General features: G+C 45.0%; 4 protein-coding genes and 1 long non-coding RNA gene across 7 annotated transcripts; 2 read left to right on the top strand and 3 right to left on the bottom strand.

Annotated features, from left to right (window-relative positions):
• Positions 1-11,422: 11,422 nt before the first annotated feature.
• LOC109943551 (uncharacterized) lies at positions 11,423-17,106 on the top strand. The gene is made up of 3 exons (XR_002266567.3): positions 11,423-12,288; positions 13,307-13,404; positions 16,169-17,106. It is a non-coding gene; the product is annotated as an uncharacterized lncRNA (long non-coding RNA).
• Positions 17,107-23,357: 6,251 nt separating this feature from the next.
• LOC100383983 (transcriptional regulator of RNA polII SAGA subunit) lies at positions 23,358-27,036 on the top strand. 2 transcript variants are annotated; one of them, XM_008647549.4, is made up of 2 exons: positions 23,358-23,638; positions 23,735-27,036. In XM_008647549.4, the coding sequence occupies exon 2, from the start codon at positions 23,781-23,783 to the stop codon at positions 24,699-24,701; it is 921 nt and encodes a 306-aa protein (XP_008645771.1). In that variant the 5' UTR covers positions 23,358-23,638; positions 23,735-23,780; the 3' UTR covers positions 24,702-27,036.
• Positions 27,037-28,623: 1,587 nt separating this feature from the next.
• Positions 28,624-29,667, bottom strand: LOC103644045 (uncharacterized). The gene is made up of 2 exons (XM_008667247.4): positions 29,323-29,667; positions 28,624-29,148 (listed from the first exon to the last, which is right to left on the bottom strand). Exons 1-2 carry the CDS (start codon positions 29,402-29,404, stop codon positions 28,946-28,948), a joined length of 285 nt encoding a protein of 94 aa, XP_008665469.1. The 5' UTR covers positions 29,405-29,667; the 3' UTR covers positions 28,624-28,945.
• Positions 29,668-32,552: 2,885 nt separating this feature from the next.
• Positions 32,553-35,218, bottom strand: LOC100382459 (Peroxidase 73). Of its 2 annotated transcripts, XM_008645781.1 has the most exons (4): positions 34,410-35,213; positions 34,116-34,316; positions 33,734-33,899; positions 32,553-33,236 (listed from the first exon to the last, which is right to left on the bottom strand). In XM_008645781.1, exons 1-4 carry the CDS (start codon positions 34,620-34,622, stop codon positions 32,839-32,841), a joined length of 978 nt encoding a protein of 325 aa, XP_008644003.1. In that variant the 5' UTR covers positions 34,623-35,213; the 3' UTR covers positions 32,553-32,838. The 2 variants fall into 2 exon arrangements, with proteins under 2 accessions (XP_008644003.1, NP_001168671.1); NM_001175200.1 differs by having other exon boundaries at positions 32,554-33,236; positions 34,116-35,218.
• Positions 35,219-39,976: 4,758 nt separating this feature from the next.
• Positions 39,977-41,948, bottom strand: LOC103644044 (peroxidase 50). Its single transcript, XM_020547304.2, has 4 exons — positions 41,373-41,948; positions 41,077-41,271; positions 40,785-40,950; positions 39,977-40,656 (listed from the first exon to the last, which is right to left on the bottom strand). Exons 1-4 carry the CDS (start codon positions 41,601-41,603, stop codon positions 40,250-40,252), a joined length of 999 nt encoding a protein of 332 aa, XP_020402893.1. The 5' UTR covers positions 41,604-41,948; the 3' UTR covers positions 39,977-40,249.
• Positions 41,949-71,360: the final 29,412 nt, after the last annotated feature.

The following is a 71,360-nucleotide window of genomic DNA, read 5'->3' as shown; positions in this document are numbered from 1 at the left end:
CTCAAATCTTCGTAATAAAATTTCAGTAAAAATTATAAAATGACATAAAATAAAAGGTATAAAAGGAATAAATACATCATAGATGAATTACATTGTATTTATTTAATATATTGAACCATTGAATACAATAATATCTTTGCCTTGGCAAAGAGTTGGATTCCGAGAGATGCGATTGTAATTAATCGAATGCCTGAACAGTAACGGAATACTGTTCACTATTTATAGGCACAGGACGCAGCCTGTGAGGAATTACAAGTATGCCCCTTATAAAAACTTACAACATTGACTCAGACCTTTATGGACTAAAAGGTCATTCTATCTTTAAGTCGGTTTGTAATGCCGAAGCTTTACGAAGAGGAACCTTCGGCTATCTTATACAAACAGCTTCATCCGAGGACCACCTCTTTCTATAAGACCTTCGGCGACGAAGCATAGACCCAACAGTAGCCCCTTTCGCGGTGCTAGATCGTTTTTCGTAACGAGCTTGATCCGTGAAAAAAGTTTCTTAGGCTTCGGAGCGCCGAAGGTCTCAAAAACACCTTCCCTGAGCTCGTTGTCGAGAAACGATTCAATCTCCCTGCGCGTAGCGGCCCCACCTTGCAGAGTTACTGTTCGGTCTCTGCGGTCCACCGTACAGCGAGTGCGAGCGGGTGTCCGCCTGGTGTAAAACTTCTGGCGTTTCGCCTTCTTACCTGCAGCACTATATAAACAGACGAGTAGGTGTGAAGTTACCACAGCATTTACTGCTATTTGCACTGTTTTGCTGCCAAAATTTTTAACCGTCGCCGAAGCTTGTTTGTCGGAATCGAACGAAGCTCCATCTTGAAGCCTGCTTCGGAGGAAAAAAGTATTAAAGTTTCACAAGTTCATAGTTAAATGGCCAGAGTCCGTTCTACCGCCAGGGTTGAGCGTGAGGGGGACGAAACTGAAGCTTCGGAGACTGTCCCTATCTCCGAAGCCATGCAACGATCCGGGCTAGTGACTTCGGAAAAGATTCCTAGTGATGATGCGGAACAAGCAATCGCTGAAGCAGAAGGAGAAGATACTGAGGAAACTGACCCCGAAGATGATTATCACCTTGCCACGCCAAGCAAACCCAGCCATTTGGACTTCGGGAAATCTACTGTTTCGAAGGCTGATCTGTCCAAGATGGTAAAGTCAGGCTATTTTACTGAAAATCAAAAGAAGCTATTACGCTTCAGGGGAGAAGAGACTACCCCAAAGCCGGAGAAAGATGAAATTGTTATTTTTAAGAGCTTCCTAAAGGCTGGATTAAGATTCCCCCTACATGGGATTATTGCAGAGGTATTGAAGAAGTTCGGAATCTATTTTCACCAGCTGACCCCTAACGCTATCGTTAGGCTTAGTGTTTATATCTGGGCACTCCGAAGCCAGGCGGTGGAACCGTTTGCGGACAGCTTTTGCCGAGTTCACGAACTGCACTATCAGACAAAGGCTAGAAAGGATGGATTACATGACAATTTTGGTTGCTATAATTTTGCTTATCGGAAAACTACGAAGTATCCTGTGATCAGCTACCGAAGCAAATGGGCAGCAGGGTGGAAATCGGAATGGTTCTATGTCAAGGTTGATGACGATAAGGAAAAGCTTGTGCAAAGTCCACTTGAACTAATCTTCGGAGAAACCCGCCCCCAGTGCCACATGTTACCAGAGGGTTCGACTCAAAAAGCAATGTATGAATTCAAAATAATTGCAGAGCATATTAGTACAAGGGACCTGGTCCAGGAGTTTTTGGCTTTCAAGGTTTTTCCTAGTGTAAAAGAGTGGGAAATGCCGAAGCTGAAGGGGGAGAAGAAAAAAGGTGAACTTGTACGTTTACCTTACTACTTCAAATTTAAGAAATACTTTAAAACTCCTTGCCAAGAGTGGCTGGATACGATTGAAGTGATGTGCAATGAGATACTTGGCAATTATTCCAAAAAAGAAGATCAATTGATGACCGCAGCCTTCGGCACCCGTCCGAAACGAAGGCTAAATCGAGTGTTGGACGCCTTGGGTTTCGAATACCCTGACTACGAAAATCTGAACAAAGGTGCCGGAGGCCAAAAAAGGAAAAGGATAACTGAAGCCTTAGATGAAGGTGAAAAAGAGCCAATAAAGAAGAAAATTCCGAAGAAAAGGAAAGCTCCTTCTCCGAAGCGACAAATACCCGAAGCAGAAGAAACCCCCGCATCACCTTCTGCTGCTGTCGTTGAGGAAATTCTGAAGGTAATGACTGAATCCTTACCTGCGAAGCTAAGTCCACTGGGCCCTCAACTGACAAAGTTTTTTCAGAAGGACAAGGAGCCCGAAAAATCGAAGAAGACAATTAAGGCAAAGAAACAAAGAATTATCACTGTGACAGAGGTAATTGACAAGACGCCGCCAAGAGCTTCAGCCCAGAAAACACCGGCGGCTGCAGAAGGGACAGATATTGAAATTGCACCTTCGGAGGCCGCAGCTGCCGAAGCTGCCTTCGCTGAAGATTTGAACCTGGAGAGCACAATTGAACATATTGATCAAATACTGCTAGACATGGCTGCAGAAGAAGCTACCACTGCTGCCGAAGAGGCCATGACCGCAGCGTCGAAGAAAGGAAAAGAAATTGCTGATGAAGCTTCAGAAAACGAAGCCTTCGTGTTCCAGAACTTAGTTGGAGAACATTTATCAAAAGCTGAAATAGAAGAACTTAGAGAATATGCCAAATCCTGTGGATACAAACCTGGGGCACTCCTCTTCGGAGGCGTTGATGATGAGAAATTAGAGTGTATTCGAGATCAAACAGGGGCCAAAGTTATCAGTACTCTGTCCAAGAGTATTGGATTCCCGAAGCTAGAAACAGACATCAGCCGCTACCGACGACAACATGTCGTTGGTAGTTTATTTTACTCCAACTTCAAGGTGAATAACTTGTCCCTTAACTTTTATTGTTTCTAATAATAAAAACATGTCTGACGAAGGTTGTGTTCGTGTAGAGTATGCTGTTGAGCAAAGCCTTGCAAATGCAGCAAGATTTTGAAGATAAGAAGCACGAAGTTATAATTGAAAATTTGGAAAGCAAAATAATGGAACAATCAGATGCTTTCGAGAAAAAGAACTTTGAGCTCCAGGCAACCGAAGGTTTATTGGCGGAAGCTGAAGCAAAAATAACAGAACTGAACACGAAGCTTCTCCGCCAATCTGAGCAGTTCGAACGAGAAAAACAAGATTTTATTGTAAAACTTGAAGCCGAAGCTCAACAAAATTCAGATTTGAGAAAACTACTGACAAGTCTTCAAGAAAAATGCTTGGAATTTAGCAACAAATGCATTCAACGATTAAGAAAGATTTTTTACTCAGTTGGAGCCAGCAGTGAAAAATTCACCCCCTCAGCTGAAGATCTACCGAAAACCTTCGAACATATTGAGGGGGAGATTGACGAGCTCGACGAAGTCATAGCTGGGCATGGTGACTTCTATGCCTGGGTGGCTTCTCGAGGGACTGCTGCAGCCTTCCTGAAGGCTGGCTGTGATCATGGGAAGATTGTCAATAGGCCAAATTTCACTTTATCACCATCAATCCTGGATGACATCCCTGATCTCGCCCGAAGTATCTCGAATCGATTTGTAAAAATGATATGGACAAAAGGTGGTCGAGAGAAGGCTGGAGACGAAGCTCGTAGCCACCTTGATCCAGTAAGAAACCATACCTTGTGCTTACCTTTTCCTGTAAACTTGATTTTGACTTCCAACGACCTTATTCATGTAGGATGACGAAGCCGAAGCTGATAATCAAAAATAACGCCGAAGCCGAAGCTCCTTGGAGATTTAGATAGTAGACTGTAGACAGTACTTGAAAAACTTTTGAGATAACTTTTGTAAATGTAGCCAAAACTTGTCTTTAATGAATTCTGTTCATACCTTGTTATATATCCTTATCCTTCCATTGATGTATGAAAAATGCTTTGATGTGGACGAAATTTTCTTTTGAGCCGAAGGCGAAAAAACACCTTCCCTTCTTTTCGTACGCAGCGAAGCATAGAAAACAACATTTTCCTTTCTTCTTTGTGCACGAAGCTCTTTTTTCCCTTTCTTTTTTCTCTTTTTGCCGAAGCAACCATTTATGCGATGAAGATGATTATCCTACATATGCCTAGATGAATGTTTATGAATGCAAATGCTATGATGTAATGTGATGTGCAAATGAATGGCCAAACACGTATCCGAAGCCATATTCATAGCCATTATTTTCTTAAAAACAATCACACCTCAGCTCTGCATTCCCTTAGGAACGACTTTGGAGCTTCTTCGCCTTTACTTTTGGCGGAATCAGCGTTGACTTTTCGCTGTAAGCTCTGCATTCCCTTAGGAACGACTTTGGAGCTTCTTCGCCTTTACTTTTGGCGGAATCAGCGTTGACTTTTCGCTGTAAGCTCTGCATTCCCTTAGGAACGACTTTGGAGCTTCTTCGCCTTTACTTTTTGGCACTCGATGGTGCGCTCTCAGCTTTTACATTTACATTCTTTGGGGGATTTTGCTCTTATAGAACTAAAAAAGGAAATTACATATGCTGGCCCCATTAAAAACCTTTCTCCCCCTTTGGAAAGGAAAAGGGTGCCATGAAAGAAAAAATAAAAAATATGAAAAAATACATCGAATTATACATAATATCGCCGAAGCTCATCCGCATTCCAAGACCTAGGAATATCATTGCCGTCCATATCTTTCAATCTGTATGAACCAGGTCTTGCCGAAGATGCTACTAAGAAAGGTCCGTCCCATTTCAACTGCAATTTGCCCACTGTTTCTGGGTTGGCCACTCTCCGAAGCACCAAGTGCCCTGGCTCAATATTTTTTAGCCGAACCTTTCTATCCCGCCATTTGACTGTTTCAGCTTGATATTTATTGATATTCTCCACGGCTTGCAGTCTGATCCCTTCTAAAGCATCTTTTTCTATAGAATAAGCAGCTTCGGAATCTGATTCTGCCGAAGCTACTATCCTTATTGATCCGGTTTTAGCTTCCTCTGGAGTTATTGCTTCGTCACCGAATAACAACTTGAATGGAGTGAAGCCTGTAGACCTTGATGTTGTCGTGTTGTGGCTCCACACCACTTTGGTTAACTGATCTGGCCATTTTCCTCTGGGTTGATTGAAGATTAACTTCATTATTCCTGTCATTATAATGCCGTTTGCTCTTTCAACGAGTCCATTTGACTCCGGGTGCCTAACTGATGCAAAATGGATCTTCGTACCAATTTGGTTACAGAAGTCCCTGAAAGCTTCGGAGTCAAACTGTGTCCCATTGTCCACAGTGATGGCCTTTGGCACCCCGAAACGACAAACAATATTCTGCCAGAAAAACTTTTGGACGGTGGCCGAAGTTATTGTGGCTAAAGGCTTCGCCTCAATCCATTTAGAAAAATATTCCACAGCTACTACAACATATCTCAGGTTCCCTTGGGCCGGTGGTAACGGACCTAACAAGTCAAGGCCCCACCTTTGCAATGGCCAAGTGGGTTGTATGAGCTGTGTTAAGGACGAAGGTTGTTTTTGATCTCTTGCACATTTCTGACAACCTTCGCACTTTTGAACCAATTCTGCTGCATCCGAAGCTGCCTTCGGCCAATAAAACCCTTGGCGGAAAATTTTCCCAAGTAACGGCCTAGATCCGATGTGAGATCCACACAGGCCTGCATGTATTTCTTTCATTAACTCTATACCTTCGGTTCTGGATAAACATTTGAGCAGCGGAGCACAAACTCCATGTTTGTACAACTCCCCTTCTATCATGACATATGGACGAGCTCTTGCCTCTATCCTCTTGTTATAAGCTTCGTCATCTGAAAGGAATTTACCCTGAAGGTAAGAGATGATCTCGGTTCTCCAATCTTCGCTAAAAACAGGAGATATATTAAGAACTGCTCTTTCAAGAAGTTCCACCGAAGGTGCTTTTATTGTTTCGAAGAACACATCCGAAGGTAAAGGCAGCCCCTGTGCTGCTGACTTAGCTAGCAAATCAGCATGCTCATTTTGTCCTCGAGGGATATCTTTGACAGAAAACCCTTCGAAGGAAGCTTCAACTCTTCGAACCATATCCAGATATTTTTCAAGCTTCGGATCCTTAGCCTTGCAACTCTTGTCAATATGACCCGAAACAACCCGGGAATCAGTTTTAAGTATGGCCCTTCTGATTCCCATTGCTTTTAACTTCCGAAGACCTAGAATCAATGCTTCGTACTCAGCAATGTTATTTGTGCAATTAAAATCAAGCTTTGCCGCATAACAAGTTTTGACTTTGGAAGGTGAAACCAACACAGCAGCCGCTCCTGCTCCGAAGGTTCCCCAAGATCCATCACAAAACACTGTCCAGGCTTCGTTGTCTTTATTCGTTTCCTCCTCCTGAGCCCCTGGCGTCCAATCAGCAATAAAGTCTGCCAGCGCCTGTGACTGAATCGAAGATCTATGAACATATTCAATACAAAATTCATTGAGCTCTGCAGCCCATTTTCCAATCCTTCCAGTAGCTTCTCGGTTCCTCATAATATCCTTCAGAGGTTGTGATGAAGGAACAATTATGTTGTAAGCTTGGAAATAGTGCCGAAGCTTCCTGGAGGCCATCAAGACAGCATACAGTACCTTCTCCAACTCTGTATAATTTTTCTTTGACAAACTAAGAACCTCAGATACAAAATATATTGGGGCCTGCCTCTTGACTTGACCATCAAGCTTCTCCTGGACAAGCGCTGCACTTACCGCTGAGTGCGAAGCTGCCACATATAATAACAAAGGAGCCCCTAGCATTGGTGGAGTCAATGTTGTTAGATCTATTAAATACTGTTTTAGCTCTTCAAAAGCCTTCTGCTGGATTGGTCCCCATTGAAAGACTTCGGCTGACTTCAGCACTTCGAAGAATGGTAAGTTTCTCTCTGCTGATCTGGATATGAATCTATTGAGAGATGCCAATCTTCCTGTCAATCTTTGAGCCCCCTTCTTTGTAGTTGGTGGCTCCATCCGAAGTATAGCTTCAATTTTACTTGGATTAGCTTCAATTCCCTTTGTTGAAACCAAGCATCCAAGAAATTTCCCCTTCTTCACCCCGAAGACGCATTTTTCTGGATTTAATTTTAAGCCAGCTTGCCTGAAACTGGCGAAGGTCTCCTGCAGATCAGCAATATGATCCTCCTGCTTCGTGCTTCTGACAATGATGTCATCAACATAAGTTAGCACATTTCTGCCTATTTGAGATTGGAGAACCTTCGCAGTCATTCGGCTGAAACTTCCTCCAACGTTTTTGAGCCCCTCAGGCATCCGAAGATAGCAATATGTGCCACTTGGAGTTATGAAGCTAGTCTTCGGCTCATCTTCCTTCTTCATCCAAATTTGGTGATAGCCTGAATAACAGTCTAACAGACTCATGAGCTCTGAAGAAGCTGCTGCATCAACTAAAGAGTCTATCCTTGGTAGTGGGAATTCATCCTTCGGACAAGCCTTGTTAAGATCTGTAAAATCGATGCACATTCGCCACCTGCCATTGGCCTTTTTTACCATAACAGTGTTAGCTAGCCATTCTGGGTACTTCACTTCCCTGATAACTCCTGCACTGAGGAGTCTTTTGACTTCGTTGCGAGCACCTTCGGCCTTATCATCTGACATTTTCCGAAGTCTTTGCTTTCTGGGTCTGAAGGATGGATCGACATTGAGCGAGTGCTCAATAACATCCCTATTAACTCCGCATAGATCATTGGCTGACCATGCAAAAACATCTTTGTTATTGAACAAAAACCTTATCAAGGTTTTCTCCTGCTCTTCGGATAATTGAGAGCCTAACAGCACCTTCTGCTCTGCTATGTCCTCACATAAGAGCATAGGCTTCGGCTGATCTGCTGAAGCTGCTTTCTCCCTTCTGAATTTGTACTGTTCGCAAGCTTCAGCTCCATCTATGTTATGGATTGCTTTTGAGTCAGTCCAATTGCCTTCGGCCCTTCTTGCAGCTTCCTGACTTCCATGGATAGCAATGGGTCCCTGATCCGAAGGTATCTTCATGCAAAGATAGGCAGGATGAAGGATTGCTTCGAAGGCATTGAGAGTACCACGACCAATAATTGCATTGTAAGGGTATTCCATGTCAACAATGTCAAATACAACTTGCTCAGTTCTAGTGTTGTTGATGAACCCGAAGGTCACTGACATGGTGATCTTGCCCAGTGCTACAATCTGTCTTCCTCCGAAGCCACAGAGAGGATGTGTAGCATCATGAATCTTATCTTCTGGCTCTTGCATTTGTCTGAAGGCCTTAGCAAATATGATGTCAGCTGCACTGCCTGTGTCAACCAAGACATTGTGGACCAGAAATCCTTTGATAACACAAGAGATAACCATGGCATCGTTGTGTGGGTAATCTTTGAGCTGAAGGTCCTCTTGGGAGAAGGTAATGGGAATGTGAGACCATCTTGACTTGATGAAGGGTCCTTGCACCCCAATATGCTGTACCCTTCTCTGTGCTTCCTTCTTCTGTTTCTTGTTAGCTGGCTCTGAGGACGAGCCACCTGTGATCGGGAGCACCAGCTTCGGGTCCGAAGCAGCTCCAGCTTGGTCGTTGAACGAAGCCATCAGCTCAAAAAGTGGAAGTGAGTTCACCGGAGGTGGGCGCCAATGTTGGGGACTTGTTCTCAAATGCTTAGAATTAAGAACAAGGCAACATAAAATGTTAAATGTTAATGTCCTTCGTCTAAGAAACATTATTCTCTTGAGAATAATGGATCTTGGACGAAGGTTGATAAAAGCATAATTACGAAGCTCAAATCTTCGTAATAAAATTTCAGTAAAAATTATAAAATGACATAAAATAAAAGGTATAAAAGGAATAAATACATCATAGATGAATTACATTGTATTTATTTAATATATTGAACCATTGAATACAATAATACCTTTGCCTTGGCAAAGAGTTGGATTCCGAGAGATGCGATTGTAATTAATCGAATGCCTGAACAGTAACGGAATACCATTCACTATTTATAGGCACAGGACGCAGCCTGTGAGGAATTACAAGTATGCCCCTTATAAAAACTTACAACATTGACTCAGACCTTTATGGACTAAAAGGTCATTCTATCTTTAAGTCGGTTTGTAATGCCGAAGCTTTACGAAGAGGAACCTTCGGCTATCTTATACAAACAGCTTCATTCGAGGACCACTTCTTTCTATAAGACCTTCGGCGACGAAGCATAGACCCAACAATAAACAAACTAAATCTATTAACGATTGAAAACTCTATTATAATTGTCCACAAATGATACATGTAGGTATGCATAGTGTAGGAACATACCATAAAAAGTTTGGGAGACAAAATCTAAAAAATAAAAATATGCTTTGCCGAGTGTCTAGAGAAGACACTCGGCAAAGAAGCCTCTTTGTCGAGTGCCAATCCTCGGCTCTCGGCAAAGACTGACGACCGTCAGCTTTAGGACGGTCGCTGACGGCCCTTTGCCGAGCGCCACCTTTGCCGAGTGTTTGACACTCGGCAAAAATGTCTTTGCCGAGTGGGGTCCTGTGCCGAGTGTCCTGCACTCGGTAAAGAGGCTCGTTACCGAGAACCGGACTTTGCCGAGTGTCCGACAAAATGCACTCGGCAAAGCGTCTGACACTCGGCAAAGCCTCGGATTCCGGTAGTGAGGGATTATAGTCTCTCAATTCTTTTTATTCCAGTTACTCCTAAACAAGCCTTAAGAATTGAGACAGAGGAATATATATATATATATATATATATATATATATATATATATATATATATATATATATATATATATATATATATATAAAGTATTTTTTAGAGAATGCAGAAACGTACCTGCTATACTGCATATAGTAACAAACGGTAACGTGCGGAATCTACAAATGCGACATAAATCTCGTCAAGTTACTGCTAAGAGACGATATTACAGTGCGTGCGTCAACAGTGGATTTACTGTCGAATGAATCAGACGGACGGTACGTGACACGACAACAGATCGCGCTACAGCCGGCGCATGCAGGTATTTCAGTATTTGCACCGTGCATGTGTACAAGATGCGGACACAGTTTCTCCTCCACGCAGTAATCTGAGAAGAACAGTCGAGTGTGACTGTGACAGCAGCTCTACAGTCTCTTCATCTCTTGATAAAGATGTTGATAACAGTAGTAACCACTTTGTTGCTTGCTGCTAGTTTATATTGTCAATATATTTTGTCCAAGACTCTGTATGTATTTGTACCACTATATAATCTACCAGTTTAAACTTTGCAAAACACACACAATCAAATCACCTAACCCCCAAACCTCCACTAAATACATCAAATAAATTGCACCTAGACTTAACACCTCATCAAAATAACGATTTAGATCACTGGATAATCATCTCCCCCTTAACTACTCAAATTAAGTAGACAATTGTTGGTGCCGATCTGGGCGCCAATCACTATGATGATAACCGGCGATGGTGCTCTCTACGGAAGCGCGGACGGTCCGCGGCCAGGGGCCGGACGGTCCGCGACCTGGCGCAGGGCTGGTGTTCCTGCCTGACATACAGGACGGTCCGCGCCTGGAGGCCGGACGATCCGCGTCTGGAGGCCGGACGGTCCACGCGTGCGTAGGGGCAGCAGAGTTCACCGGCAGAGTCTGAATCTCGCTCCTGGGAGGGACCCCGTCGGGGAGAAGAGATCCTAGGCTTTGTCTTGAGATCGGCAGGCCACCCAAGACGCCTCTAATTGACTAGAGCCGAAGAGATGCGAAGATTTGAGGTAAATAAAGGATAAACTATAACTACTCCTAATTTATAAGGTAAAAACGAGATGTATATTTATTATTGATTCGGTTGTTGGTGTCCAATCGGTCGTAGTCCTCCATATATATAGAGAGAGGGGGGGAGGTCTGGACCCGTTACAATCCATCTCCCGAGCTAATTTCGCAGTTTTAGCTAATAAATCCTAAAAAACTCGGAACTCTGATTGATTCTACGCGCACGGACCGTCCGTCCGGCCATTTTTTGTTACCTAACAACAATATTATTTAGATCATCTCTTTTCTAGTATGTGTAATAATAGACAAAGGTATATGTTTATAGTATGTGTAATATTTTTAAACGTGGTAATGAACTTACAAACGTGCTAATGAACTTATAAACGTGCACCAAACAGTAAAATATAGTTAAACATGAATAAAAACTAGACAAAGCTATATGTTTACATTATGTGTAATATTTTTGACTAGGCTCTCGAAAGATTTTGGATCCGCCACTATTCGCTAGAACTTCTCAATGTGTAGATCATTTATATGGGTTGTACGGGTAAAAATGTATCTAGATTTAAAGAACTGTGCTAGAAATGTTCTTCCACTAAAATATGTCTCATATTTTTTTATCCTTAAAATACAAATTACTTATATGACTATATCCTACTACTAATTAAGAAAGCAGTGTGGGCGCTCGGCGTGGCCATGCCCCCGCCTCGCCTCTCCCTCGCCCTCCCCTCCAACATGTCACTGCCATAGTGGACCCGTCCTACGCTCCCCTCACGTTGCCCGCCCCCACCCCAGCCACCGTCGCGCCGCCCCGTTCTCCCCATCCTCAGCACTCCGCTACACGCCCGCCGCAGCCCGACGCCCCGTGCTCGACGACTCCCCCTCCATCCTCTCGCCGAGGCTGCCCTCGTCCTCCCCCACACCCACTGCATCGCCCGAATCTGCGCTCGCGATGTCTTCACTTCCCCTCGCGCCGCCGTTTCCTCTGCATCACTAGCCATGTCGCCGACTTGCCTAGGACGGAGCCCGTCCGACCAACCATGCCAGGCACCACGCCGTCCCCTCAGCGTCGTCCTCTCCACGGTGTGGTCGGCCGTCTCGAAGCCCTCGCGTCCCCTAGCCCATGCACCCGCCTCGGATGCCCCAACTGCCCAAACGCCATGCCCCCGCCTCACCGTCCCCTCTGCGCAGCCGCGCAGTCGAGGTGCGACCGACCGTGGAGGAGCCCTCGCGACCCCTAGCCCAACCAGCCATGGGCCCCCATCGTTTCCCCTTCCGCGCAGCCAGGGCCCCAAATTTGGCAATGCACCATCCCCCCCAACAATCGTGCTCGATCTGGCAATTGCGTGCATGATATCCGCCGCTGATTTGGAAAGCGCACGATCTACAACGATGATTTGGAAAGTGCCTTGCCAAACGATTCCAACACAAATCCCCCAAATCGTGCACCCATCATCATTAAAAAGGTCGCAATTGCCAGACTGCTACAACCATCCTACAGCTACGGAAATCCTTCGCTCACACTCCTCCAGGTGAGTCTATATTGTGTTTACCAATTCTCTTGTGTTGTAGCCATTCATGTATTTCTCTGAGTCATACGTTTTCTCTTGTGTTGTAGCAGTTCGACTGTTTGTGGGTTTGTCTACTTAATTGTCACAATTGTTTCCAGATGATTTTTGTGTATTTGCATAGATGAATTGGTTTACAAGCCGCCTGAAGTATGTATCTGTAGAACAGGTTTGGTTTGGATTATTGTGGTGCATGTGCATGCTTCTTGTCAATCCTTAGAGGCTCAGATATGGTGATTTTAATGTGTTAACTAAGTTGCAACTTGTTTATTTTAGACTGGAATACTAACCAGCCTGTCTTCTAAAGGGCATGAGCTATCAGCTAGAGACATAGCATGTCACACAAAGTTCCTGCTGATACAATGTATTAGTTCCTGTTCACTTGTGTCTATGTGCATCCCTATAATTATCTTCTTTTCAACATACATAACCATGATCTTTCCTGTTCGAACCTTCAGCGTCATGGAATGCATTAGTTCCTCTGATACAATGAATTATATCCTATTGCTAACTGAAACATTTTAGCTATGTTTATGTATTAGTTCATAGTGTGCTCAGTTATGATTTGCATTCTTATCTATCTACAATAATATTGTGTTCTTTTATAATGCTGCAGAAATACTCTCAAAATTTATAGGGATAAATGGTTCAGTAAACACAAAAACTAATTCACTGATAAGTAATCTCAACTTAAATCAGCTGAAGTGCCACAATAATAACTATGAACCATGTATAGTGTAATGTATGGTGGGAACAATTCAATAGTTCCAAATATATGGTGTAGCATCTTGTAAACCTATAAATAAACCAGCACATGTTGCTTCAATTAATTATGGGGTGAGAGACAAGTATATACTATGGTCAGCCATCAAGTTATCCACGCTAATACAAAGAAAATGTAATATTTTCTTCTCAAAAATTGTAGCTATGTTTATGTATTACTTCATTCAGTTCTTAATCCACTACCTTTTCATTGTGATAGGTGAAGACAGTTACCTTCCCTTTGCAATCCAACCATATATAGAGATCAACGTCAAAAGGAACCTCAGGCTTTGTAAACGACTAACTTAAATCGGCGAGGTAACAACCAAATTATCTCACCATTCCAGTCGGCAAGTAGTAGTTTGTATTTCTATTTTCCTACTTCAACTTCTTTACTTTGGATACCTTGCTCCATTCCTCTATTTCTGAAAATAAAATTCATGCGCATAAGTAGTGTGTAGTTCAGGTTTACGCTTTTACAAAATTAAATTGAAGTTTTCAAAAATGGTTTGAGCAGAGCCAGTAGTAGTAGGGATTTTACATTTATATTATTGTAGTTAAAATCCTGGCTCTGTTGTCATAAAAGATCGCTAGGTTACCCTAGAATCCAGGACAGTACAAGGAATGTAAAAGGTGGGTTTGTTAATTGCAACTAGAATATAACTTAACCTTTTTGGAGCTGATTTGGTGACCAGGGAATTGAAGGGATCCATGGTTTTGAATGGGAATAGGATTCCTCCCCCCTGGTTTCTCTCCAATTCACTGATTGTTCAGAATCCGCTCCATCTTTTGCTACTATCATTTTTTTTCCATTTCTGTATCATTGAATACTCTGCATAAGGACTATTCTGCAGCAGTGAATCAAAACTTCCAGGCAGCATGAGTTTTTTTTGTTTCAGGTTCGTGATGCTTAAAATGATCAGCAAGCTTTAAGCCAGACCGACCTTGCGATCAACCAGGGCCGTTCCTGAGATTTCAGGGGCCCTGGGCGAAAACTTATATGGAGGCCCTTTTAACCCATATATATAATATCTATATTTGCATATATATAACAATAATAAATACAAATGTTGAATGGTTTGAAAATACTATTAACTAGAATGATAAAAACTTACTTGGCATATTGGATCATCTTATAAAGTTTCTTCGAACATTCTTTGATATAAAGACATCGAGTATGCTATCAATATTGATATCGTCCAATAACTTCTTCTCAATGCATAATGTCGCTAGACCATTTAGCCTCTCTTGACTCATTGTTGATCTCAAATAATTCTTCAATAGTTTCAATTTAGAAAAACTTCTTTCAGCAGATGCAACAGTAACAGGCACGGTGAATAAGATTCGATAAGCAATACATGCATTAGGATAACAACCCACATCTCTGATATGCTCAAAAATCTCCATAGCACATAATGTGCGATCTGGCAAAGTGAATTTCAAAATCTTTAATTCAGAAATCAGATCAAGTACCTCAACATCAGATGAACCATCATGAGAGAAAGTGTCTGCAAATTTAATGCAACACTCTTGAAGTTCACTATCATTTAATGACTTCAGGGTGCTTGAACTCAATAGAAATCTGAATACACCTTTAAATATCAATAGTTCTTCGAATCTTGTTTTCAAAGAGGTGATTGCCATGTCAACCAAAACCAAAAAGTATTTAACTTTGAAAGCCCTCTCAGCTTCTAGAATTTCTTCTTGAGAATTACTCTCATCAAATTGTTTCTTCCTCACTATATGGCGCTTTACTGGAAATGATGCATCTACAGCCAAATCTTTTGCAATAGCTTTGGCAATATTGAGAGAATTAGAAAACCCCTCAATTCTGTATGTCTCAAAGTATTCTGTCATACCTTTTATAAGATCCAAAGCAGAGTCAATGCACATAGTTGGTGATTGCAACTTTTTGCTCACTTTATTTACAGCGTATAATACATCGTGTTGCAGACTGTGTTGCACCCGATAAATTAGTTGGATTCTCAGGGCCACTTACATTGTTATCATCGACATTAGGATCAACATTTCCTCGTTCTTCTTCAGAATTCCCAATGGCAGGCTCCTCTTCCTCCACAGCAACAATTGCCAATTCATTACTCGAAGCAGTAGAATTATTAGTCTTTAAAAATTTATCCAAAACTCCTCGTTGTGTTCCAATGAATTCATCAGACTGTTTTTCCTTTTTCTCTTCTCACTACCTAATGGATACTTTCTCAATCTTGATGACATAATATAACAAACCACTGCAAATTTAAAACAATAGTAAATATAACAGATAGTTATTATATTACTAAGGAGTAAAAAAACTTAATTAGAATATTTAATATGCAAACCTGGTTACCTGAATACGTAGAACAACTGAATATGTGCAGATCTCGTGGAGTCAGAGAGCAGGCAGCAGCCGGCAGGCGGACGATTGCCCTGCTCTCACGCAGTTTAATTGTCTAAAGCTCATCACTGTGTTCCAAACTTGCAATGATTAAATAAAGATAAAGAACGAGACGTACTAAGGAATAAATAATAAAATAAATCAAATGATTGATGAGTCCAAACTTCAAATGATGGAGCACATGCACATCTTGGTGCGGCCGCTCACGGCGGTGGGCGCAGACGGACGGCCAAAGAGACGAATCGCAGAGGGATTGGGGCTAAATTTTTTCAGTAGTTCAGAGAGCAATTTGTAGCCATCAGCCACAACGTACCTGCTGGCTGCTTGACCAAGAGAAGACCGATCGTCGTTCTGTTCGCCGTATGACCGTATCGCACAGCAGCCGGTAGAAATTAGGTTAACAATAATAAATCAATAAATTATAGAGAGTATAATAGATAATGGGCTCGCGTGTTTGGATAATTGGGCTGGTCAGCTAACAAAGTAAATACTAGTTGGGCTAGTACTATACTTAAGTATATACCGAGGGGCCCCGACATTTTGGAGGCCCTGGGCGGCCGCCCGGCTCGACCACCCCAGGTTCGGCCCTGCGATCAACAAAGTCTTTTGTTTGAAATATTTTGTGTGCCTATTCTATTTATTGTTTTGTTTCTATTTATTGTTTTGTCTCTCAAGATTTGGCACTGGCAGGTTCAGGAAGCATATTTGAGACGTTGCGGCTCGGCAAACCGCTTATCGTCGTCATAAACAAGGATCTGATGGACAATCACCAGAGCGAACTAGCAGAAGAATTGGCTGAAAGGAAGCACCTCTTCTGTGCACGCCCACAAACACTGGGAGAGACCATCCGAGCGATGGACCTGGAGACGCTGGTTCCTTACGAGCCAGGGGATGCCAAGCCAGTCGTCGCCCTGATCAACAGGTTTCTTGGCTTCCCAGTTGGTTGACAAACAAACCATGAGATACCTCCATTAAGGCGTCAGTTCCTGTACCTGTTTGATGTAAAATGAATTAACTGGCATGGAAACAACAAGACTGTCCTTGATTGTTGCAGTTGGGTTTAATTAGGGGGGCGTCCATTCGTTGTTCTTGTCATGCCCGCCCTTGACACGAGAAGACAATAGTATTAAACTTGTCAATTTCTGGAATGATGTGTGGTTGGATGGCATCGCTGAAGCCAATAATACTTTAAGATCGTGAGAGGCCCGAAGAAGACGGAAGTCACGTCACCCTTTTTCATAGTTCAATAGTCAGGGCAGTCAATAATACCAGGGCTTGATTCAAGAAGGTGCAAAGCTGCTGGTCAGGGCAGCGAGCGTTAAGTTGGATGCTCGTGTTGTCGATCAAGTGGAAGAGGAGAACGATGATACAGAGAACTAAAAGTTTGGTATAGTGATCAGCTTTCTGGTGGAAGCCCGACGAGGATTGTCTACTTCTAGATCTTGGTCGTATAGCTTTGTTCTACTTCTCTTGTGTTGCTCTTGTTCGAGTATAAGGTCTACAATGACATAATGCTTGTACCATCTTTTTTGTGGTAACTTATTTTTTCTCATGCAGTGCATGTGACTTGAAACTTTGTTAGGACATAGTTTGTGAAAGGGAAAATGGACCCAACATTTCCTATAGTCGATTTTGGTATCTGACGTTCATCACAAACGATTATGAACATAAGCTATGTACTTGTCTGGATTTTGTATATCATAGTGATGTCTGTCGATCTGTATCTATTTTTTACTCCCGTCGCAACGCACGGGCATATAACTAGTGAGTATTAGGCTATCCGCAAGCGTTCTCCCTAAATTTTCTCCCCTATATCACTTTTTTGCGTCACATCATCAACATTGCACCCCCTAAATTTTCATCTCCCGCAACGGTTTCCCCTATATTATCCCCCTATACTCCACTACAACTATAAAATATTATTATCTACCTCTATTCATCTTTTATTTCTATTTTTGTTCAACTATTAAATAGGGGAGCACTGTGCAAGGGGGCGCTACAGTGCTCCCCTTGATCTGGGGGGCGTGCGCGTCCTCCTCTACGCCTGTAGCACGTAGGGAGCCGTTTGGCGTGCGCCGCTGCAGCGTGAGGGTCGCTCTAAATCGCTACAGGGAAAGGGGAGCGCGGGTGTAGCGGATGGCGCTGCAGCTAGCCTTATATGCCCTAACGTCACGCAGGCCATCTCGGCCTCTCCGCTACGGCCGGAATCTGCACTCGCGCGGCTGGATGCCCCTCCCGGCTCCCAGTTCCCCGGCCCCACCTACGTACCGTGCGGCCGCTGGTCTATCCTCGTGCGACCTGCTAGTATTTCGGTGCCCATTTCACGCACACGCACACGCACGCACCGCGCGTCGGCTGGTCGGTTGGTGTTGGTGAGGAGGCCCCCACGCGCACGGCGCGGCGGCCGCTGTCGCACTTGAACTGCGCGACATGGTTGGACGTACGGATCATTGGATGCTGCCGCTGCCGCGACCTGTGGCTCAGCCTGCAGGGATGGCGTGGCTTCTGCTGCTGCTGCTTGCAGCAGAGCCTTGTGAACAACGACAGACAACCTATATGCATACATACATACGTACGCACTCGGTAGATTTCTCAGTGTCGGCACACGTAATAAACACGTCCTCCTTGCTAGCAGCGTCTCTCAAAGTTTTCAGAAAATTCTCCTGATTTTTATTTTTATTTTTTTGGCAATATTAAAAAAAAACGATATCTCTGATGGCTTTCGATCTCACATGTTGTCAATCTTTTGGCATTCGAAACACCTCGCCCAATATTTAAGGAGTCATATATTGAAAAATCTTGTGAAGAAAATTGAAATCTTCATTAGTGGCTGATCAATCTATCGATGACCGATCGATCTCCTAGAGAATGATGGCCTCAATCCAAGCTGCCAATCGAATCAAAACGGAAACACTCTAGACCATGCGTACGTGCACCGGCCGTGAAGCAAGCTACCTAGCTCTGGCCACTACTAAGAACCGAGCATGTCTTTCTTCTTCGTTCGTTCATCAGGGGTTTGCTTGAGAAGGAAGCTCCAGTAAAACTATACTGTTTTTGTTGCTGCCATCATTAACTAATCCGGCCCTTTGGTCCCGTCCAGTGTGCGGCCGAAGCAATGCTCTCGCGCCACCGGATCGGACGCATGGTACCGTGATTAGCCTAGCTGTAACGCTAACGAGGACGAGGGTTCCAAATTCCACTGCCGTCGTCGCGCGCGACTAGCTAGGCTGGCTGGTCTCGCTCTCTTTGCGAAAGAGTGCCAGCGGCCAGCGCTTTTATTCCCCACACAGTGCAGAGCCGAAAGAGAGCCAGTAGGACTGTTTTGCAGCTTGGCTAGGCACAAACGGAAACCAGCAAAACAAACCACAAGAAGTTGGGCCCATAAAGGTTTTACTTAGATATTCTAAGTTGTGTTTAATGTGGAGGCTCTTAAGGTGTTTAAGGGGTGTATTTGCAAAAAAATCTTAGAGCCGTCTCTCCGTGAAGAGACGTCTCTGGCTCGTAAACCAAGTAGTAACAGACGCCTCACTCTCTACTATACGAATTTGTCGTCTGTTCTATCGATCTGCTGCTGTACAAATGCATTTAATTCTGTATTTATTAGTAGACTACATTTATAGACACTCCATTGTATAATAGAGTCTCTTAGTTGTCTCTTGTGCTTGAAGAACCGTTTTGGTGTTTCTCCACTGTACATGCCCTAACGAGGCCCAGTTTATTCATTTCCAGGCCGAACCGACCTTGCAAAAAACTTGGCAGTTGCTATGTCCATCCATGCTGGGCTTTCCGACGGCTGCATGTACAAGCAACTACGGAATATATTAATGCACTGTTTTTAAATATAGAACTTAACTTATAGAAAACAGGTCCTCGGTACCATATTTTATAAACTTTTATCAAAAAATATAATATATATCACGAAGCGACCCAAATATAGTACATCCAGAATTAGCCCTTATTTTCTACATCATCCTCAATCGTTTTTTCATAATAATGTATTTTTTTTCTAAAGTACATTATTTATGACTTAACTATTGGAGTTTGGTTCATTTTTAGTGTCGTAAACACTTTAAATAATGTAGTTTTTAAATTTTCAGATTATTATTTTGAGACATATTTTTGGAGATGCTTAAAAGTGCGGAGACCGAGACGACACGATGAATTTTACTCTTAGACCGTCTGCGTCAGTCTATCCATAGTTTACCCAAAACACTGTTTTGCACTATTTTACATCGTAGACTGCATTGTTCGCAGAGTGGTATTTAAATATAGTTATTACCGGTTGGCCAGCCAACTATGACTATTGACAAACGAATACATTAACCACTAGCATATTTATTACGTTCAAGTAAAATAACATACGAGTACATAATCTTAAATTGTTATCATTAGACGTGCTACATGGTGGAAAAAAAGTGTTACGATATAGTGGAAAAAGTGTGACAAATCGTATGTCTTACACACCTAATTTGTAATAGGACTATAACTCTTTTGTCTTAAGTGCACCCTCTAGACTAGACATGGGTACTTCTCTTGCGTCTTCTCATACAATACAATGCAAGGCAATTCAACATACAAGATGTATGGTATTACACTATACAACGTCCTAAAGTTTTCTAAATCATTGTCTCGTGTTCACCATCGAGTTTAGTTTCTTGTCGAGGCCCACCAATCCTTAGTATGGGTAATTCTTTAGTAGGCTTGTCGGTCATCAGACACCGACAACTCGTGCCCCAAGTAGGGGCTCTCTGAAAAAAAACTCAAAACCTCGATGGACCTCAAGATCATCATGACATTTATGGTGGGATCAACTTTCATATTTGGTTGCTAGGTTTGCACGACGGATGAGTTCGACAAACCCTAACTCTTCCTAAAAGAACACTAAACAGTCGTATCAAGAATTTTAGCGATTTTTTATCTCTAGTTTGACTCAGATGAAGAAATAGTCTAAACATATTGAGTTCGTCTCCAACCTAAGTGAGAATAGAATTCATTATTGAGTTGTTACCTACTATTGCACTTAGATCTAAGAGATCTTATAGGATGTCTGTTAATAAATTAGAAGAACTAAAGAAACAACTAAGTGAGTTACAATATAAGGGGTATATCTGCCCTAGTTCCTCACCTTGATGAGTCCTAGTGTTGTTTGTATAAAAGAAGGATAGTTCATAGAGAATGTGTGTGGGCTGTAGATTATTAAAATGAGGTTATTATTGAGAAGAAATGCCCTCTGCCTAGAATTGATGACTTGTTCGATCAGTTAAAAGGTGCATTTGTGTTCTTCGAGATTGATAGAGATCTGATTATCAAAAATTGAAGATCCATCCTAGTGACATTCCCAAAATCGCTTTTACCACTAGATATGGACTCTGCGAGTAAGCTATCATGTCCTTTGGTTTGACTAATACCCCTACACATTTTATGTATGTTCTGAATAAAGTCTTCATGTAGTACCTTGATAATTTTGTTGTATTCTCTATTGCCAATATATTAGTTTACTTCAATGATGAGGAAGAATATGAGGATCACTTAAGGTTGGTTTTGCATAAGTTAAGGGAGAATCACTTGTATGCCAAACTGACCAAGTGTGAATTTTGGTTCAAGGGAGTTTCCTTTCTGGGACCGTTGGACATGTGATCTCTAATGGGGGAGTTGGAGTTGATCCAAGTAAAGTTGAGGATGTGTTGAAGTGTAAACCACCTCAAAATGGTTAGTGGGATCCAAAGTTTTATTGGGATTGTGGTCACCATAAGAGATTCATCGAAGGATTCTTGAGTATTGCTAAACTAATGAAAACCTTGTTGGAAAAGAGAAAACATTTAAGTGGACAAATAAATGACAAACACAAGTGTTAAACCTATACTAATGATAGGAGTCCAAAGTATATTTTCACTTATAATGACTTGAATTTGAGGTAGATACAATGGTTGGAGTTGATCAAATACTAAGTTGGAGTTCCACTACTTCCAAGTAGAGCAAACGTGGATGCAGATCCTTTTACTAGACAAGCCATGTGAATTGACTATTAGTTGTAGATTTTTAAAATAAGTTGTTGATGGAACATCTCAACCTATGATTGTAACAAATATAGGAAACACCAATGGAGGTAAGAACCATGATGTACGAGGATTCAAAAGGTATATTGGAGGTTGGTATGAAGAGAAATATAGTTGGGTACATTATCCTTTGTGATACTTGCCATAGAGTGAAGGCCAAACACAAAATGTAAGTTGGTTACTACAACCTTTGAAAGTACTTGAGTGGAAGTGGGATGGAATATGTATGGACTTAACAGTTGGTTTGGCTCATACTCAAAGAGATTATGACTCTATCTTGGTAGTTATAGTTCATTTGATCAAGGTTGTTCACTTTATACCGATCAAAACTACCTACACTGGTGCCCTATTAGCAATGCTATATGTAACAGATTCTGTGCTTACATGGTATTTGTAAGAATATTGTATCAGATAGAGGTACACAATTCACCTTAAGGTCCTGGGAGGAATCACACAAATCGATGCTCAAGTTTCAATTTATCCTAATCCATAGACCGATGGATAGACCGAAAAATGGAACTAGAATGAACATATCAGATCTAACCTAACTAAAAAATCTAACTCATCTCATGTCGTGCTCAAACCAAACCACACGCTAAAAAGTCAGGCCTTGTTTGGATACAGGGACTATACTTTATTCCCTATCTCACTTAATGTTTGGTACTGGTTAGAAATATTAAATATAGTCTAGTTATAAAACTAACTAGACAGATTAGGACTAAACGACAAGATAAACCTATTGAATCTTAGGCCTTGAGAAAATGTAGTTCCCAAACTAGCCCTTAGCGCTTTCTTTTTCCTCGCTCACGAGGCCACGTAGCGGCCAAACCCGCTCCTCCGCCGTTGTCGGGCGAACGCTCCCCCACCGCTCTCGAGCTTAACACCACCGATAACCCAAAAACTATACATACATAATAAATGAACATTTAGTAAGGCAAGTATAACAGAGAATATGGCATGAGACAAAGATCATGCAAATATTATTAAAATAATCAAGGCACAATGATCACATCATAGGAGAACATGGCTACAAGAGGCTAGTACCAACTGAAGTAGTGTAAATAGGTATGGTTCTTCCAAATTCTTGTTGCAGCTTTGCTGCAACTGTGCACGACAGGAGATGTGCTACCATAGATCCGTCAGGTGATCAAGGAGATGTGCCGCTAGGGAGATGTGCGAACATGGATATTCGTCAGATCATGAAAGAGATGTAGTACCGCTAGAGAGAGATGATCGCGCAAATCGAAAACAGAAAATAGACCCACCAAATCTAGATTTAGAATTCAAATAGTCTCTTAATATCACGAATTGTTGGAGACCAAACTATTTTTTTACTTTTAAGGATATGTACAACTCATATAAATATCTCGTATCTTAGTAGTATCAAGCATGTAAATGCAAAAAAAACATAAAAGACACATCTTGATAAATGTACGTCTTTGACACAATTCTCTAAGTCTAGATACGAGTTCAGCCATACAACCCACATAAATGAGCCGTATCTTAAGGTGTTCGAATGAATAAGATAGAAGACTTAAATATATTGGGTTGTATAGAAATGTTTCTTAGGTGTATCTACTGTTCGGAGATCCGTAATATGATATCTAGTGTTTGGCACCCCAACTTCAGGACTGATTTGGTGACCCGGGATCCCGGGAGGATCGGAGAGGATTGAGGGGGAAATTAATTTATTTCTCCCTCAATCTTTTCTAATCCTCTCGGGATCCCTTATCACCAAATCAATTCTCAATGGTTGCAGCATACCGGCGCCAGCTGTCAGTTGTGATACTACTATACTAGCACCGCAAACCAGCACGTGCCGTTGGCCACTTGGCCGCTTGCCGCCGCCGTTTCCTCTCTCGGCCCAAACAGCCACCAACCAGACTAGCCCAGGATACCCTCCCTGCACCGCGCCCCATACACCTGCGCCCGCTGACACTCCTCCCCGCGACCCCGCCAACCACCCTTCGCGTCGCCCACGACTCGTCGTACACCCGGTCTTCCCTCCGTCGCCGATTTCGTTCCCCTTCCCCTACCCCTGTCCCGATCGCGCAGCTACGGCGAAACCCTAGCGACGAATTCCCCGCCGAATCGAGGATTCCAAGTAAGTTATGCCCCCCCTTGCACTCCATTCTGCCTCAATTTGTTCGGTGCCTTGATGGTTCGGTTAGATCTGAGCACCCCGGGCTTGCATCACTAGGGTTCCGACCGCGCCGAGCGCGGGGACCGCATTCCGGGAACGGGTGATGGTGACCTGCCGCAAGATGGCACGCGTCGACGTCGCCGAGCTGAAGCAGCGCCTGGTGAAGCGGCTGGGCCGGGAGCGGGCGGCCAAGTACTTCGCACACCTCACCAGGCTGCTGAATCTGAAGCTCACCAAGGTAGAGTTCGACAGGCTCTGCTTCGCCACCATCGGCAAGGACAACATCGCGCTGCACAACGCGCTCATTAGGGGGATCATAGGCAATGCTCTGTCGGGAGTGCCTCCGCCCAGCCGGCAGGCGGTGACGGGGCAGTCGGGCACCACCACCGCCCCGAGCGGGCAGTGCGTGGGCGTCGCGCTGCCCGTGGTGGGGAATGTGGGGGCAGTGGTCGATTCGGGTGATGGTGAGCTGGCGAGGGAGCTTGGGGCGCCGGTTGGGAAGGTGGTGTCCGTGGAAGATGGGGAGGAGGTGGAGCAGATCAGGTCTGTTCCGTGTGTCCAGAGCCGGAGCCCGATAACACAGCCCTTGGGGATTTCAGTCGCTGGGGGCAGTGGTACGAGGGTAAGGAGGAGGCTGGATGATCCTTTGGTGTCATGCTACGATTGTGGACATTTGCTGGATACGGGCTCTCTGTGCGAGGATTTGCATCGGCGACTGCACAGTACCGGCACTGGAGTGACGGTGCAAGCTGTCGATGCTTTGAACCGTGGATTAGATGAGTTGTTGCGAAGGTTGATTAAACCGTGCATGGATTTGTCGAGGGTAAGAGCCAGCAGTAGAAGAATTAGCAAAGTCAATGAAAAGGTTGCTGGTAGAGTGAATTCATTGCAACAACTAAATCAGGGTCAGCGTACAACGATGCAAGATTTTGCAGTTGCTGTGCAATCTGATCCACATTTGCTTGGTCCAAATTGGCCCACACAAATCGAGAAGGTACAGGCAATGTCATTTGGAGGAGAATGATACATAGTGGCCTGTTATAGCTGATGAACATGAACTTCTCTAAAGGAGATGCTGTTTGCTGGCATTGAAGTAAATGAAACGGCAGACCAACACCATGACTACAAAATCTGAGTATTGCGTTGCTCACAAGCAGGAGATACCAAGGCCCACCAGGTGAACAAAGGGAGATGCAATGGACAGTGTAGCATAATTTCTTCCTTGGGAATCTAGCCTGTTGTCAATAAATCGAAGAATCGATAGGGTTGGCTGATGTTCAGGCCAAGCTAAGAAACTCGTCGACAAACATACCCTCAGCTCTTGGCTCAAAAAACATGTTCTGATAGTACTTTTAGAGATTTGTTGTGACGTTGTAATAGAGCATTTTCCCCTTATTAGATTTAAATGGAATCATTTTTCTCAGTGATCATAAATGATGCCTTCAATGGCTCATTGCTCCTGTACATTGTATTCAGATTATGGCAATGATCACTTGCAATTAAGATAAAAGTTTAACCCTGTTGGATAAATATATAAGCTTTATTTGCTCAAGGACTTCAAGTTCTCTCCTATGACTGGAATGTAAATTTTCTAAACATGCACTCATCTATCTGAGTTACAATTGCCAAGAATTATGATACGTACTTTTCTAATCGAATTAATTCTCTGGTTTGTTTGAACCATTGATTTCACTTCTCTTCAAAAAACTCGTCCGGGGAGGAAATGACCGTCCTCCCGGTCGAGAAAATCCCCAAACTTTGGCCTTCCATCACTAACGGGTCGATGCCAACCGTCCACTCTGCAACAGCCCAACCGGAGGGTCACGTACAGGACATCGTAACCCGAGAACGGATGGGGTAGAATGAGCGGATTTTTTTAACCAATCCGGACAATTCGCCCCGGAGGGGATTTCACTTCTCTTATTACTGTAGTTTCGTTTATTCTAGCATTAGAAGAATTTCATACTCTGTTTTGGAATTTGTTTGACTGCTCCTTGTTCTAGCATACATGAACTGCGCAACAGTTATTCAAATGTTTATTTGATAACATTTTTTAATGTTTCCTTGGAGTTGGTATTCTTCTTTGTGAAATTTTCAGCATATCTGGTCCAGTTCAAAGATTGCATCAGTTGTTTTGGGAACAAATGTCTCAGTTGAGTAATTTGGGTTATATTTTGAGTTTTTTGACACAAAACTTATGCTTCGTTTCTGTACATTCTTATAAAACTTCATTTGTCCTGAGCATATTTTTCTTTTTGTTATCTTCCTGGAAGTGGTATATACATATAGTGTCTGTAATTTTTTTTTACCTTCTTAGAATGGTAAGCTTGAGTTCTGACTATCCTCTTGTTGAGAAGCATGGTGTCTTTGTTGAACTTTTTGCTATATTCTTTAGCATGTCAAATGCCGGTTCAACTCTAATTTGACGATATAATTTTCTTGCAAATGATGTTTATTTATCAGTTGTCTTCTTGTTCTTTGACGTTCCCATATGTCTATGCTGCCCGCTAGGAACCTTGGTAGGCAGGATGACAGAGCTGAATGCCTGAATGCAACCAGGTGCTTAATATCCTTATTGAAGCCACCTGGAATAACCAGTTCAAATAAGGTTTTGTTAACAGGCAACTTACACAGTTACACTGCATGTGAAATCCCCAAGTTTCTGCTGTCTGAGATCTAAGAACCCGTACATGGGTTGAGAAATACTGCCCCCCCCCAAATTTCTTCGCAATGAAATTACCTGAATTCTTATGTCTACCATACTGACCATTATCTCGAGATCTTGTACTTTGCAGTTGTCTTGCAGGTTAGTTGTTCGTGGACTGCACCTCATAGCCCATGGACAGAGATGGAGATTCAGCAAGGTGCAATCAAACTTATTCACCTGTTGCTGAATTTGTGAATGCCATCCGCTGATTCCTGTTGATCAAATCTGCGTTGTCAAACAAACAGTCTTTTGCTGTTATGGATTCTCATCAAGAGATTATCTCCATTTCTGTCTGTTCTGCCAATTTACAGGGCTCTGGAGTCACAAACTCACTGTCAAGAAGTGCAGGATATCTGGTTAGCGTTGCTTAAGCATAGCTTATGATGTTTCACTGTTCCCAAGTGAGTAAACTAAGAAATTTACGAAATAGCTAGATTACTATAGTTTTTTTTTTGAAATTATTTGAGTGAAGATTGTTCATGCCATTTATGGGCATTGGCTTGGGTTGATTCTGTTTTCTCTTATGCCTCACCCCTCGGATATTACAGATTCTGACAGGAGCAGAATTAGAACAGCCCCCCCTAACATCACAAATGGATATGGTTTGTGCTGTAAATCATCATCTAGTCATTTGCATAGAAATCTTTTTTTATATCTTTTAACTCTTCAACTGCTTTTCGTACGCATTTTAGAGTCATTCTCGCTATTTATTTTTTACTAGCGAAAAATCCAGAATATCGTATATATATATTCGCATAACTAACTAAAGAAATTGTTAGAGTATATTTTTTCTATCGTAATCTCTATTTCTATTAATTAGAAAAGATACAGAGTCTGTTAGCATAAAAAAAGTACTCATCCATTTCTGGGCACTAGTTCAGTTTCCTTCTGTTTTTCTCATGCACCCCACATCTCGAGTTATAAAGATTCCGTTAGGTGGTCAGAATTGGAACAGAATATATAGTACCGTATGGCTCTGATTAGCAATGAATTGAGCTGCAAAAGATGCCGCCCAAAATCGCAAAGGCTTAAAAAAGTAGTACGGTGGTCTCAGTTGTGTCGAACTGTATGAGCTCTTTGGTCGCGCAGGCTTAATAAAGATACTGATATTGTGGGTTTCTACGAAGTCGGAATCAGACACGTAGATCTTAATGATCTGATGCATGCATATAAACATATGATAATCCTGAACTTATGATACGAACAGGGTGGGGCGCCGGGCATCCAAATAACTTGTCGCTTATATTTTAACACTTTGTACGATGATCACTAACTTTGCAGCAACTCCATTAAAGTGCGGATTTTAAAATGTGCCGAACGAGACATTTAGTTATCTACTTCGGAGAACAAAAGAAATATCAACAAATACAGCACGAGGTTCGCTGTTGTTCACGCATCTATCGTTTTCTAGTGGATGTGATATGAATATGAGCACGGACTTATTAGACTATTGACATATTATAGAAACGCGTTGGTACTTTTGACCATTTTATGTTCTCTATATACATGGAAAACAACGTTTTCACTTCAAAAAAAAATCTCCACGTTATCAGTGAAATAATGCTTTAAGTAGTATAGTGCGTGTTTCCGCAATAGTTACCCAGTGGAACAGTACAACAGACTACAGAGTTCAGTCAGTCTTGTGTGCAAAGTAGTCACAGTATCTGGGTCCAGTCCAAATACTCACGACTCAGCTCACATTAAAAGCGGCACCGTGTTTAATTTGCAAAATGTTGACACAAATCTTCCTTTCATATCTATTGTGTGCTGTGCGCACCGCCTCGCTCAGTCACCTCCAGACAGTCCTGAGCTACACGGATTTGCCGCAAAACAGGGCACGTCAAGGCAGGTCATCGCTTGGAAGCAAGAGAAGCACCAAACACCAGGATGTTGTGCGCTGGTTGGGCCTGAACCTTGGCCGCTTGAGTACGTCAGTTGCAGAACAGAAGGGTGGTAGCTAGCTAGTAGTGGTCACCAACTCCAGAGTCCAGACTCCAGACCCACTTGGCTACGTGCTCTCCTCGCCTTCACACGCTCACTTCCAATGGTTCCCAGTTGTACTCTAGCTTCATGCATACCATGATACACCTGTACCTCCGCCTCTCGTCAACGATCGAATTGATTTAATTAACAAAGGCAACGAACTCGTCAAGTGAAGTGCGTACAACTCTGAAAACCACTTGCTAGTGTGAGTAGTAGTATCTTTTTTTCCGAAGATGGTTTCATTTGCACTGACACAGATCGAAACAAAAGCCTTTTTTGATTTGAAGTTTTTTTTTTGGGTACACTTCGATCAAATTTCGATCAAAGCTTTTGTATATGCGCTTCAAATATCTCTTCCTATGTACACATGCTCTCTCGCTGGAACGAACGATCGTCTCTCAATCAGTCAATCTTATCCCGGGGACAGGACAGTCTCGTACTCTCGTGTCTCCTGACGAGCGACGACAACCCCGGTCACGCGCTGAAGATTTTTTGGTCACGCGCGAGTTCATGAACCTCGCGACCTTGGATCTTTCAGGAGCTATAGCGAGCTAGGATCACCAGCAGACTGATCGATCTCAGAACGCGCAGCAGTAGTAGACGAAGCGCCTCCACGCGTTCTTGCGCTTCCTGGCGCCGACGGCGGCCGCGACGGCCGCGGCCGCGGCGGCCTCCTTCTCCGCCAGCGGCACCAGCCCGTCCGTCGCCCGCAGCATCTCCCACATGACGTGCACGTCGCGGTACTCGCACGTCCGCACCTCCTTCCGCAGCTTCCCCAGGCCTGCATTCATGCGTATATACGTCGGTGAGCTAGGGACGACCAACAAAGGCGTGCCAGTACAGACTACAGACGCCGCCAATAACTGGCGACGACGGTCGACGGCCGAGAGGGAGGGAACGGAGGAGATCGCACAGAGCGATCGAGGCAGCTAATATAGCAGACGTACGTACGTACCGGTCTTTCGGCGGAGGCCGAGGCGCGCGGCGATGCCGAGCCAGACCCTCTTCACCGGCACGGCAGCTCGGTCCATGCACATCTTCCTCGACGTACTGCTGCTGCCTAATTTCTTGCCGGCGGCTGGATGATCTCCTAGCTTCCTTCGATGCGATCCTTGGCAGCTCTCACTCTCCCCCTCCCCCGGGCCACGGCCAAGTCACTCTCCCCGCCTCCTGCTGATGGATGACTGGATGATAGCCTGAATTAACCGAGGCCGGGCACGGCCGGGACCTTTTATAGGCGAGGCGGTAGCGGCGCCGGCGCGTGGGCGTGGGAAGGGGGAGTGGGGCCGTGGGGGACAAGGGAGAGATGCGCGTGCGATCCGGGGCTTTTCGATCGGCGCTGTCGTCCGATTTGGACGCGCGAGCAGCACGGGTTGGTCGCTGTCCGCGGCTCGTGCGGCTTCCGCGCGGGTTCCCTTGGGCTCCTGGCGCTGGCACCCAGCGGGCTGCCGCCGCGTGAGCAAACCTGCTCCGCGGAAAATCGGAAAAATGAGTGGCGAGGGGTGGCCTTGGTTTTGGTTCCCAATTTTTGCCTTCCCCGGCCTTCCATGCTCATGCGCCTGGCCGTGGACATTTCATTCCCGCAGAAAATAGTGTCATTAGAATATTAACCCTAGATTGCTAACTGGAAGAAAATTTAATCAGCTTAAATAGTGTGTTCTAGTGGTTAGCTATTAATAAGTAAAATGTGGGGAAAGTAAAATGTCGCGACTGCTTCATCTTTATGGTGTTGTTCTTGGTCACCACCCGATCATGTTGACCGATGCGCAGAATAGTGCCCTCCTGGTGTAGTTCTTGGTCGTCACTCGATCATGCATGTCGACTGATTCACATAACAGCGCCTCCGATGTGCTCAACACACAACGCCGGTCCTTAGTTTATTCCTCTTTCCGTCTTTATGCTTGTGGGTTCGTCCTAATTATGCATTACCAGTTGGTTATAGGAAAATTAATTATGCTAACAAACGATCACATATGTCATACTTATCTATATAAATCTATGGATTAGATCCGTGTTTAAACTTTCTACTAAAATCACAATAGGAGAATGAATCAATTAAGGTCACGTTTCAAACCTCTCAAAGTAAGTGTTAGCAGCTAAAGTTAGCTGGAATATTTAGAACATTTCAACTAAATAGATCAACTTAATTGTTAGCTGTTGCAACACAACTTATTAGTCGATTAACAATTAACTCTTTAGAGCATGGCCTAAAATATGTGGCTGTTGTTGTGTAGTACTGTGTGTTGTTAGTTTCGTGAGTTTATAAAAGGTAGAGGACGAGACACCCCCCCCCCCCCCCCCCCCCCGTAAGCACTACTCCACGACACGAATGGGCATGGGCTCAGGCAGCCCGCGAAGATTATCCAGAGAGGCTCAAAAAAAAAAGATTCCATGGCGAGCTTGGGTTGCTGCCTTTGTTTGTTGTAGTGGACTAGTGGTCATCAGCTTGCATTGCATCATCGGCGCCGACTCACGATCCAAACGAATCGGACCCCCCCAAATCGGCGTCCGCTCGCTTTTTTTTCTTTTTCTTTTCCATCCATCACTGCACGGCGACGAGTCGACGACGCAACGTTGGCACGTTGCAAGCACGCACTCACAAAGGAACTCGGCAAGAAACGGAGGATGACTACGACTAACTAACGAGTGCGAATAATGGCTGCTGCCTCAGTCTCGGCCGACTTATTGCTAGCCTCGTCGTCGTGGGCTCCCTGTGTGTACCATAATACATAGTAACGCACAGAACAGAAGCTCAAGGGCACGGTCGATTATTCGTACTCATGTTGGCTTGGCATGTGTGCGCTGTACCTACGATGTGGTGCAGTACGAGTACAAGAAAAGGAAATGATTTGCCATGGGAAATGCAAATGCCACGTTGTGTTGTTCTCTCTGTATGGTATCGGCGTATCGCTCAGCAGTGTCAGCAGCACCACCTGGTACCTGTGTTGCTCAGAGAGCACACTGAAGAAAAAAAAACGGTGGAGCCGTACTACTGCTGCTGCCCGGCCCACTTGACTCCACCCTTTCCGTGAGTGCGTGCGTGCGTCGTCCTTCTTCGAGGGGGCGGGGCGATGGTGACTTGGCCGCCGGCCGCCGCGAGTGCGTCGGCGTCAGGCGTCACGACCCCGCGATGTGTGAATACATGGCGCTGTAGCCGTGTGTGGTGGCTGGCCGGCTCAGCTGGCGTCGTCGTGCTCGTGCATGCACCGGCTGTCACACGCATCAGATCATCGGCCCGCAGTCGCTGGGCTCCGCGGCCTCAGGGTAAAGCTGCATGCCAAGGTGAGTCCTAGGCCTGGGCAAAAAGAACCGGAACCGAGGAACCGAACCGAAATAACCGAGAACCGGAACCGAACTAACCGAACCGAAGGAACCGTTATGAATTTCGGTTCTGGTTTTTTGAGAACCGAAATAAATGAGATATTTTCGGTTCTGCACTCCAAAGAACCGAAAGAACCGAAAGAACCGAAAAACCCAAAAGTATCAGATTCAATTTGTTACATGTGTTTGTAACTTTGGATGTTGTGTTATCGACTTATGTTGAACCTCTAATCATCCATGTATTATCTATGAAATTATAGTCATTGTGCACTTGTCGTTGTTTGTGGGGAGATGTTGCTGAAATTTCTCACAAAAGTTGTCGTTATTCATAATTTTAGGGTGGCTGTTACAGTTCGGTTAGAACCGAGGAACCGAACCGAAGAACCGAGAACTGAACTAGTCGGTTCTGATTTCTTTATCTTGCTATTTCGGTTCTAATTTTTGAAGAACCGAATTTCTACAAGAACCGAGAAACCGAACTGAACCGAACCGAAGAACCGAATGCCCAGGCCTAGTGAGTCCGCCTTGGACGCGCCCTGTCCGCGTCGGCCCGCGTGCGTATGTGTGAACAGTCACACCCCACTAGTCCAACCAGGCTAGCAACTAGCATCCACCGGGGTCGGCCGGCCTTGCTCCTTGCACGCGCTGACTGACTCATCCGGCAATGGAGTCCCACTGTCATGCACAGCCGTCGGAACGCAGCTTTTGACGCTAGCTGGCTTGTCCACCAACGGTCCTTCACGGAGTGTTTGGTTCGAACAATTAATCCATTCTAAATGATAAGATATGATGTATAATGAGTTTATTCTATAAATGAACTTATTCCTTATATTATTATTGATTATTAGTTAATGAGAAATGAAATATTGATGAATTAACTTATTCCATTCCACAAATCAAACTATAAAGTAAGAACAACAAAGTAAGGTGCGAGAAGATGTAGCGTTTCTTAGCGTCCAAGAGCCCTCCAGCAGTGTTTGCTATTTAGAGTTCGCTATATTTCACCGTTCATATGCGTAGGCGTGGGCCTTTTGGCATCCTGCGTGATTGGACATCCATCAGATGTCACCACTGACCAAAAGCCGGCCTCTTCCTCCAGGTGAGTGCCAGCCGATGCTTACACCTACTAGCTAGCGCTTATCATCCTTTTTCAGTTGAGGAAGGCGCAGTCGCGGCGGACGTCCCCCAGCGACGGGTCGGTCTTGACGCCGACGCGGCCGAGCCTGGTGATGGCGTCGACGAAGGCCTGCTCGAAGGCGGTGGCGTTCTGCGCCCACGCCACCACGGTGGGCTGCGACCGCGCGTCGGAGAAGAGCACCTGGTCGGAGGCGAAGAGCCCCCGGCCGTCCACCAGGTTGGCGAAGTACTGGTTGTCGAAGGCCTGCGGCGTCACGGGGTCCAGCTGCAGCGCGATGTTGGGGTCCACCCCCGCCGGGCACGCCGCCTGCAGGTCCTCCGCGTACGTCGCGTTCATCGTCGGGTCCACCGACTGCGGCTGGATCCGGTCCGAGAACGTGCTGCAGTGCGCGAACCCCACCGTGTGCGCCGCTGTGCAAGAGGATGAGCCGATGAGGAAGGAACCCCAACGCCACGTCAGCTCAGTTCAGCCAGAGGCCATGGTATGGTATCAATAATGCGATGCTGGCCGGTCTTTCACGTGCATCTGTGCAAGCAAGCACGGCTACCGAGCCAGCATTCCAGACAGAGACAGTCGCCACGGTTGACTCGTTTCAGATCTACGACTACGAGCGACCAGCTGCAGTGCCACACACACACACACTCCACTGTACTACTACTAACCTAGGGCTAGGGGGGATAATGCATTTTCTATGGGCGCTACGGATGCTTCGAGAGACCACTAATAATAAAACGTTTGCAGTTAATTGCGGCGCTGGGAGCGTTGGCCTTGGTCCGTTGGGCGGGCCCTTTGCTTGACTTGAAAGACATGGAACGGAATCTAGCCTGCGTACTTCGCTGACGCTGATACAGCAGCTGTTGAAGGGGGAAAAAAGAAGAACGCACTGGAGCGGTAGTAATTTGCTCACCAGATAAAGCAATCATGTCGGCCTGCGACAGGTTGTTGAGGGCGAAAATGCTCGTCAGCTGGTCCAGGTTGAAGGACGGCGGCGGCAGCTTGCCGTCGACGTTGGTGGACATGGACACCAGCCCGTCCAGCCTCCCCAGCTCCACCGCGTACGACGGCCCGCCAGCCTGCGCGAACCGATCGAGGATCAGAGAGCCTGTACCCTGTAGTGCTGCTGTCCTACTACGCTACGCTTTACTAGTAGGCTCCGCTTCCGCATCCCAGGGGAATCCTCCAAAGTTCGGGAGCTTTGGGGGTCCGGAAGAAGAAAGGTGGGTGCGATCTGTGCCGGGCATTGATTGGACCGCGCCGCGTGTGCTAGGAGAGGACGTGTGGTATGGTACCAGCTCAATGACGTCCCGGGTGGCCAGCGCCAGGATGTCGGCGCACGACACCTGGTTGGCGCACGCCGGCACGGCGTCCACGGCCGCCTTGGCCTGGATGACGGTGTCGAAGCCGTCGCCGGCCAGGGAGAGGTTGCTCGGGTGGTCCTTCTCCGCCGTGTTGTTCCCCGTGGACACCAGGATCACCGACGCGTCGCAGCCCTGCATGCACGCGGGAAGTTGAAGCATCGCCAGTCGCCCCGGTCCGTCAGAAACACAGGCAGTCGTCGAGGAAGAGGAAGAGGAAGCGCGCACCTCGACGAAGCAGTCGTGGAAGAAGAGGCGGATGGTGGCGCCCACGGCGACGGGCTGCGCCTGCACCTTCTTGGACACCGCGGCGCGCACGATGCTCTCCAGGTCCGGGCACACCGCCGCGTAGTAGTCCTGCCGCAGCTGCGCCGTCACGCCGGCGGTGGCTGCCGCGAGCGCCGCCAAGAGCGCCGCCAGGACCCTGATCCCGGCGCCCATGCTGCTGCGCCTAGCCTGGTCCACGCGCTCCCTCCCTCCCTCCTCTGCTGCCTTCTCCGGTTCTCCCCACGCACGCAGAGCTCGGTCGCCCCTGCTGCTGTTGAGTCTTGACTCTTGAGTGAGTAGTAGTGTCTCCTCGCGCTCGGCAACAGCAGCAGCGTCTCACTCCCCACTCTTGCAGTCCCAGCGGCCGGGTACTGCCGCGAGTGATGGCGGCTGGTGAGGCTGTCGAGCGCTGCGCTTGTGGCTGCAGCTGGTGGCGGGCGGTGAGGTTATGATCGCGGGGGGCAAGTGCCGCGTGCGATTGCGGTTTGCGATGCAGTACAAGCCAAGTCTCCTCGGGAGCCGGTCAGTGATCGATGGTTTTTAATGCGCGGAGGCGGCGGCGCGCGGTACGTCATGGACGGCTCCGTTGGGGGCACGCGCCGAGATGCGTGCGCTAGGGCGGATGGCGAGAGCGGGGCCCGTGCGGTGCGACTGCGGAGACACATGCGCCCTGCGTGTCCGGTCCGGTGGGCGTATGCGGCATGGCTAGCTGGCCGCCGGCGACGCGAACATGTGTGCGCTGCGATCGCAACCTCCACATGGCGTGGTTGGTGCGCGCGCGCGAGACCAACTGACCAAGGGCTTGCGTTTTGCAAGCAGTGGGGGCAGGGCACAAGTAACAATGCCAGTACGTACTACTGTGCTCGTCGCTACTCCCGTGGTGGCAGTGGCACAGTGCTGATAATACAGAGATCTCACGAGAAGGGCAAGCGAACAAGTAAACTGAAACTTTTTTTTTTGGTTGGCGTGTCCTGGGATGTGGTGTAGTACCGTCACGGAAGCTGGAAACAAGACTTGATTGATCCAATCCAACTCGGATAAACTGAAAGCAAGGCTCGGTCCGTAGGTTACGGTTACGGGACCTCGCGGTAACACAGGCGCAAGGGATTGCACATGTATCACGCGGCATGGCATATGGTCACCGCGGCTGCGTGACTCGACGGTTCGAGGCAGCAGCAGATAGTTGTGTTGTGTCGTCGTCTCTGCGCATCCGGAAACGCGAGTGCGTCCAAGGCCAGGCGCTTGGCCTGCATCCCGGGGCAGGTAGTAGGTTTTTATGATTGGAAGGAAGACGTCCAGAATCCGCCGCTGGTAGCGGCTGGTGCTAGTAGTAGTCGCGATAATTGGTGTGGCCTAGTAGCTCCTAGGGGCCCATGGCGGCGCAAAAAAAGTGGCGTGTACCTGAAAGAGTCCCGTTGCTTATTCGACCATCGTGCTGCCCCCTGGGCGCCTTGGATCGTAGCAAGCATGCATCAGCGTCGCGTGCCTTCTTTTTTCCCCAGAACATTGTCACAGTAGGAGAGTACTACTTCTTTTCGGTCCTCCTGTAAATTTGTCAGAAGCAGCCCGGGCGCGGCGCACTACCGAGGCGGGCAATTGCAGTGCAACGGGCGAAGGGATTAATGGAAGTGGCGGTGTTTTTTGAACGTTGGTGTTTGATGTTAACATCCACTTACCCGAGACCCCAACCCCAAGCAGAGGCGTCAACGGGCGATTGTGTTGGCTTGTCTGATAACTCTGATGGCTGATGCTAACGGCCACCTGCAGTCGCTGTCTGTCTTTTTCACCATCCGATGATCCTTTGGTGGCGATTAACGGGCAGCTAACGTCAGCGGCCCAGCCACACCCGCATAATAACTTCCTGACCGGTCGGGTCCGACGCGGTCCCTGCCTCTCTGATCGGACAGACTCGCCAGTAGCGGCTAGCGGGGCCTGGATCTGGATCAGGCCCACGCCACGCGGCCCAAGTAGCGGGGTGACGGGACAATTTCAAGTTTTCAACCGCGGTTCGCCGGGTGTTGGCAGAAAATGAGCCACGGCTTCTGATGTTTCAGTTCAGCTGTCGATCCCCTTCCCAGTTCCCCTCGGGTTGTTGCGGACTGGCCCTCCTACCAAACCGGATAGGCCATGCGCCATGGGCGGCTAGCTCCCGAGTCTCCCCCAGTCTTTTGCCCATCACGGGGGCGGAGCGCCAGGTCTGCCACGGGCCACGGCACCCGCCAGCACTTTTCATTCAGCGAATGCGCGCGTGCGCTATCTGGTCCTGGTCGCTCTATCGGTTGGTGCGCGCCATTCATGGGCAATGGCGAGGAATGTGCTTCGGCTCTCGGCTGCACTAGAGATCAGAAGCTGGCGTAGTGGGGAGCTTGTCTCGTTGCGAAAGAGACCGTCGCGTTCCTTCTCTTCCAAATCTGCCAGCAGCGAAGGGCGACGAGCATGCTGCGCTGTTCTGCTGGCATGTTGTTGCTCATCTTCAGAGTTCAGAGTGAGTGCTGTAAAACGTCCCCCCCGTAGGCACAAACATGTTCCTGGTTGCGGGAAAAGTGGCCTGAATGGCTTTTTTCCCAGAGTTGGATGGCCTTGGGGCAGTTGAAGAAGATGTGTTCAGTTGTTTCTTCTGGCGCACGGCAAGGACCGCAAAAAAAGACTGGACTATCGACCACATGCTTCGCAAAGAGGTCGGTCCTGCATTGGACTCTTCCTTTGATAAGTACAGTGGCTACGTAAAGAGCGAGCTGCACCTGCACCCTGAGTAGCGTTTCTCCAAAGAAACTTGCCTTGAGAAGCTTGTGTAATAAATAGCCGCTGAGTGCAGTCTGCCCGGTCCACCGATGAGAGGGAGACGGTCGTCTATCATCCTCATCGTCATTATTGAGCACTGTCTGGTACTCTGGTCAAAATGGTCAGTTTGGACTTCACTGAGTTCTATCGTTGCCCTGTGAGGATAACCGGTTGACAAAGGCATTACTTAGCAAGGTTTTCTGCTGATTGCTTGCATGAAGCCGATGAATTAGCTTCAGTAGGAGGCAGACGATTTGAGTCACACACCGCATGATTGGTTGCCAGATCCTACCCGTCCAGGCTCGTGGCATGCGTTGACTGGGTGCGAGCGCGTGTTTGGCTGCCGTGCCTCACGTCCCCGGACTGCACGCGCGGATGCACTTTAGTGCCTTTTTCACTGTTCAGCCTGCATGCGAGGAGAAACTAAAAATGGCCTTCGCTAGGGGACCAGGCCCGCACCAACCAGGCGCCGGAAGGACAGACAACCAATCAGGCTCCTTGGTGGTGCGCACTGCAGACCGATTGCCAGGACACAAGCCAGCCAGCTGGTTGAAGATTTCAAGGTTTCACCTGCTCAAAGAAATGCCCTGCGCAACCTGCCAGTTTGCTGTGTCGACCGCTGGTGGCAGCTGCATCACATAGACAAGCTGACTGTCAAGGACTGGGTTGATCAGGACGACCTTGACCATTTTGTTTAGAGTTTTGCTTGCCAAGTTGATAGTGATTTTTTTCAGTTCGATTAGTGTAGGTGCTGGCTGGAGGTAGACGCTGGTAGCATATTGACTGAAAGTGGCAGTCCAGTCCTATATAATCTTGGGGGAAAGGGCTCCACTTTTCAACCGAGCACTAGATACTATTGTTGCGGTCAGGGGCGGAGCCAGGATTACGATATAAGGGGGCCAGTCAATTCATTAATATTATATGATAATTTTTTTTGTATAATGTTATCAAGTTTAAGCACTCGATATGGAATAAGAATTCTAGATCTTTATAAATTATTTTAGTTCATAAGTCCATTTTCTAGCTAATTGATATATTGAACTAAGGACGACATAACGATGAATATCCGACTAATGAGATTTAACTTTTATATAATGACTCTAGTATTCATGAGGCAGCTAACAAATTTTTGAGATAATTCAAAAATTTGTCAACCTATGTCGGTACATGTCAAATTTATCGTGTACACACCAACTATCAGGTGACAACTTTAGTTGAAGTTTGTAAATTTTGTTATTCACAAGATCTAATGTAGTATGTATATAAGTTGTTGGCGCTCATTATGTTGCTTCGCGTGATCATCTTCTTTGGGCTTTGGTTGTGGAGCTATGGCAGAGGTAAGTCAAGTGGTCAGTGGCAATCGACAGTTACCTAACCAGACGATATGATGAATCATAAAGGTGTGGGGTTCAGATATCAGTGTCTACAAGCGAATTAGGTTTGACGTTACATGCGCCGATTGATCATTCAATGAATATTATATCTTATATTCTTTGTCTATTTTATACTTTGATCGGCATACTATAATAGAGTTATGGATCATGTATTACCAACCATTTTATTAAACCTTTGATTAATTATGCTGCACAAAATTTAGAGTATATATATTTAGATACATAAAACTTATACTATATATATAATTCTCTTGTACGTGTACGTCTCAGCCTTGGGAGGGGTCATGGCCCCTGCTGGCCCCCCTGGCTCCGCCCCTGGTTGCGGTTATCAAGCACTAGATATATCTAAGAAACTCGTTCATACAATCCAATATATCTAAATAATTTATCTTATTCACTAGAACCCTTCGAGACACGGCTTTATTTATATGAATTGTATTGGTGGAACCATATATTATACTTAGAGAACCGTGCCATAAACGTTCCTTCATTTTTCAACTGTGTTTGGATTATTAACTTGCTTCTACAGATCAGATGTGAAGGTTCATATTAGTTTTCACTTTTCAGTTGCCTGACACAGATAGTTAAGCCGTGGTGTACCAGCTAGGATTAGTTTTCAGTTGCCTTTATAGGTGTGCACGGATCAGCTCTCAGTTTTCTCGTATGGAGGATTGACAAACCGTGATCTATAAGAATTAGTTTTTTTAAAAAAGGAAAGCGAGTAACACACAACTGGATTTTATTTCGTGGGAATCGTACAGGAATCGCTACGTACTCCAGTAATAAGCACGCTCAATGGATAGAAAATGTTTATGTTTTTTTTAGAATTATAGGTTTTATCTTTCCTTGAAACGTATATCATGAGGATTGACGCCGAGGCTACAGAAGATGACTCTTGTTTATTGATAGCAGTAGTAAGATTATTAATAGGCGCAACTTGTGCGGGCTGTACAGAAGATGACACTGGCAAGCGTTCAGTACATTTTATATGTCAATTTCGTTTGAGGTTGTCACCCGCCCCCTTCAAGGTTCAAGCTTATTTTTACTTGTGATGACGAAACACCGCGTTAACAATAGTTGCACGTAAAGTTTGACAAATCCAGGCCTAATCACCAATAATTCGAAGATGGAAGGTTCAGCAATCAGCACGCAGGTTGCGGTGACGGCACGTGGTTTTATGTTTGGGACTCGGTAGCGATCGATCATCGTCCCACTCCCACCACCAAACTGCCCGGATAATAATCCAACACAATCACACTGCGCTGCTGCTGGGGGTGCTGCTTGTATCGACAAAAAAAATGCGGGGAGTTTCGTGTAATTCAGTCGGCAATTGGCACGCACACACAAAAATCATTGCGAGTACCTTATTCTTGTACATGTTTTATTCGTCACTTTTGTACAAATAATTTCGGAAACATCTTATGCGCATTAATTTATTATTATTACACACAGCTTCAACAATCCACGCATTCAACGAATCAAACAGGACAGACGACGTATTATTACAAACAAAACAAAACAAAAAATACTCCCCTCTCCCTCTCCCAGAACATGCATGTCAACATGTACACGCAAATTCGTGCGCGCGCACACGTACGCATGCAGACGCAATTTTTTTCCCCTCCGTCAGTTGAACACGTCGCACCGCTTGCGGATGTTGCCCCGCGCGCTGGACTTGGCCCCGACGCGGCCGAGCCTGACGATGGCGTCGGCGAAGGCACGGTGGAAGGCGGCGGTGCTGTTGGCCAGCGAGTCCACCGCGGGGCGCGTGCGGCCGTCGGCGTAGAGCAGCTGGTCGGAGGCCAGCAGGCCGCCGCCGTCCTGGAGGTTGCGGTAGTACTGGTTGTCGAAGCGCGAGGGCGTGGCCTGGTCCATGAGCACCAGGCTGTCGGCCCCGCCGCCGTTGGGGCACTTGCTCGCCAGGAAGCTCGCGTAGCGGGGGTTCAGCGTCGGGTCCGTCGGCTGCCCCGGCCGGAAGCTGTACAGCCGGCTCGCGAACTTGCTGCAGTGCGCCAGCCCCACGCTGTGCGCCGCTGCTCGATCGGTCACCACGCACGCACATTGTCAAACATTAAGTTCCATGGCTGATTCACGCATGTACAAGTTAATTAATGCATGTGTCTGACGGCTGACGCTGGTGCACATGCACGGCGGATCGGACCTGAGAGCGCGACGAGGTCGGACATGCCGAGCCCGTGTGCGTTGAAGACCGCCAGCAGCTGGTCCATGCTCTGGTTGGGCTCCGGCAGCTGCCCCGGCACGCTGCTGGCCGTGGAGCTCAGGCCGTCCAGCCTGCCCAGCTCCACCTGGAAGAAAGGCCCGCCGCTCTGCATGCACGATAGGTACGGCGGTGGTTATTATACGATGATGTATCGTGCGTGCCTGCTGGGCTGGAAGGCATGCAGCGGGCATGTATATATAGTGTAGCTCCAACGGAAGCTTAATTAAAGTACCATGAAGATGGCGTCCCGAGTGGCGAGGGCGAGCACGTCGGCGCAGGAGACGGTGTCCGGGCAGGCGGCCTCGACGGCGGCCTTGGCGCTCCGCACGGTGTCGAAGCCTTCGGGCGCGAGGGACCTGTTGTCGGGGGCGTCCTTCTCGGCCTGGTTGCGGGGCGTCGATTCGATCAGCACCGAGCCGTCGCAGCCCTGCGCGCGTATACGTACGTACGTACCACCGGTTCGTCACTACACGCTGTGGGAAACGGCCGGGCGTACAGAATGAAGCTGGTCGGAACGACGGAACGGACCTCGACGAAGCAGTCGTGGAAGAAGAGGCGGACGGTGGAGCCGACGGTGCGGATGGTGGCCTGCAGCCGCTGCTGCACCACGCCGCGCACGATGGCCTCCACGTTGGGGCAACTGCTCGCGTAGTAGTTCGGCCTCAGGTCGGCCGCGCCGGGCTGCGCAAGGGACGCGACCACGGCGACCGCGAGGACGACGACCAGCGGCAACGCCTTGCCTGCCGACGGCAAAGCCATCTAAACCGGTTGCCCGTTGCCCCCTGCTACTAGCTCGATGCCTCGATCGTGTTCTAGGCTTCTAGCTATCTGTATATCTACGGTGGTGCAGAACTGGTGGATATATATACATCATGGGGTGTACACCCACCCGACCCAAGGAAGGTGATGAAGTGTCGATCGTGAAATATATATATATATATAAAAGACTCTGACGAACAGCAGCACGAAACCGAGAAGGGCTGACATTTTTGAGCAGAGGGGCTATGTCATGGTCCGTGGATTTTGTATCTGCTCGTGTGCCTTGTGCTCTCTCGCTCACTACCGAGTCTTCCTGCGTCAAAATGGGATGCTCGAGGGACATGCGCTTCCCTTGAACGAGACATGGTTGAAAATATATGCCGTGTGTGGTGCCTACTGCTTAGGCAGCTTATTAGCTCATGCTAGGAATAGCGCTCGTGCGTACAACTGATTAGTTATTGTTTTTTTTCCTTTGTGGAAAGAAACTGATTAGTATTTGCTTTATTACCAGCAGGAAGCAGGAACGAAGTGTCAAGTTGCTTCCATTGCAACTGTGCAAGTGCCTGGAGAACCGATCGAGAATGGCGATGCTCTCACTGTTTTGAGTCGAAAGGAGATGAAACCTGATTCTGATTGATCTAGCATGATTAAGGAGGGCTTTAGTTCCTCTAAATCACACAAACATGACTGAAACTGTGGCCGCCTCGTTCTATCCTTTTTGTCCATTCAACCAAACGCACCCTAAATCACACAAGATTCCAGATTACTAGTGCTTCGAGCCACACGGGCGGATGCAGCGGTGAGTCGGGTGCTCCCCTCCCCTACTGCCATGGAGAGCCATTCCATGAATTTTCAGAGCCGTAAGAAAGAGTAAAGATAGAAGACGACTATATGTCCGGGAATTTGGTCATCACTACACTTTGGTTGTAACTTAAAATGTTTGTTGCTGGGCGGAACTTGTGTGAAACATGGAGCCTGGATGTAGCTGTTTTGCTTAACCCTCTCTATTTTTTTTTTCTAGATCCACCACTGCTTCGACCTCCGTTCTTGCATGCATTAGACGTCAGTATTGCATATCGGACGAACGCTAGACGGTTCCAAAATCCAAAGTGCTCTGATGGAGAGCCAGGTATGCCTGCTAATAATATCTTTGCACTCCAACGGTCTGCTCTTGTGCTTCTACGATGCCTGATTGGAAGCTTCGTCGTCTTTGTGCCCTGAAGTTTGATGCCTACATGGTAACATTGACATATTGCTAAAAAAAACTTATTATTATGATATCTCTGCAACCGACATTACGAAAGAAACATGTTTCTGCAAACTCCCATGAATTTTGAACTAAACACAGAAAAAAATAGCCTCAGAGGTTAAATGACAATATTAGTTAGACAAAGGGTATAGTCGACGCAGTAAAATGAACTATTTCCAATATTTTTAAGAAGTGATGGTGAACCCGTTCGCTCTAGGGCTGTTAAATTTAATCCAATAATCGTCTCCTTTAAAATAGTAAAGTATTTAGAGTACATGTGCTGGTAAACCAGGTATATATGCACGGGGGCAAAACATACGACCAACGGAGTCATGCTAACTACAATTTATTGTCTGACGATCATATCCTAAAACTTCTTATTAACTATTAAACGGAGGCTATTCATGATATTATCTATATTATTTTTCACGTAAGGACAATTTTAATAGAGAGCTTTATGACATAATTACCAAGATTTGATACGTCATCTTTATAATTAATCTGACAGCTCAGTAAATGCGATGATATGTTATAGTATTAAATGAGAATAAAACTTCTTTAAGATTTTCATTGAGACTAACCTAAAAACAAGAATTTAAATTTTATTACCAGCTGTTCGACGTCGATGGCACGCCACGCCACGCGCGAGCCTTGAATGGCGTAGAAGGAAAAAAAATGAATGAACTATCATCTGGTTCAATCAAATCAACTACTCCCTAAAGAAAATATCAAATCAGCAGCCAGTTGACAACTAGGCTTTTACGAGCAAACTGCAAAATAACTCAGCGCGACTTTACGAGACCATCAAAGTTTTTTTTTTCTGGGCAATTTGTTTAGGCAACTTGCCATGCATTTGTCATCGTCAGTTCAACATCTCTCGCGAGCAGGTTTCAACTTTCGTAGGACTAGTTCTCGGCTTCTCTTGAGGAGGAGCCGAGAGCAGAGTAAGGGGGTGTTTGTTTAGGATTATAATCCACCTAGATTATATAATCCAACAATTTTTGAACTAACTCTTAGTTCAAAAGTTGTTAGATTATATAATCTGGATAGATTATAATCTCAAACAAACACCCCCTAAGCGGGGTAGGAATGCATGGAGCCGTGAAAACAAGGTTTGAATTTGAATGGCGTTTTTTTATATATGTCAGTCGAAACTCAAAACGTGGTGGTCAAGGCAATCTAGCATGCATGGATCCAAAGTCCAAATTAGTAATCTGGCCCGGTCTATCCAATAAGGCTCAACTACATGTTTGGCAAGCTAAACCATATTTCTGTCTGTAACTGCTGGTGATGTTCGCCAAGAACCATTTCCACTTCGCTTGATCAGTGGCGGACGCAGGACCAAAATTCATGGGGGGCCAAAAACTCACATGACAAATCAAGCAAAAGATCGTAAAAACCAGTGTTACATTGAATTCAAGTTTTATATCAATACATGACATAAATTCAAAGAAAAAATAAATAAACAAAAGAAGTAAATATACTCTTAAGTTCTTACTAGCCTAATAAAAATTAGGTGTACCTTGTCGAATATTGATCTCTTCGATGGATAGGTGTGCCGAGAAAGGGAAGTATACATCTATGGGACGGGATCAGGCGGTATCGATAAGAATGGGACTGGGCCATAGTTAAAATGTTTCTGGATCGATTGAATTGAAGAGTGGTGTCATGGGTCGTTGGTCGACACTTTAAAAAGGAAGTATACATCTATGGGACAGGAATATTATGAATTTAGTATGTTGATTCTAATGGGCCGATGATCTCGGGTTAATTCTATGGGTCAAGGGTCGTGTTCTAAAATTTCAATAACAAACTAACACTAGTGTAATATCATCTCATTATACCATTGAAACTTAGGCTATCTCTATCAGATTCCTTATCTTATCCTCTATTTTAAACCTTACTCTATAAACAGTATCATCTATAGTTCTGTGTCTCCTATTTTACACTACCTGCTGGAGACAGTGTTATACTTATACAAACAGAAAACTTCAACCGACCTAAAACTTTAATTTTTCTCTATACTAACACTAAATAAATATTAGATATATAAGAGAGAGAGAAAATTGAGGGGGGCCATGGCCTACTTTGCCTCCCTCTCGGTCCGCCCCTGCGCTTGATACGCAAAGTGTTTAGCATGCACACACGCTGACGCGGTTTTGCTGATTCACTCACGTACGAAGAAGTATAAGTTTTACCTTCACCTCTCTTAACGGAAACAGCTGAGCAGCTTCCGCATTCTTCATTAGAAAAAGGTAGTTTACGATTTAGTACATCTTTATCTTAAGTTGCTTCTTCCATCCTAAAATATAAGATATTAAAATATTTAATAAGGTATCCTAATAATATAATGCATTATAGGTAAATTAACCTCTGCAAGGCACAGTCACAAAAGAAAAAACTTCTGGAAGGCGCCAAGTGGGGTGAATGTTGACTACCACTGCACGCCCCCTTATGCAATATGTAGTTTCCGTTAAACCTGTAATTCCCATGTACTATGTTTGCTAACATGGCGTCTGATAATGAAATGCTTATGGCCTAGTTTGGGTACTCTAGTATTGAACTCAATCTACATGTGTTGAGGTGAATTGATGTGTAACTTAAACTAATTTACACCTTAGTCCACTTCAACACTGGATTGAGTTCAATATTAAAGCACCCAAACAAAGGATCGTCCTCTCCCCCGTTGTCAGCCAAAAAATATATGTACCGTTCATTAGATCAAAATATAGTAGCCGCTAGATCTTTCGAGTCTTGCGTACTTATGTAGCTTATTAGTTTTACTCCATAATTTATTTTGAAGATTTTAAAATACTTTATATTTCAGGTTAGTCTTCACCTAAGTCTAGGGGTGGTAATGGATCATGATCCAAATGCTTCTTCACAAATTGGTAAGGTCATAAATAAATTTTAGTTCAAAAATGAATATAAATAGGGTTCAATCTTGGGGGTCATCTTCCTCCGAAGGTCCTAAAAAACGTGACTAGTCGAATGTTTCTAGTATATTTCTAGTATGACATGGGTTATTACATGGGGACTTCGGCTTCGGGATGAAGTTTTTCTCTCGTGACAGGGTGGAAACATAACCCGAAGGTGATGAAAATAGACAATGGAGCTATAGCCGAAGAGCTTCAGCTTGACGTGACGACGAAGACAAGTCTAATGAAGACCAAAACGGGGACAAAGACTATTCGATCCTTAATGAATAATGATTTGTGTTATGTTTATAAATGAATGTTAAGGACATAAATGTATTTTTAATCGGGCTGCGTCTCGTGCCTATAAATAGATAAACAGTAGCACCGTAATGTTCACGCCGGATTGTATTTACTATCTCGCATTCACACCTTCGAGCAAGTTGAATGTATCAATGTAATATTAATACTGTTGATATTCATACATGTTTTATGGAATAAAGAGATGAATGAATTAGTAAGATAGGGTTATTGTCTTCGTCCTTGTGCATTCTTATTCGCATGTTGAATGATGAAGGTGTATTCTTCTTGACCTTCGTCTGATGAGCATTATGCCTTAAAGAAGATAATGCTTCGAAAGACGAATGTCATTAATCTTTAACAATTGTGTTGCTTTATTCTTGATTCACAACATTTGAGAACAAGTGACCAACAAATTCTAATCCGATCCGATCCTTAAATCTTATAGTGTAAAATTTAAAGTCCATTGTCACTCATACCTAAGTCCCTACACTAAGGGTGTGTTTAGTTCGGCTTTCTAAACCGGATTCACTGTCAAATCTGAAATCTCAACTAAATAGGTTGAACAACAGAACATATTTCTAAAAATATATAGATTTCTCTAGTTCAATTCAAAATCACATCCTCCCCCTAAATTATGTATATATTGCTGGTATATAGGCTGGTCCAAAGCCTCTACAATAGGACACATACAGTCCAACAAGTATCACAGTAAGCGGGACTGATAATCCTAGATTTAGACTACAGCTGTGTAAACATAGACTAGTACAATGCATATATATTGTTACAATTTTCATTTATGTATTAGTAAACGTGCGTGTTTTGTTGGTTAGGCGATTGTAAATGTAGATTTTGAATAAATAATTATAGTTGGAATCTTCATTTGTGTATAGTTTTTGTTTTTTATCATTTAAACGTGAGGAAGGAGAACGATGGTGTTTTATACAGTAGAGAAAGGTATCCTGCGTACCGCCTTGACTGCACTCGTGAGACGGTGAGAGGCAGCGCACCTAGACGTGCCTCCATCTGAATGGCGGCAGGCGAGGTCACAGGTCTGACGAGGATACTGCAGCCGGATGCATGGTCGGTCTGCTAAAGGTTTTTGTTAAGTAATTCTAGTAGTGTTATATGGGCAAAACATCTCTATATAAGGAACTTGTACACCCCCTCATAAGACAGAGATCAGAAAGAGGCTAGAGGTCCAACCCTATATCCTGTGTCTCATGTGTTTCCTCTGTCGTGCTTATGGGAAGGGAGACAGGTTCTCTACGACTTCTCGCGTCTCTACTGCTGATGGGAGGGAAGGGAGCGGATCTGGTGATCCGTGGTAACGTAGTTCTCAACATGTTATCAGCACGCTCTACCTCGACGTTGCTATGAGATTGGATCTGCATCAACTCTCTGTCAATCCGGCAGGTCTCCGGCGTAGCCGAACTGTCCTACGCGATAGTCTTCAATTCCTCTCCTACGCAATACAATGGTATGCCTTTCTGTATAGATTGAATAAACAGTTCGCGGTGATAAAAATGGTGGCAGCTCTGCTGACCACGATGGGGAGATAAGCTCCTAGCCACCAGAAGTGGATCAGACGCTGAATCTGCATGAGTTTCCATTCCAACCAATAGGCGAGGAACCACCTCGCATGGCTGCATGCAACCTGTACCATGCGGCCACCAATCTGTTTTTCTAGAAGAAAAATGGTAATGGGTCACGTACCCATGCAACCAAATACTCCCTCCGTTTCTTTTTATTTGTCGCTGGATAGTGCAATTTTACACTATCCAGCGACAAATAAAAAAAACGGAGGGAGTAGCCCGCATGGCCGCATGCGTCCATGTTGCATGTCACGGTTGAAAAAAAGGAAAATAGGCTTGTCATTTTCTCCATAAAAATCTATTAAATTAAGAAACTTTGGTATAATTTTAATTTACATGCATGATCTATGTTATTTATTTCCTGTTGTAAATAACAAATAGAATAAATCATGTTATATTACAATTTGTACTTTAATTAATTATTTCCCGCAGTAAATAATTAGTACATGTTTGAATATGGAAAATGCTTTTTACACCTGATGTGTCATGTTCATGCATTAAATTTGTTATTTATTTTTTCTGCTTTTATTCCCACAGTAAATAAATAACATAAAATTATTAAAATGCATGTGAAGGTTATATTGTGTATACTCAAATCGCTCTAAATATTTGCTATGTGTTGAGCCTTCGGACTCACATCGAGCGATTAAATTGTATAGTTGGTACACAGATGTGTCGATCAGGTTACATTATTAATTGGTTGAGTTAAGACATTGGCTATTGGCTGCGCCCTGACAACACAACACAGTATTTGTGTCATACGAACTTGGATGCTTCATGTGATTGCTATGTCGCGCTCTCTATTAATCGGATCGCTCCTGTTGAGTCAGATCGCCATCGCTGAGTCGCGTATTTTTTGCATGCCCTGTAGGCATTGTCTGTCAGCCGTGATCATCGAGCCACAATTACGCCTGTTGTGCACGTTGTGTGGACTTATTGTGTACCCCAATTACTGAGCCATAATTGTGCCTGTTGCGCTTATTACGAAGGCTTGTTGTGTTGTCGTAGCCCTGATGGCCGCACACCCGTTGACAGCAGACGCTAGAGCTTATACTCGCGTGGATCGTGGTGAGTTGTTCAAGCCCTCTAAAGTCACATTATGTGCAACCTTCATAAACAATTTTGTTTGGCCCTATATTTTATTTGACTGTGTTGTGTGGCATTATATAAATATATCGCCAAGTGGCCATAACAACTATATCAAGCTCTATAGTGCCTGGAAATCTGGGAAAATAAATTGAAAAACAATAAAACACAGATAAGTTAATTTTTTTGCTCTCTCTCCTCATGCATAAAAGTTTTATCCGAAGTAAACAGAAGATATATAATGCATGAAATCTTTTTTGGTACAGAAGACATCACAAATTGGGATTTTATTAGTAAGCAATAAGACCTTACCAAATGATTTAAGGCTATAAATCTTAGTTATACATTGCTCAACCAGATGTTGACACGTTGCTCTCTTTGTCGTTGAACGACATGAAGCGAACTTTGAGATAAATGGCTAGTACCCTAGCAACACGAAGTTGCGAGTACATCAAAAGGTTACTCTGAGAAAATATTCACTATGTTGGTGTGCAAAAAAAACATTATGTGTTCCCGTCGAACCACTTTACTCGTTCTGTCTAGGACCTCTATGCTTGTGTTGCATACATCTCTTAGAATTGTAAATACTTATAGTCGTAGAATTGACTAGGTATAGTCCTTTGATTGGTATGATATACTTTTAAGCCAAATGGTAAAGATCAGTCCTGAATGGACATATACCTGGAGTTTATGTAGCAGAACTACATTGGATTCCACCTTTGAAATGCTTATCGTAATCTATCTCTGATCTACTAGGTGTAAGAAGAGTAGAAACTAGCTATGAAATCTCACATCACCACAGAGCTTAAATCTAAATTAGACATTAATATGTCCTTGGTCCTTGGAGCCAGAAGAGCCATATGCCTTGACCACTAGACTACTAGTGATGATAATTTGTGATAGAAATATGAAGATCTTGTGGAGACCTGTTGTATCCTCTCTACTCCTGATGATTTCTTCTTATGAGAGCACTACTATCTGTTGTTGAAGCCTGGTTTTAGATGGATAACAGTCTTGTTTCGCTATTGCCAAGCAGTTATCACCATTTGCTTAATCAAAAGCTTAAGAATCAGGTGGGTTTTCCCAGATAAAACGAATTCTTGGCCTTGTATGTTCTATTCCAAAGCTTCTCTTTTTTTGCTGAACAATGAAGAGATCGAAATAATGCTTTATAGAACAAATTGGTGTGTAATATGAGGAGAAAAGTTTGCCCTGTTGGCAGCTTACACAACAAATATTTGACTGTTGTTATAAGTTCTCTCTCAGAATTATAATACCTAAAAATGTTGCACAAATTGATACCCAATTTCAGAACAGTATGAGATCTCTGCATATAAAAATCTTTGCTTGGCAGCATTGGCCTGATGCCGTGCACTTCACTACCAATATAAACACACACATTTTTCCTATGTGCTTAAAAGCACAATGCAACCAATGAATGTCTTTGTGAGCGTTAGACCCTGATGGTCATTTTACTTGTTGATCTGAAGTCAACTAATGGCTCTAAACGATGAATGGTATGCATGAGCCCCCTGAAGGACCCTTATGGATAAAATAGTGTTGCACATATCAGTCTAAATCTTAATGATTGACTATGCATTTGGTAGTAATAACAATAAGTTTGCAGAATTGTAACCATGAAGCAACTTGTTGTTGCGTGTCTTGCTGGATGTTGAGACTAGCCCTTCATGTTGAAGGACAAATATGTAGTATTCATGCCACTACATTAATCTAAGTCCAAAGCTCACTACATAAAACCCCTATCTGTAATGTGCGTAAGATTTCCCAAATAAATCACCACAAGCAACAACATACATTGGCCACAACTGGATAATTATGGTTGGGGATTTTATCTGTATGCTTTTAAGAACATCTCGGCATTAGGGGGAGGAATGCCCATATAGTGTAATGCCTCAATATTCTATGAAATGCACAAAAGCCAAACTGAACCTGTCGTTCAGTGTGTATTCCTGTGTATATGGAGTTTGCCAGAAATCGTTAAGGATTAACCATATTGGTTTGAATGCTTCTACCTGATGTAGATGTGGATATATGAAAGGGAAATGTGCCCTTGGGCCATTTCTAAGTATTTTGGTGATTGAGTGTCAACACAAGTGCTTAAATGTAAATCAATGCCCATGGATGAACAAAGTGCAAATCTTCAACAAAGGTATGTTTCTAAGTCTTAGTACATTGGTTTTGTGTACTAATATATTTGTCTAAGTGTTAGAAACAGAAAGAAGAAGAGAAGAGAAGACTTGGCTGTGTGCAGCCAAGGGGCTGTTTCGGTCTGGGGCACCGGACTGTCCGGTGGTGCACCGGACAGTGTCCGGTGGTGCACCGGACAGTGTCCGGTGCGCCAGGCTGCCTCGGCCGAAGAGGCCGCTCTCGGGTTTTTCTCCGGCGACTTCGGCTAAAATTCACCGGACTGTCCGGTGTGCACCGGACTGTCCGGTGAGCCAACGGTCGGCCGGGCCAACGGTCGGCCGCGCGATCGGCGCGCGACACGTGGCCGAGCCAACGGTCGGAAGGGAGCACCGGACTGTCCGGTGTGCACCGGACTGTCCGGTGCGCCAGATCTGCAACGGTCGGCAACGGTCGGTTTCGCCATTTAAGGAAACAAATCGGGCACCGGACAGTGTCCGGTGTGCACCGGACTGTCCGGTGCGCCACGAGACAGAAGGCAAAGATGGCCTTCCAGATTTGTTCCCAACGGCTCCTAGCTGCCTTGGGGCTATAAAAGGGACCCCTTGGCGCATGGAGGAGAATACCAAGCATTCCTTGAGCACTCTTGATCACTCACACATCAATCTCGCGCACTTGTTCGACATTCTAGTGATTTGAGCTCCGTTCTAGTGTGCTAGTCTTTTGAGCTCAAGTCTGGGTCTTGTGTGTGCGTATTCGCTGTGATCTTTGTGTCGTGTGTGAGTTGCTAATCCCTCCTTTGCTCTGTGATTCTCTGTGAACATCTTTTGTAAGGGCGAGAGGCTCCAAGTTGTGGAGATTCCTCGCAAACGGGATTGAGAAAAGAAAAGCAAGAACACCGTGGTATTCAAGTTGATCATTGGATCACTTGAGAGGAGTTGAGTGCAACTCTCGTCCGTTGGGACGCCACAACGTGGAGTAGGCAAGTTTTGTACTTGGCCGAACCACGGGATAACCACTGTGTCATCTCTGTGATTGGATTCTTGTGGTTATTGTGTTTTGACTCCTCTCTAGCCACTTGGCATAAACTGTGCTAACACCTAATCAAGTTTTGTGGCTATAAGTTTAAGTTTTTACAAGATCACCTATTCACCCCCCCCTCTAGGTGCTCTCAATTGGTATCGGAGCCGTTCTCTTCAAGAAAGGGACTAACCGCCCGAAGAGATGGATCCTAAGGGGAAGGGAATTGTGATCAACGACAAGGAGAAGGAGTCCTTCGTCAACGAGCCAAGGGATGACAAGTCCAATGACTCGGGCTCGGGCCACAAGCGAAGAGATGGGAAGAAGAAGAAGACAAGACGCATCAAGGAGATCGTCTACTACGACAGCGATGAGTCCTCTTCTTCCCAAAAGGACGACGACCACGACAGACAAAGGAAACCGGTTAATTCTAACTTTTCTTTTGACTACTCTCGTATTCCGCAAAGTTCAAATTCACATTTGCTTTCTATTCCACTCGGCAAGCCCCCACACTTTGATGGAGAGGACTACGGATTTTGGAGCCACAAAATGCGTAGTCACCTATTCTCTCTCCATCCTAGCATATGGGAGATTGTAGATAGTGGAATGCACTTTAATAGTTCGGATAGTCCTATATTCATTAATGAGCAAATCCATAAGAATGCACAAGCTACTACTGTTCTTCTAGCCTCATTGTGCAGGGATGAATATAATAAAGTGAGTGGCTTGGATAACGCCAAGCAAATCTGGGATACCCTCAAGATCTCTCATGAGGGAAATGACGCTACCTTGCTCACCAAAATGGAGTTGGTGGAGGGCGAGCTTGGACGGTTCGCGATGATAAGGGGCGAGGAGCCAACTCAAACATACAACCGGCTCAAGACCCTTGTCAACAAAATAAGGAGCTACGGAAGCACGCGATGGACGGACCACGACGTCGTCCGACTAATGCTCAGGTCCTTTACCGTTCTTGATCCTCATTTGGTGAATAATATTCGTGAGAATCCCAGGTACACCAAAATGTCGCCCGAAGAAGTACTAGGAAAATTCGTCAGCGGGCGAATGATGATCAAGGAGGCAAGGTATGTGGACGACGCCTTGAATGGACCGATCAACGAGCCGCAACCTTTTGCTCTCAAAGCCACAGGGAACAAGGAGGCGCTACCCAGCAAGGTAGCGCAAATTGAGGCGGCCGGTCTTAATGAAGAAGAAATGGCCCTCATTATCAAGAGATTCAAGACGGTGCTAAAGGGTCGCAATGGACAGCCGAGCAAGACTAAGACCAAGGGGAAGCGATCATGCTTCAAATGCGGTAAGCTTGGTCATTTTATTGCTAACTGTCCTGATAATGATAGTGACCAGGAAAAGGGGAACAAGAGGGAAAAGAAGAAGCATTACAAGAAGGCAAAGGGCGAGGCGCATCTAGGCAAGGAGTGGGACTCGGATTGCTCCTCGTCCGACTCCGACAATGAAGGACTCGCCGCCACCGCCTTCAACAAATCAACCCTCTTCCCCAACGAGCGTCACACATGCCTTATGGCAAGAGAGAAGAAGGTATGTACTCGCAACTCTACCTATGCTTCTTCAAGTGAGGACGAATCTAGTGATGAGGATGAAGGAGATTATTCATGTTTGTTCAAGGGCTTAGATAGATCTAAGATAGACAAAATTAATGAATTAATTGATGCCTTGAATGAAAAGAATATACTTTTAGAAAAGCAAGAGGATTTGTTGTATGAAGAGCATGATAAATTTGTTGAGGCACAAAAATCCTATGCTTTAGAAGTTAAGAGAAATGAAATGCTTTCTTTTGAACTATCTACTTGTCATGAAACCATTTCTACTTTGAAAGGTGTCAACAATGATTTAAATGCTAAATTAGAAGTAGCAAACAAATCCAATTCTTGTGTAGAACATGTTGAAATTTGTACTAGGTGTAAAGACTTTGACATTAATGCTTGCAGTGAACACCTAGTTTCAATTTCCAAGCTTAATGATGAACTGGCTAGTCTTAATGCTCAACTTAAGACTAGCAAGAATGATTTCGATAAGCTAAAATTTGCAAGGGATGCCTACACAATTGGTAGACACCCCTCAATTAAGGATGGACTTGGCTTCAAGAGAGAAGCTAAGAACTTAACAAGCCATAAGGCTCCCATTCCCGCCAAGGAGAAAGGGAAGGCCCCTATGGCTACTAGTGCTAAAAGGAACCATGCATTTTTGTATCATGATAGAAGACAAACTAGAAATGTAAGTCATGATGCTTATGATTCATATGTTTATGATTCTCATACCATGTTTGCTCCTAGTTCCTCTTATGTGTATGATAGAAATGTTACTAGGAGAAATGTTGTTCCTAAAAGAAATGCTATTCATCATGTGCCTAGAAGGAATGTTATTCATGCTCCTAGGAAAATAGCAAATGAACCTTCCACAATTTATTATGCTTTAAATGCTTCCTTTGCTATTTGTAGAAAGGATAAGAAAATTGTTGCTAGGAAGTTAGGGGCAAAATGCAAGGGAGACAAAACTTGCATTTGGGTCCCTAAGGATATTTGCACTAACCTTGTAGGACCCAACATGAGTTGGGTACCTAAGACCCAAGCCTAAATTTGCCTTGCAGGTTTATGCATCCGGGGGTTCAAGCTGGATTATTGATAGCGGATGCACAAACCATATGACGGGGGAGAAGAAGATGTTCACCTCCTACGTCAAGAATAAGGATTCCCAAGATTCAATCATATTCGGTGATGGGAATCAAGGCAAGGTAAAAGGGTTAGGTAAAATTGCAATTTCTAATGAGCACTCTATCTCTAATGTGTTTTTAGTAGAGTCACTAGGATATAATTTACTATCTGTTAGTCAATTGTGCAATATGGGATATAACTGTCTGTTTACAAATATAGATGTGTCTGTCTTTAGAAGAAGTGATGGTTCACTAGCTTTTAAGGGTGTATTAGACGGCAAACTTTATTTAGTTGATTTTGCAAAAGAAGAGGCCGGTCTAGATGCATGCTTAATGGCTAAGACTTGCATGGGCTGGCTGTGGCATCGCCGCTTAGCACATGTGGGGATGAAGAACCTTCACAAGCTTCTAAAGGGAGAACACGTGATAGGTCTAACCAATGTTCAATTCGAAAAAGATAGACCTTGTGCAGCTTGTCAAGCAGGGAAACAGGTGGGAGGAGCGCATCACAGCAAGAATGTGATGACCACTTCAAGACCCCTGGAGCTGCTGCATATGGACCTCTTCGGACCCGTCGCCTATCTAAGCATAGGGGGAAGTAAGTATGGTTTAGTTATTGTTGATGATTTTTCCCGCTTCACTTGGGTGTTCTTTTTGCAGGATAAGTCTGAAACCCAAGGGACCCTCAAACGCTTCCTCAGGAGAGCTCAAAATGAGTTTGAGCTCAAAGTGAAAAAGATAAGAAGCGACAACGGGTCCGAGTTCAAGAACCTTCAAGTGGAGGAGTTCCTTGAAGAGGAAGGGATCAAGCACGAGTTCTCCGCTCCCTACACACCACAGCAAAATGGCGTGGTAGAGAGGAAGAACAGGACGCTCATCGACATGGCGAGGACGATGCTAGGAGAGTTCAAGACCCCCGAGTGCTTTTGGACGGAAGCCGTGAACATGGCGTGCCACGCCATCAACAGGGTCTACCTTCATCGCCTCCTCAAGAAGACGTCGTATGAGCTTCTAACCGGTAACAAACCCAATGTATCTTACTTTCGTGTATTTGGGAGCAAGTGCTACATTCTAGTGAAGAAAGGTAGAAATTCTAAGTTTGCTCCCAAAGCTGTAGAAGGGTTTTTGTTAGGTTATGACTCAAATACAAAGGCGTATAGAGTCTTCAACAAATCATCGGGTTTGGTTGAAGTCTCTAGCGACGTTGTATTTGATGAGACTAATGGCTCTCCAAGAGAGCAAGTTGTTGATTGTGATGATGTAGATGAAGAAGATGTTCCGACGGCCGCTATACGGACCATGGCGATTGGAGAAGTACGGCCACAGAAACAAGATGAACGAGATCAACCTTCTTCCTCAACGATGGTGCATCCCCCAACCAAAGATGACGAACAGGTACCTCAAGTGGAGGCGCTTGATCAAGGGGGAGCACAAGATAATCAAGTGATGGAGGAAGAAGTGCAACCGGCACCTCCAACCCAAGTTCGAGCGATGATTCAAAGGGATCATCCCGTCGACCAAATTCTGGGTGACATTAGCAAGGGAGTAACTACTCGATCTCGATTAGTTAATTTTTGTGAGCATTACTCCTTTGTCTCTTCTATTGAGCCTTTCAGGGTAGAAGAGGCCTTGCTAGATCTGGACTGGGTGTTGGCCATGCAAGAGGAGTTAAACAATTTCAAGCGCAATGAAGTTTGGACACTGGTGCCTCGTCCGAAGCAAAATGTTGTGGGAACCAAGTGGGTGTTCCGCAACAAACAGGACGAGCACGGGGTGGTGACGAGAAACAAGGCTCGACTTGTGGCAAAAGGTTATGCCCAAGTCGCAGGTTTGGATTTTGAGGAGACTTTTGCTCCTGTGGCTAGGCTAGAGTCAATTCGAATCTTGCTAGCATATGCCGCTCACCATTCTTTCAGGTTGTTCCAAATGGATGTGAAGAGCGCTTTCCTCAACGGGCCAATCAAGGAGGAGGTGTACGTGGAGCAACCCCCTGGCTTCGAGGATGAACGGTACCCCGACCACGTGTGTAAGCTCTCTAAGGCGCTCTATGGACTTAAGCAAGCCCCAAGAGCATGGTATGAATGCCTTAGAGACTTTTTACTTGCTAATGCTTTCAAGGTTGGGAAGGCCGATCCAACTCTTTTTACAAAGACATGTGATGGTGATTTGTTTGTGTGCCAAATTTATGTCGATGACATAATATTTGGTTCTACTAATCAAAAGTCTTGTGAAGAGTTTAGCAGGGTGATGACGCAGAAATTCGAGATGTCGATGATGGGCGAGTTGAACTACTTCCTTGGGTTCCAAGTGAAGCAACTCAAGGAAGGCACCTTCATCTCCCAAACGAAGTACACGCAAGATCTGCTAAAGCGGTTTGGGATGAAGGACGCCAAGCCCGCAAAGACGCCAATGGGGACCGACGGACACACCGACCTCAACAAAGGAGGTAAGTCCGTTGATCAAAAAGCATACCGGTCAATGATAGGTTCTTTGCTTTACTTATGTGCTAGTAGACCGGATATTATGCTTAGCGTATGCATGTGTGCTAGATTTCAATCCGATCCTAAGGAGTGTCACTTAGTGGCGGTGAAGCGAATTCTTAGATATTTGGTTGCTACGCCTTGCTTCGGGCTCTGGTATCCAAAGGGGTCTACCTTTGACTTAGTTGGATACTCAGACTCCGACTATGCTGGATGTAAGGTTGATAGGAAGAGTACATCGGGGACGTGCCAATTCTTAGGAAGGTCCCTGGTGTCATGGAACTCTAAGAAACAAACTTCCGTTGCCCTATCCACCGCTGAGGCCGAGTATGTTGCCGCAGGACAGTGTTGCGCGCAACTACTTTGGATGAGGCAAACCCTCAGGGACTTTGGCTACAATCTGAGCAAAGTCCCACTCCTATGTGATAATGAGAGTGCTATCCGCATGGCGGAAAATCCTGTTGAACACAGCCGCACAAAGCACATAGACATCCGGCATCACTTTTTGAGAGACCACCAGCAAAAGGGAGATATCGAAGTGTTTCATGTTAGCACCGAGAACCAGCTAGCCGATATCTTCACTAAGCCTCTAGATGAGAAGACCTTTTGCAGGTTGCGTAGTGAGCTAAATGTCTTAGATTCGCGGAACCTGGATTGAATTGTAGCATACATGTAGTTATGCTTTTGATCATGTTCCTTTGTGCATTATGTTGCTTATTATGGTGCTCAAGTTGTACAAACACTCCCTGGACCTCACAAGTCCGTTGCAAAGTGATGCACATGTGTAGGGGGAGCTGTGTTACAACTTGACCCTTTGAGACTAACCATGTGCTTGAGTTTGATAATTTAGTCTCGAAGGAGGATTGAAAGGGAAAAGGTGGACTTGGACCATGAAAGACTTCCACTGCACTCCGATGAGAGGGTAACTAATTCCAAGTTCATCTCATGAAATCTTATTGCCATTTGCTCTTAATTGAAGACTTTGGTGAGGCAATGGGGTTAACGGGCCAAGATTGATCCCGTTTTGGTGCTTGATGCCAAAGGGGGAGAAAATAAAGGCCAAAGTGATAAATGGATCAGCTACCACTTGAGAGATTTTGAAAATAGTAGAATAGAGTTTTTGTTTTGTCAAAAGCTTGTTTTTGTTTTGTCAAAAGCTTTTATTGTCTCTTACTGTCTCTATTTTCAAAAGTTGGCTTCTTGTGGGGAGAAGTGTTGATTATGGGAAAAAGGGGGAGTTTTTGAAATCTTTGATCAATCTCTTTTGGAATGACTCTCTTTATACTTCAACATGTGTGTTTGACTTAGAGATAGAGATTTGAGTTTGATTTGCAAAAACAAACCAAGTGGTGGCAAAGGATGATCCATATATGCCAAAATTGAATAAAACCAATTTGAGTTTTTATTTAAAGTGATTTTGCACTTGTTCTAGTTGCTTTATATTGTGTTGGCATAAATCACCAAAAAGGGGGAGATTGAAAGGGAAATGTGCCCTTGGGCCATTTCTAAGTATTTTGGTGATTGAGTGTCAACACAAGTGCTTAAATGTAAATCAATGCCCATGGATGAACAAAGTGCAAATCTTCAACAAAGGTATGTTTCTAAGTCTTAGTACATTGGTTTTGTGTACTAATATATTTGTCTAAGTGTTAGAAACAGAAAGAAGAAGAGAAGAGAAGACTTGGCTGTGTGCAGCCAAGGGGCTGTTTCGGTCTGGGGCACCGGACTGTCCGGTGGTGCACCGGACAGTGTCCGGTGCGCCAGGCTGCCTCGGCCGAAGAGGCCGCTCTCGGGTTTTTCTCCGGCGACTTCGGCTAAAATTCACCGGACTGTCCGGTGTGCACCGGACTGTCCGGTGAGCCAACGGTCGGCCGGGCCAACGGTCGGCCGCGCGATCGGCGCGCGACACGTGGCCGAGCCAACGGTCGGAAGGGAGCACCGGACTGTCCGGTGTGCACCGGACTGTCCGGTGCGCCAGATCTGCAACGGTCGGCAACGGTCGGTTTCGCCATTTAAGGAAACAAATCGGGCACCGGACAGTGTCCGGTGTGCACCGGACTGTCCGGTGCGCCACGAGACAGAAGGCAAAGATGGCCTTCCAGATTTGTTCCCAACGGCTCCTAGCTGCCTTGGGGCTATAAAAGGGACCCCTTGGCGCATGGAGGAGAATACCAAGCATTCCTTGAGCACTCTTGATCACTCACACATCAATCTCGCGCACTTGTTCGACATTCTAGTGATTTGAGCTCCGTTCTAGTGTGCTAGTCTTTTGAGCTCAAGTCTGGGTCTTGTGTGTGCGTATTCGCTGTGATCTTTGTGTCGTGTGTGAGTTGCTAATCCCTCCTTTGCTCTGTGATTCTCTGTGAACATCTTTTGTAAGGGCGAGAGGCTCCAAGTTGTGGAGATTCCTCGCAAACGGGATTGAGAAAAGAAAAGCAAGAACACCGTGGTATTCAAGTTGATCATTGGATCACTTGAGAGGAGTTGAGTGCAACTCTCGTCCGTTGGGACGCCACAACGTGGAGTAGGCAAGTTTTGTACTTGGCCGAACCACGGGATAACCACTGTGTCATCTCTGTGATTGGATTCTTGTGGTTATTGTGTTTTGACTCCTCTCTAGCCACTTGGCATAAACTGTGCTAACACCTAATCAAGTTTTGTGGCTATAAGTTTAAGTTTTTACAGGATCACCTATTCACCCCCCCCCCCCTCTAGGTGCTCTCAATATACCCGAGATTAATATCATATCCACATTTGACTTATTGGCATTTGATCTATTCTGTGGGGACGCCTGCAAATATGATCCATCAGCCTTAGTCAAAAGCATATGTTCTGATTGCAGATTCACGTGGTCTGTAATAACTCTCCTCCGATGAACTCGCCCTGCTGGTGATCTGCCTCACGAAGAGGTTCATCTTGATGATGAAGTTCCTAGCAATGCGCGCAATATCATTATGCTGGGAATACGGAACAATGAATCTTTCATTTTGGGAAATGACGGAGATCATTATTAAATGTGAGAGACAAATGTGTCGACACCTATCTTGCCTCTACAGATTGCAAAGGGATCCAAAACAAAGTCCTAGTCATGAGTGCTTTAAGCTCTCTTATCGGGTCATTGATAAATGCAATCGAGGCTGAACCAATAATCGCAAAACAAAAGTCGCGAGCTTGAAGTTCAGACATTTATGGGCACTATTGAAATAATGTGTGGTGAATGCGATGGTTCAAGTGGTCTTGTGAGAGATCCATCCCACATATGTGTTGAATAAACACTGTTCCGCTATGTAATATATCTGGCAAATGGCATGAATTAAAATATGCAGTTAATAGGATTCTGAAGATCCATCATGAGATCCTATGAAACATATAAATCTCGTACCGAATAATACATATAAATATGCAACATATAAATCTCGTACCGAATAATACATTCCTGACGAATGAACACTCTCCTAAGTAGAGAGAATATCTCCTAGATGAGATTATAGTTCCTTAATGGAACCTGTCCAGAAGAAATAAAGTCTGTGTTAAACACCAAAGTTTGATAATCCCTATAAAGGGATAAAGACCCATACGGACCCGAAAAGGAATAAGACGAGGTATCAAAGGACTTGAAGTTCACCGAATAAGCACATGTGCATTACATGAGTTTTACTCATGGTAATTTCCACTAGATGTGGAATTACAGTATCCTCAAAAGCCCTGATGGCAGAAACCTATAAGGTTTAGGTGTTACTGGCAAAATATCCCCATTGTGCCAGTGAAAGTAGCCTAGAGGGGGGTGAATCGGCTACACCTGAAAATTTTCGCTAAAAACTTCGAGATAGGTTAAATTAAAGTTGCACTGGTACAAACCGGTTCAGTCGATTTTAATTACAACTGAACAAGTTTGAACCTGCTCAACTTAAATTAGATAATCTATTGAACAAATACGAAGTAGTGAAGAATATAGCTAAAGACTTGCCCTACACAAAATCTACTCGAATGAATAATATGAACCAACCAGTGAATTTAAAGCGCTTGACAAGAACACACAAGAACACGCGATATAACCCGAGGTTCGGCAACCATCACAAAGGTGTCCTACTCCTCGTTGAGGAACCCACAAAGGGCCGGGTCTTTTCCAACCCTAATCCTCCACAAGCCGACCACAAAGGTCAAGGCAATCTCTTCTCAAATCAGCTCAAAGAGCGGGTGATACAAACTTCTTGGGGTCGTCCACAAATTTGGAGACTCCCAAGCAACCTCTAACCGTCAAGGAACACGAGGTTCCAAGAGTAACAAATCCGCACACGGTTAACTTTGCAATGAGCTCAAGAACAAAGAGAATGGGAGAATCGAGATGAAATTGACAGCGAGTTCGATCGAGTTCACCTCACATCAAGGGTCCTTCAAATGATTGAAGGAGATGCGATTGCGGGTGTGAAAGGTGAAATGAATGCGCTTGTTTGAAGGTTGGTCAGCCAAGAATTCGTGGGAGAGGCAGGAGTAAATGAGAGAGAGAGTGTGAGGGGGTATATAAAGGATCCCCCAAAAGCTGGCGGCCGTTGGGAGAAAAGAAGTAAAAACCGGTTGAACCGGTTTTCAGACCGGTTGAACCGGTTTCTACCAGGGGGATCCCGGTCCACTGAGCTACTCAGCCGGAGACTCAACCGGTTTCAAAATCGGCTGAGTAAGGAAAAAATTTGGCTCAACCGGTTTTAGAAAAATATCTGCTGCGACTTTTCTGACAGCTCTGACTGTCACACTGGTCAGAGCAGAGGTGGCAGGTGAACAGTACCAAAACCGGTTGAACCGGTTTCAGGACCGGTTGAACCGGTTTTGGGGGCTGAAACCAAATTTTGAGTATTTTGAAGAGAACAAAAGTGGAGTCTTTGTGGGAAGTAAAATTTGTTTTTCTCAAGGGCATTCATGTTCTGGAAAAATGATCTCCAAGATGTTTTCAAAAGTTTTTGAACTTGGCTCATTGCACAACTTACTTAACCGTCGCGGATCCCTCTTTATTGCACGGTGATTCCTATGACTCAAGAATTATAAATTTAGCACCGACGTTGTTTCTAAGCACTTGGAGCATGCCATTTGATGTGGAATTTTAAATCCGCTGTGCTTTATACTTTTATGCTCGTAAGATCTGTGCTTCTCCTGTCTGTAGAATTACTGTGTACATGCTAGGAGCAAACTTGTTAGAATCTTAGTTTGTTTTGTCATTAATCACCAAAACCCTCAATTAGGGTTGATTGCACTTACAATCTCCCCCTTTTTGGTGATTGATGCCAAAACAAACTGTAATAGAAATAAGAATTAAAAGTTACAAGTACTTGCGAGATAAAATCTTTTGTGTATGAGTAGCGCCCCCTAAATATGTGCATGAGTTTTGCGATATTAACATTGACTTGATATGTCAATTTGCAACATATTTAGAGAGAGAGAACAATCAACGCCATACACAAAACAATGAGGTATGAAACATAATTAGATAGAAAGAGTAAACATTACACATTCAAGCTCATTATTGCATAGCATATGATATGAAAAATTCTACTGCTATTACAATAATGAGAACTCATCTCATCACATCATAAAAACGTTTATGGCTTTAGAGCCATGCATGCATCATACGATAGACCAAATAGTTATTACAGACTGATTGTTCATTACAAAAATAAAGGGTACTGCATAAAGGGTACTGCCATAATAAACCTTCTCCCCCTTTTTGGCAACAAGAACCAGAGAGAGAGAGAGACGCCAATCCAATGATCACCGGTTGGGAGGAGGATGATGAGGAGCAAAGAGGTGGTGCGCCAGGTCAGAGGCAAAGTGTTCCTCCCCAGACTGAGGAGCACTGCCAGAAGGATTCTGGGGCGGAGGGTAAGAGGACGATTGGCCCGGATCCCCATGATACAGAGGAGGGACAAACTGCTCACAATCATCAAAATAAGCTTCTTCTTCTTCTTCGACGTCATCTGTTGTCGTAAAAGGCACCCCGTATGCCTGCTGGTACCACTCGTTGATCTCCGGAGGAGGAGGATGGAGAGGTACATCAGGAGAGCGGGGGGCGAAGGGAGTACCCAAAGAGGAAGCTTGACGACGTAGGTTGTCGTCAGTCTCCCGCTGACGTCGAGCCACCTCATGGACATCCGCAGCAATGTTCCGGCACATGGAGAAGAATGCCGCAAACCCGTGGGCCAAGCGGGCACCCATCCCTCGGCCACGACCTCGACCACGACCACGACCACGTGGCGTGGGAGATCCGTGGCTAGGGGAAGGACGCGAGGCACCGGCAGCAGCAGCAGCAGGACCAGCAGACGGACCCGCAGATGTATGAGCACGAGAGCTAGAGGGAGCTTTCCTGAGGCGCCCTGCTGGATTGTTGGGATCAATCCAGAAAGGGGTATATGACTGATGTCTTGTACCTTTGTCAAATTTAAACTGGGTCACAACCTCAATCATCTTCATGATAAACGGAGCATCAAGACACCCCTTCAAAGGAAAGCAGGCGGCATGAATGATTTCCTGCCAAATCATATCAAAGACATTTATACTTTCTGAGCTGCTGGGTTTCATGAAAGAGAGCAAGACCTTGCTCTCCCCAAGAATGTTCATCTGATTACCCCCTTTTGGAATGAGGGTCATCCTGCAGAGGGAGTTGATGTAACGATAATACTTATGAATGTTTGTAGACTCCCAATACTTCCCAGACTCAGAAAGATGAAGATCTTTGGCTTCATCTCTAGTAGGCTGACGGAAATCATGTATCTTGATCTTGTCGCCAGAGATATCATTGTCAGAAAAACCAAGAATGTGAGCAAATCGACGATAGCTCACCTTATACCAACTACCTTCAATGTAGAAGTTCGGATAAGGGTAGCTGTATGGACTCTCCTCGTCAGCTGGCTTTATCCACAAAGTTGAGTAGAATTGAGCAATAACTTCATCATTTCAATCATATTGGAATGTCATGATACTCTTCATCTTTTTCCTTTCACAGGCCCTCAATGCCTGTGTCATCTCTGGATCCCCAATGGCCTCACAACCTTCCCAGTTGATATAGCGTTGTAGCAGGATAGGTTGATGCTTCTTGGGGAGAATGACAGAATTATAAAAGTCCACATGATGAAGCGTCCAAAAGCGGTTTCCATCAATCCTGGCATCGCGAATGCGCAATGCAGGATTTTGGAAACAAAGATCCTGAAGGAGAGCAGAACCTCCACTGGCAGTGAAATCAGTTACTGGCTCATTGCCAGCACGCCGAGCCTCCACCCGGTGGAGGACCAGCCCACGAATCACAGGGGCGTGGGCCGGGGGAAGATCAACTTCATCGTCCTTCCCGCCTTCATCATCACTCGTAGCCTCCCACGCCTGCGGATTCGTCGCGGGTCGAGACCGACCGGAAGGATTCCGGGATGTCCGACCGCGAGCACTTTGAGACCCGGAGGCCTCAGCACCTTGCATAACATTTCCGCTTCCTCGCCCACGCTTGGATCGAGAGCGTGGGGGAGTATCTCCATGTATTTGTTGGTCATCTGAGGAGTCGGATTCAACCACGGACGGGTTCCTCCGACGCACCATTCTAAGAAACAAAAATAGAACCTATGATGAGCAAGGATCAAACACGTTTGAGTAGAAACGCATAAGATATTGAGCAAGCACTTCAACCGTTCATATGAGCGGTTCAACTACAATGAACAATATCAAATCGCTAAACTCTAACAATGTTCGTGACAAATGAAGATAATCTAAGTATTGCAAGCACTTAAACTAAAATGTACCCAACGGATGATACATTAGATAATCAAGAACGCGTAGGATCGAGTACAAGGAAATGAAATAGGGCAATACCTCGATTCGAAGATTTGGTCAAGAAATCCCAACGAGATTGAGGAAGATGATGGAGAACGCCGGGATGAACGGATCTCCAACAACTCTTCCAAAGATGAGAGGGCACAAATGAGTTTTTGGAGTGGAGTGTGAAGGAGAGAGAGGAAGAAGAGTGGGCGGCGGCGGCTGGAAAATGAAACTGAAAAGAAGAGAAGAGGAGAGAGGGAGAGAAATAAAGGGGGGAGTCGGCCGGTCAGAGCACAGAAAACCGGTTCAACCGATTCAAAAACCGGTTCAACCGGTTTCTGGTCAAACTGTGCAGTAAAAGCGTGCAGAAAAAGGTGTTGACTGCGCGAAAATTCTGGCAGTCTGACAGCGCAGACTGCGAAACTGACAGCGCAGAATGCGCGCAGACTGACGGCGCGAAGGTCAAAACCGGTTCAACCGGTTTTTATACCGGTTCAACCGGTTTCCACAAGGGGAAAACCGGTTGAGTGGCCTACTCAGCCGGTTTACTCAACCAGTTTCCAGATATTGCCCAGAAGGGCTACAATAGCACTTAGCAAATATGACATGAGAGATTTTAATGATAAAAATGAGTTATTTCTCATTTCATATTGCTCAAACAATCAATTTACATCCATCAAATTTGATCAAAATTTTAGTTATTAAGACACGTTTCGAGAATCCAAGATATTTAGCTCACTCCTAAGAAAACAAAATCTAGTCTCATCAAGGGGTTTTGTGAAGATATCGGCTAGTTGATTTTCGGTGCTCACATGAAACAATTCGATATCTCCTTTGGCTTCGTGGTCTCTCAAGAAATGGTGTCTGATGTCAGTATGTTTTGTCCTAGAGTGTTGCACCGGATTGTTTGCAAGTTTTATGGCACTTTCATTGTCACACAAAAGTGGAATTTTGTTGAACTCACAACCAAAATCTCTAAGGGTTTGCTTCATCCATAACAATTGTGCACAACATGCCCCAGCTGCTATGTACTCAGCTTCTGCAGTGGAAAGTGCAACACAATTTTGTTTCTTGGAACTCCATGACACTAAGGACCGCCCAAGGAATTGGCAAGTCCCAGTAGTGCTTTTTCGATCTACTTTGCAACCGGCATAATCTGAGTCAGAGTAGCCAAGCAAATCGAAAAGGGAGCCTTTAGGATACCATAATCCTAGGTTTTGGGTGTGGACTAAGTATCTTAGAATTCTCTTAACGGCTACAAGATGTCAATCTTTAGGGTTTGCTTGAAAACGTGCACACATGCAAACACTCAACATTATATCAGGTCTAGATGCACATAAGTAAAGCAGTGATCCTATCATTGATCTATATAATTTTTGATCTACAGGTTTACCTTCCTCATTTAGGTCGAGATGTCCATTTGATGACATTGGAGTCTTGGCGTGTTTTGCTTTTTCCATGCCAAACTTCTTGAGCATATCTTGTGTATATTTGGTTTGGCATAGAAAAGTATCTTCCTTGAGCTGTTTGACTTGAAATCCCAGGAAGTATTTAAGCTCGCCCATCATAGACATCTCAAACCTGTTCGTCATTACTTTGCTAAACTCTTCACAAAATTTTTCATTAGTACTACCAAATATAATGTCATCAACATATATTTGGCACACAAATAATTCATTGTCAACTTTTTGAGTAAATAAAGTAGAGTCAGCTTTTCCTATTGTAAACTCATTCTTAATTAAAAAATCTTTAAGACAGTCATATCAAGCTCTAGGGGCTTGTTTAAGCCCGTAGAGTGCCTTGTGAAGTAGATAAACATGATTTGGCTTCTTCGGATCTTCAAAACCCGGTGGTTGCTCCACATATACCCTCTCTTGTAGTGGTCCATTTAGAAATGCGCTCTTGACATCCATTTGATATAGCTTGAAATCATGGTTAGTAGCATAGGCAATTAATATTCTAATTGATTCTAACCTTGCTATCGACGCATATGTTTCACCAAAATCAAGTCCTTCCACTTGAGTGTAGCCTTGGGCAACCAACCGTGCTTTGTTTCTTGTAACCACGCCATGTTCATCTTGTTTGTTCCTAAAGACCCATTTAGTCCCAATCACATTTTGTTTGGGTCTTTGGACTAAGGACCAGACTTCATTCCGGGTGAAGTTGTTTAACTCCTCTTGCATGACAATTATCCAATCCGGATCACCCAATGCTTCTTCAACCTTAAGTGGCTCAAGAGAGGAAACAAACGAGTAAAATTCACAAAAATTAGCTAAACGAGATCGAGTTGTTACCCCTCTCCTGATGCTACCCAGGATGTTGTCCACCGGATGATCCCTTTGAATTGTATGATGTACTCTAGGATGAGGCACTGATGGTTGTCTTTGTATTTTCTCCTCCTCATCATTCACTTGATCAAGAGGCACTTCACCATCAATACTTTCGTGTTCATCTACTACCACTGTTGGCATCCTTTGATGATTTTCTTCATGGCTTGGATGACTTGAGGTTGATGGGTTTGCTTGGGTGGAGACTTTGTCACTGAAAGGGAATTAGGCTTACACCTAGTTTCTAAATGATTTTGGTGGTTGAATTGCCCAACACAAATAATTGGACTAACTAGTTTGCTCTAGTGTATAAGTTTTATAGGTGTAAAAGGTTCACACTCATCCAATAAAAAGACCAAGAGTTGGGTTCAACAAAAGGGCAAAGGGTCAACCGAAGGCACCTCTGGTCTGACGCACCGGACTGTCCGGTGTGCCACCGGACAGTGTCCGGTGCACCACCGGACATGTCCGGTGCACCAGAGGACTCCAACGCAAACTCGCCACCTTCGGGAATTTCTAGAGGTACTTGCGCTATAATTCACCGGACATGTCCGGTGTACACCGGACAGTGTCCGGTGCGCCAAGGAGGAGCGGCCTCAGGAACTCGCCGGCTTCGGGAATCTCCAACGGCTTGTCCACTATAATTCACAGGTGTCCGGTGCAACTCCGGAGCAACGGCTATTCGGCGCCAACAGCTACCTGCGACGCATTTAATGCGCGCGCAGCGCGCGCAGAAGGCGGGCGAGCCCATACCGGCGCACCAAACACTGAACAGTTCATGTCCGGTGCGCCACCGGACATCAAGGCGGGCCCAGAAGTCAGAACTCCAACGGTCAGATTCCAACGGCACTGGTGACGTGGCTGTGGCACCGGACATGTCCGGTGTGCACCGGACTGTCCGGTGCGCCATCGAACAGACAGCCTCCCAACGGCCACTTTGGTGGTTGGGGCTATAAATACCCCAACCACCCCACCATTCATTGCATCCAAGTTTTCCACTTCTCAACCACTTACAAGAGCTAGGCATTCAATTCTAGACACACCAAAAAGATCAAATCCTCTCTAATTCCACAAAAGGCTTTAGTGATTAGCGAGAGAGATTTGTCGTGTTCTTTTGAGCTCTTGCGCTTGGATTGCTTCTTTTCTTTCTCGCTTGTTCTTGTGATCAAAACTCCATTGTAATCAAGGCAAGAGGCACCAATTGTGTGGTGGCCCTTGCGGGGAAGTTTTGTTCCCGGCTTGGATTTGAGAAGAGAAGCTCACTCGGTTCGAGGGACCGTTTGAGAGAGGGAAGGGTTGAAAGAGACCCGGCCTTTGTGGCCTCCTCAACGGGGAGTAGGTTTGCGAGAACCGAACCTCGGTAAAACAAATCCGCATGTCACACTCTTCATTTGCTTGCGATTTGTTTTGCGCCCTCTCTCGCGGACTTGTTTATATTTCTAACGCTAACCCGGCTTGTAGTTGTGTTTATATTTGTAAATTTCAGTTTCGCCCTATTCACCCCCCCTCTAGGCGACTATCAATTGGTATCAGAGCCCGGTGCTTCATTAGAGCCTAACCGCTCGAAGTGATGTCGGGAGATCACGCCAAGAAGGAGATGGAGACCGGCGAAAAGCCCACTACAAGCCACGGGAGCACTTCATCGGAAGAGTCCCGCACCAAGAGGAAGGAGAAGAAGAAGAGCTCCTCCAACAAAGGGAAGGAGAAGAAATCTTCTTCTCACCACAAGGAGAAAAAGGAGAAATCTTCTTCTCACAAGCCGCATCGGAGTGGGGACAAGCACAAGAGAATGAGGAAAGTCGTCTATTACGAGACCGACACTTCATCAACATCCACCTCCGGCTCCGACGCGGCATCCGTCACTTCTAAACGCCAAGAGCGCAAGAAGTATAGTAAGATCCCCCTACGCTATCCTCGCATTTCCAAACATACACCTTTACTTTCCGTCCCATTAGGCAAACCACCAACTTTTGATGGTGAAGATTACGCTAGGTGGAGTGATTTAATGCGATTTCATCTAACCTCGCTCCACAAAAGTATATGGGATGTAGTTGAGTTTGGTGCACAGGTACCGTCCGTAGGGGATGAAGACTATGATGAGGATGAGGTGGCCCAAATCGAGCACTTCAACTCTCAAGCAACAACAATACTCCTCGCCTCTTTAAGTAGAGAGGAGTATAACAAAGTCCAAGGGTTGAAGAGCGCCAAGGAGGTTTGGGATGTGCTCAAAACCGCGCACGAGGGAGATGAGCTCACAAAGATCACCAAGCGGGAAACGATCGAGGGGGAGCTCGGTCGGTTCCGGCTTCGCAAAGGGGAGGAGCCACAAAACATGTACAACCGGCTCAAGACCTTGGTGAACCAAGTGCGCAACCTCGGGAGCAAGAAGTGGGACGACCACGAAGTGGTTAAGATTATTCTAAGATCTCTCATTTTTCTTAACCCCACTCAAGTTCAATTAATTCGTGGTAATCCTAGATATACTAAAATGACCCCCGAGGAAGTTATCAGGAATTTTGTAAGTTTTGAGTGCATGATCGAAGGCTCGAGGAAGATCAACGAGCTTGATGATCCCTCCACATCCGAAGCTCAACCCGTGGCATTCAAGGCGACGGAGGAGAAGAAGGAGGAGTCTACACCAAGTCGACAACCAATAGACGCCTCCAAGCTCGACAATGAGGAAATGGCGCTTGTCATCAAAAGCTTCCGCCAAATCCTCAAGCAAAGGAGAGGGAAAGACTACAAGTCCCGCTCCAAAAAGGTTTGCTACAAGTGTGGTAAGCCCGGTCACTTTATAGCTAAATGTCCATTATCAAGTGACAGTGACAGGGGCGACGACAAGAAGGGGAGAAGAAGGGAGAATAAGAGGTACTACAAAAAGAAGGGCGGCGAAGCCCATGTTTGTCGGGAGTGGGACTCCGACGAAAGCTCTAGCGACTCCTCCGACGACGAGGACGCCGCCAACATTGCCGTCACCAAAGGACTTCTCTTCCCCAACGTCGGCCACAAGTGCCTCATGGCAAAGGACGGCAAAAAGAAGGTTAAATCTAAATCCTCCACTAGATATGAATCCTCTAGTGATGATAATGCTAGTGATGAGGAAGATAATTTGCGTACCCTTTTTGCCAACCTCAACATGCAACAAAAAGAGAAACTTAATGAATTGATTAGCGCCATTCATGAAAAGGATGATCTCTTGGACACCCAAGAGGACTTACTTATTAAAGAAAATAAAAAGCATGTTAAGGTTAAAAATGCTTATGCTCTAGAAATTGAGAAATGTGAAAAATTATCTAGTGAGCTAAGCACTTGCCATGAGACAATCGACAACCTTAGAAATGAAAATACTAATTTATTAGCTAAGGTTGATTCTCATGCTTGTAATGTTTCAATTACCAATTCTAGAAATAATGATGATGATTTACTTGCTAGAATCGAAGAATTGAACATTTCTCTTGCTAGCCTTAGAATTGAAAATGAAAAATTGCTTGCTAAGGCTAAAGATTTTGATGTTTGCAATGCTACCATTTCCGATCTTAGAACTAAGAATGACATGTTACATGCTAAGGTTGTAGAATTAAAATCTTGCAAACCCTCTACATCTATTGTTGAGCATGTATCCATTTGTACTAGATGTAGAGATGTTGATATTAATGTTATTCATAATCATATGGCTTTAATTAAACAACAAAATGATCATATAGCAAAATTAGATGCTAAAATTGCCGAGCATAACTTAGAGAATGAAAAATTTAAATTTGCTAGAAGTATGCTCTATAATGGGAGACGCCCTGGCATCAAGGATGGCATTGGCTTCCAAAGGGGAGACAATGTCAAACTTAGTGCCCCTCCTAAAAGATTATCTAATTTTGTTAAGGGCAAGGCTCCCATGCCTCAGGATAACGAAGGTTACATTTTGTACCCTGCCGGTTATCCTGAGAGCAAGATTAGGAGAATTCACTCTAGGAAGTCTCACTCTGGCCCAAATCATGCTTTTATGTATAAGGGTGAGACATCTAGCTCTAGGCAACCAACCCGTGCTAAGTTGCCTAAGAGAAGAACTCCTAGTGCATCAAATGAACACAGTCTTTCATTTAAAACCTTTGATGCATCTTATGTTTTAACTAACAAATCCGGCAAGGTAGTTGCCAAATATGTTGGGGGCA

Source organism: Zea mays, chromosome 1 (genome assembly GCF_902167145.1).
Source record: "Zea mays cultivar B73 chromosome 1, Zm-B73-REFERENCE-NAM-5.0, whole genome shotgun sequence".
Classification (NCBI taxonomy): Eukaryota; Viridiplantae; Streptophyta; class Magnoliopsida; order Poales; family Poaceae; genus Zea; species Zea mays.
This window is presented reverse-complemented; position numbering and strand designations above follow the sequence as displayed.

Coding starts and splice junctions, on each gene's coding strand:
- LOC103644045 (XM_008667247.4), bottom strand. CDS start 29,404: ATGTGCATGGACCGAGCTGCCGTGCCGGTGAAGAGGGTCTGGCTCGGC. Junction 29,149..29,322: donor CGGCCTCCGCCGAAAGACCG/GTACGTACGTAC, acceptor GCATGAATGCAG/GCCTGGGGAAGCTGCGGAAG.
- LOC100383983 (XM_008647549.4), top strand. CDS start 23,781: ATGGTGACCTGCCGCAAGATGGCACGCGTCGACGTCGCCGAGCTGAAG.
- LOC100382459 (NM_001175200.1), bottom strand. CDS start 34,622: ATGGGCGCCGGGATCAGGGTCCTGGCGGCGCTCTTGGCGGCGCTCGCG. Junction 33,900..34,115: donor CCCGGGACGTCATTGAGCTG/GTACCATACCAC, acceptor CGGTTCGCGCAG/GCTGGCGGGCCGTCGTACGC. Junction 33,237..33,733: donor CGACATGATTGCTTTATCTG/GTGAGCAAATTA, acceptor CCTCTTGCACAG/CGGCGCACACGGTGGGGTTC.
- LOC103644044 (XM_020547304.2), bottom strand. CDS start 41,603: ATGGCTTTGCCGTCGGCAGGCAAGGCGTTGCCGCTGGTCGTCGTCCTC. Junction 41,272..41,372: donor TCCACGACTGCTTCGTCGAG/GTCCGTTCCGTC, acceptor ATACGCGCGCAG/GGCTGCGACGGCTCGGTGCT. Junction 40,951..41,076: donor CTCGGGACGCCATCTTCATG/GTACTTTAATTA, acceptor TCGTGCATGCAG/AGCGGCGGGCCTTTCTTCCA.